The following is a 64,193-nucleotide window of genomic DNA, read 5'->3' on the forward strand; positions in this document are numbered from 1 at the left end:
TTCTTATTTGGTGTTGGTCTCATGATTATCTCTCTGTGTTACGATGAAGTTGCATACAGTACTGTCCCTATTCCTTTGAAAAACCTAACCTACAACTAAACACCGTAAGAAATGGTGTATATAGCAGGAAGGAGTGGGTGATTAGGTGCAGCGATGCCAGGGCGTTGGAGGTTGCTAGTGTTAGGGTTCGTTCCTGTTCCTTGTCAATCATTGACTCATTGGTGAAATTAGCATTATGACTCTTTAAATCATTCAAAAACCTTTTAATGCAATTGCAGACAGAAGTTGACAATCAGGAACATGGCACGCATGTTTCTGAGTAAGTTCTGCATCAAAGAAAAGGTCCCAAGTTATTTTATCAAACCCCAAGTCCAGCCCTCGTGATGTCACTGCCTACGTCATTATCTTTTACTCATGAGACCAAAACCATGCCCACACAGCTATAAAAACAAGGCTTTTAGTGTGTTATCTAAAAGCTTAGCAGTAAATGTCCAAGTTGATTTATAGTGGAATGTCTGACTACTCTTATCTCCTACACTCCCCTGCAGAGTTATGTCTCAGTCACACCTCTGCATTATAAAGAGGGGTCTCTTTATAAGAGGCAGAGAGAGAGAACTAGAAAACAACTGTGGAACAATATTAAAACCCCATGTATATATATTGTTAATCTACTCTAGGACCCTATAAATGTAAAGAGGGAGGGGTCTTATAAACCTTTCCCCTTCTATTAATACAACAAGCATAATCAATTATTCTAATACATCAATCATTTGGTACAGCCTCAATCATGACCCCTAGATGAACTTCTAACTCTAGGTGTCCAGGGCAGTCTCAGCTGATCCCTCTGAGAAGGGACCACGGCGCTGCTGTCCACCTCGGTTTCAGCCAATGGCGGAATCTGCTGCATTGGTGGCATGGGGTCCATCTCTGCATTGAAGGCTGGGTTCAGGATTCCATCTAAACCAGGAAAGAGATTTCAATGAATTGAAAGATCTCTAAGACGTGAGCTTATTGTTGTTTAGTGACTGAAGTGTTTGGGTCTGACTGACATGTTTAACTTGGTTTACTTCAGTAGTTTTGAATTGATGTTAAGACTTACCACCTCTACAGGCTCTCATGGGGAATGAACCGTCAGCAGCCTCGCAACTAGAGGTACTGTCTCCCTCAGAAAACTCCAAATCTGAAGGCAGAGAGAAACAGCCAACCAGAAAACACTTAAGTTATGTGTATTTATGCAGAGGTATCTAAACCTGAATGGCAGAAAGCAAATGTAATCAGCCTCGTTTTTCCCCCCCTGGTAGGTCTTGGATTGTGGTGGCATTTGTGTCCCTCGCCCTTGCAACCATAGAAGTTTAAAATTATGAATATATAAGTTACATCATACACTTGTTTATATTTAACTGTTCATCAATAATAAAACACTATTTTATATGTTAGAAGTACTTAGGGTAAGCAAATTGGCTGCAGTTGTAGTGACATGTTTTGGGGATTTAGAGATCTATCTTGAATGCTAAGTAAACAAAATTATTGAATACATTGTATAGGTCAATAAAAACAAAGGCTATTAAAATAGATTTTTTTACAAATATGATACTGTATGTGTCAGTAAGTTGTCGGTGTTACTGCCTTGGAAATGACTCCAAAGACATAGACGGACCATGAGCATTCCCTCCAGTTAAACTTAGGAGGGGTTTATATTGAAAAGAAAAGTACTAGCTAATCATACCCATTTAGTATGTTAGAAAATTGAGAATTGCATTGATAATTTGGTGTCTAAATTTAACCGGTGTAAAATGGTTAGCTAGGTAACAGTACACGCTAGAGGCATTTCAATTGTTGACCACTCGCTTTGAGACCTTCAAATAGCTGTTTCCCTTTTTTCTGCAAGGGCCGTGGCTTTTGTGGAGCGATAGGTAACGATGCTTTGTGGGGGACTTCTGTCTATGTTTGCAGATGATCCCTGGTTCAAGCCCAGGTTGGGGCAAATAAGAGGGACGGTAGCAATACTATTATATTGGTGCCGTGACCCGGGTGAGTTTAACTGGTGTGTGCTAGTAGCATTTAAATCTGTGACTGTTGTCGATGTGTGCGAAGAGTGCCTGGTTCGAGGCAAGGAGAGGGAAGGAATAAATATATAAAAGTGTCAAAGCGTCTGCTAAATGGCATATATTATTATTATTGGTGTTACTCAATTTAAAATAAGGGAAATTACATTATGAGCAAAATTAATAATTGTGCTTTAGTAAATCATGGCCTCCATTAAAGAAAACCCTCAATTAACAAAAATGTGTCGTTGGTGTTACAACTCTCTGGTGGCACAATGTTATCATAATGGTAGTAAATAAAGTCATTAAGCTGCCATATTACAGTGTCTTCAGAAAGTATTCACACCCCTGGACTTTTTCCACATTTTGTTAAACACAATAACTCATGTCAAAGTGGAATTATGATTTTCAAATTTTTTACAAATTAAATGAAAAGCTTAAATGTCTTGAGTCAATAAGTATTCAACCCCGTTGTTATGGCAAGCCTAAATAAGTTCAGGAGTAAAACATTTGCTTAACAAGTCACATATGTTGCATGTACTCACTCTGTGAGCAATAATAGTGTTTAACCTGATTGTTGAATGACTACCTCATTTCTGTACCCTACACATACAATTATCTTTAAGGTCCCTCAGTTGAACACTGAATTTCAAATAGGTACAACCACAAAGAGCAGGGAGGTTTTCCAATGCCTCACGAAGAAGGACACCGATTGGTAGATGGGTAAAAATGAAGCCTGAATGTCACTGAGCATGGTGAAGTTATTAATTACACTTTGGATTGTGCATCAATACACCCAGTCACTACAAAGATACAGGCGTCCTTCCTAACTCAGTTGGTATAGAGGAAGGAAACCACTCAGGGAATTCACCATGAGGCCAATTGTGACTTTAAAACAGTTAGAGTCTAATGGCTGTGATAGATCAACAAAGGAGGAAGACTGTACGGAATAAAATGAATCCAAAACATGTATAATGTTTGCAACAAGGCACTAAAGTAATACTGCAAAAAATATGGCAAAGCAATTAACTTCTTGTCCTGAATAGAAAGTGTTTGTTTTTAAAAAATTATATTAGCAAAAAAATATTGAATTTGATTTGAAAAGGCAAGCCAGACAAAATTAGAGGCCTATTTATATAATGAATATGAATTTGGACGGGAAGACATTATTAAATATTAAAGCATTACACAGTTAAAAAAAACAAGGTTCTATACATGGTGAATCGTACCAAGTCAACGTGCGGGGGGGGGGGGGGGGGGGGGGGGGTACAGGTTAGTTGAGGTAATCTCTACATGTAGGTAGGGGTAAAGTGACCATGCATAGATAATAAACAGCGAGTAACAGTAGTGTAAAAATAAGATCGGGTGGGGGGGTGTCAATGTAAATAGTCCGGGTGGCCATTTGATTAATTATTCAGTAGTCTTATGGCTTGGGGGTAGAAGCTGTTAAGGAGCCTTTTGGACCTACAGTCATGGCCAAACGTTGAGAATGACACAAATCTTAATTTTCACAAGGTCTGCTGCCTCAGTTTGTATGATGGCAATTTGCATATACTCCAGAATGTTATGAAGAGTGATCAGATGAATTGCAATTAATTGCAAAGTCTCTCTTTGCCATGAAAATGAACTGAATTCCCAAAAATATTTCCACCGCATTTCAGGCCTTCCACAAAAGGACCAGCTAACATGTCAGTGATTCTCTCGTTAACACCGGTGTGAGTGTTGACGAGGACAAGGCTGGAGATCACTCTGGCATGCTGATAGAGTTCGAATAACAGACTGAAAGCTTCAAAGGGAGGGTGGTGCTCGGAATCATTGTTCTTCCTCTGTCAACCGTGGCTCGGAGAACAAAATATCAATATTTTGGGTCCATGGCCAGGAAACTCCCCAGACCTTAATCCCATTGAAACCCTACAAATTCTGACAAACTCCAAGCATTGATTATGGAAGAATGGGCTGCCATCAGTCAGGATGTGGCCCAGAAGTTAATTGACAGCATGCCAGGGCAGATTGCAGAAGTCTTGAAAAAGACGGGTCAACACTACAAATATTGACTCTACATCAACTTCATGTAACTGTCAATAAAAGCCTTTGACACTTTTGAAATGCTTGTAATTAAACAGTATTCCATAGTAACATCTGGCAAAAATATCTAAAGATACTGAAGCAGCAGACTGTGAAAATTAATATTTGTGTCATTCTCAAAACTTTTTGCCATGACTGTAGACTTGGCGCTTGGGTACCGCTTGCCGTGTGGTAGTAGAGAGAACAGTCTATAACCTGGGTGACTGGAGTCTTTGACAATTTTTTGGGCTTTCCTCTGACACCGCCTAATACATACAGTTGAATTCGAAAGTTTACATACACTAGTTTGGATGTAATTTAAAACTAGTTTTTCAACCACTCCACAAATGTCTTGTTAACAAACTATCGTTTTGGCAAGTCGGTAAGAACATCTACTTTGTGCATGACACAAGGAATTTTTCCAACAATTATTTACAGACAGATTATTTCATTTATATTGTACTGTGTCACAATTCCAGTGGGTCAATATTACATTGACTATGCATTTAAACAGCTTGGAAAATTCCAGAAAATGATGTCATGGCTGTAGAAGCTTCTGATAGGCTAATTGACATCATTTGAGTCAATTGGAGGTGTACCTGTGGATATTTTTCAAGACCTACCTTCAAACTCAGTGCCTCTTTGCTTGACATCATGGGAAAATCTTAAGAAATCCGCCAAGACCTCAGAAAAGGAATTGGAGACCTCCACAAGTCTAATTCATCCTTGGGAGCTATTTCCAAATCCCTGAAGGTATCATGTTTGTCTGTACAAACAAAATTATTCAAGTATTAACACCATGGGACCACACAGCCGTCATTCCACTCAGGATGGAGACACATTCTCCTAGAATTCTCCTATCTCCTAGAAATGAACACACTTTGGTGCGACAACTGCAAATCAAACCTTGTGAATCAACCTTGTGAAGATGCTGGAGGAAACAGGTACAAAAGTATCTATATCCACAGTAAAATATCGACATAACCTGAAAGGCCGCTCAGCAAGGAAGAAGCCACTGCTCCAAACCGCCATAAAAACGGTTTGCAACTGCACAAAAGTCATCATTTTGAAGAAATGTCCTCTGGTCTGATGAAACAAAAATAGAACTGTTTGGCCATAATGACCATCGTTATGTTTGGAGTCTGGCAGCACCATGTTGTGGGGGTGCTTTGGTGCACTTCACAAAATAGATGACATTATGAGGTAGGACAATTATGTAGATATATTGAAGCAACATCTCAAGACATCAGTCAGGAAGTTAAAGTCAAGGTATTGGTGTGGCCATCACAAAGCGCTGACCTCCATTCTAAAAAATTTGTGGCCAGAACTGAAAAGGCGTGCGCAAATAAGGAGGCCTACAAACCTGACTCAGTTACACCATCTCTGTCAAGAGGAATGGGCCGAAAATTCACCCAACTTATTGTGGGAAGCGTGTGGAAGGCTATCCAAAACGTTTGACCCAAGTTAAGCCATTTAAAGGCAATTCTACCAAATACTAATTGAGTGTATGTAAACTTCTGACCCACTGGGAATGTGATGAAAGATATAAAACCTGAAATAAATAATTCTCTATTATTCTGACTATTTCACATTCTTAAAATAAAGTGGTGATCCTAACTGACCTAAGACAGGGAATGTTTACTAGGATTAAATGTCAGGAATTGTTTAAAACTGAGTTTAAATGTACTTGACAAAGGTGTATGTAAACATCCGACTTCAACTGTAGGTCCTGTATGGCAGGAAGCTTGGCCCCAGTGATTTACTGGGCCTCACGCACTACCCTCTCTTGATGTACTGGGCCTCACGCACAACCCTCTCTAGCGCCTTACGGTCGGATACCAAGCAGTTGCCATTCCAGGCGGTGATGCAACCGTTCATGTTTCTCTCTATCGGTGCAGCTGTATAACTTGTTGAGGAGCTGAGGACCCATGCCAACGCATTTCAGTCTCTTGAGGGGGAAAAGGTGTTGTTGTGCCCTCTTCACGACTGTCTTGGTGTGTTTGGACCATGATAGTTTGTTGGTGATTTGGACACCAAGGAACTTGAAGCTCTCAACCTGATCCACTACATCCCTGTTGATGTGAATGGGAGCATGTTCAGCCCTCCTTTTCCTCTAGTCCACGATCAGCTTCTTTGTCTTGCTAACGTTGATGGAGAAATTGTTGTCCAGGGACTGCTTGGCCACCCAGTTGTGGGTGAACTGGGAGTACAGGAGGGGACTAAGCATGCACCCTGACAGGCCACAGTGTTGAGGATCAGTGAGTCAGATGTGTTATCAGGAAGTCCAGGATCCAGTTACAGAGATTGTTTTGTCCCAGGGTCCTTAGCTTAGTGAGTACTATGGTGTAGAATGCTGAGCTATGAACATAGGTGATCCTTTTGTCCAGGTGGGAAAGGGCAGTGTGGAGTGCGATTGAAATTGCATCATCTGTGGATCTTTTGGGGCAGTATGTGAATTGGAGTGGGTCTAGTGTTTCCGGGATGATGATGGTGTGAGCCATGACCAGCCTTTCAAAGCACTTCATGGCTACCGATGTGAGTGCCATGGACGTTTGTCATTTAGGCCGGTCACCTTCACTTTCTTGGGCACAGGGACTATGGTGGTCTGCTTGAAACATGTAGATATTACAGACTCGGTCAGGGAGAGGTTGAAAATGTCAGTGAAGACACTTGGCAGTAATAAAACAAAAATGTGGTACAAGTTAAGGGCTATGAATACTTTCTGAGGGCACTGTAGTTGATTTTGAATAGGTACCCCAAGAAAATCTAGGAAAACACACCACCATAATTCAAGAAAACCCCTTCCCCCAAGCTTCTTATATAATGCAAAAGAGAAGTGAAAAGGAAAAAAGCAGAGTAGTACCTTCATCCCCATAAGCATGGCTTTTACTGTTATCCGTGGATTTTCCATGTGGCATCTAAAAATGAAAGACACAACATACTGTACATATTATCACATTGCCTCCAAGAGGTTATGAAGACAAGGGGGAGGGAGAATAAGTGTGTTCATCCCTGACCTTTTGTGGCTGGTCTTTCTTCAGATGATTGGTTATCTTCTTGGGTGGAGTGACACCTATTTTGGCTGCCTTGAAGGACTCTAGACGGCTCCTCATGGTTCTCTGGAAGATCTCTTGCACCTCATTCTTGTCCTTGTTGACTTCGAGGTGCTTCCGACTGCACCTGTGTCTGTGCTGTTAGGTAAAGGAATGAGAGGAAGAGGGTAAAAAACAGATTGCTTTTTAGCGCCCCTGAGAAAAAAATGTTTTTGGGGGGTCTAATTGTCTTCGACTAAGCAATACCTGTTTCTTGCCTCTGTACAAGTGCTGCTGCAGTAGATGGTGTGCATTAAAGTCCTCTGACTCCCTCATCTTCAGGTCCTGCTCATGCATGTCCAGGCAGACAGAGGGCATACTGTCCCATCTAGAAGGGAAGAAACATAAAAGTTCACTGTTGGCAATTTGCTGGCCACTGGAGGGCAGTCTCTGAAAACCTATTTGAGCACGGTTTCCCAAAAGCATCTTAAGGCTAAGTTCATTGTTAGAACCCTCGTAGGAGCACCATTAAATCTCTGAGCTGTTTTCCTAAACCATCGTTACTAATGTTGCACTTGGCAGGTAGCCTAGTGGTTAAGAGTATTGGGCCAGTAACCAAAAGGTCGCTGTTTCGAAACCCCAAGCCAACTGGGTGAAAAATCGGTCCCGATGTGCCCTTGAGCAAGGCACTTAACCCTAATTGCTCCTGTACGTCGCTCTGGATAAGAGCATCTGCTAAATGACCAAAACATTTAAATGCTTGTTATTTACTGACTGCCTCAGACCACTCGTGGAACAATTTAGTGCGCTGTTAAATGTGCTGTTTCCATACCACGCCACTTTATACACAGAAGATCTCCGCTATTGAATCAATACGTTTATCTGTCTCTCTGTGACGGCAATAACTTCACAACGAAGTTGACTACAAATACAAAGTTACCAATGTTGTTGCAATTGTTACAAACAAGTGAAGGATGAAAATACTCTTCAAATGAAAACCGAGATTAATTCATTAAAAGATAAATAGCCTACAGTATAGGCTACATAGGCCTCTAATTCAATATTGAAATAAATTGTTCATTCAACTGAGTTCTATTTTTTTTGCTAAAATAAGTTTATAATTTTAGCCTCAATATATTCCATGCACAATGTGCCAAGTCTTAATTTAGTGCATTATATTAGTGTAAGCATTAGAATAAGCCACCTCAATAATTGCAACCATAGATTATATCTTTCTAGGAGCTGATGGATCTTTCTATGATTTGACTGGATAAAGCTGATCCGAGCGCAGCACTGCCTTCCTTTCGATCCTTTCAGTATTGACACATGCCTCAACGACACAATTTAACGAAGGTTTTCTCTGTGTGGTGTTTTGGTTCATGTATGTTATATCATCGGCCGTTGTAGGAAAGACGCTTCTTTAAAACACTTTAAAAACACTCATAAGCCTAAATTCCATTGCTAATGGGAAACCGAGCCCTGACCTGCATATTGTACAAAGTCAAAAACTTTGTAGTGTCAGGCCCAATTCCAAATCAACACCTAAACCCTAAGCATTTGTGGAAATCTGAATTGATTCGACAGGTGTAAACACAGGTAGGTAAGCAATGTTGTAATTCCTCCACCTTGTCCTCTGATAGGCTAGGTGTAAATTGTAGACAGTGGCAGGCACCTAGTGGCTGGTGTAAAACGAAGTGAGATTTGAGAATAAATTAGAGAGACAGAACTCTTGACTAGCGAGCTTGTGGTTCTGCCACGGCTGACAAGGGAGGGGGCACAATCCTTGTCCATACCCGTGGGCAGTGATGATAAACAATCTAACTAAATTGGTAAATGTGTCCAGTAGAGGTCAGGGTTTGAAAGCAACTTGGCATCGAAGAAAGCACTGACAACATCGGTGGGATCTCGCATTTTGCAAAATCCGGTTTAAAAAAGCATGTGATCAAACAAAACTTCAGACGTCATTGATCACCTGGTAACGTTACTTTGAAACTATCTGCGACTATACCATCGATGCTGTTAAATGAGCAACAAAGTAAAAAATGTATATGTAAATTTACAAAATACGGTGTCTCCATTGCATGATTTAGGATGTTATTAAACTTGTCAATTAAAAGTTTGAAATTCAATGTAGCCAGTGTTTCAAAGAATATATATAAAAAATATATATATAAATACACAGATTTTATCCTGTGTCTCCACAAGATGCCTGCCCTACAGGCTGACCCACCTGTCAGGTAAGACGTAGGGGAGAATATCTAGACTGTCTATAACAACCCATGACGTGTCCAGCAGAGGTACATTTTTGGGAAGTCACAGCGGGATCCACTGAGGGATCAAGTAAAGCTTTGTACGTTGAAAAGGTCACATGACCTTATCAACTTTGCTTTGGGTTTGAATTAAACGTTTAAGTCACTTTTAAATATAAAAAAAATGTTGGATCAATCATTTGATAATTACCAATAACAACTACTGGAGCTGTTTAATTTACAATCAATGTTTGAGAAATTAAAAAAAAACTTAAGATTCGATACTAGTGTGCTATGATTTCAAGATAGATTCCTCTGCCGTGTGGTTCTACACCCTGAGTTCTTTCCACCTACTAAGCAGGTAAAATAATATCTAGATTAAAACAAAGAGGTTCCAGCAGAGGTCAGTGCGCTCAGTTACTCGTTCAACACCTGTCAGATGGTAATGTGACATCTGAGGTGTCAAACGTCTTCACGTGGTATTGTTACTTTGATACAAGCATTGGCACGTTGTGTCAAATCAGTAGTGATTTGAAAATTGCATTGGAGTGCCAGAGCTCAATCATCCCATCACTACCCGTGGGCTTTTGTTGTGGCAGTTCACCTTACATTTGGTAAGCTACATTTTTGTTTCTTGTTCTGTAAAATGTTTTACTGCTTGCTAAAGTAAAACACAGCCATGTAAAACAATGGTTTGTGTTGCAGTGCTGTCTTCTATGCTGTTTTTGGGAGAAGTCGTTTGGAAGCCGGGTTGTTAGTGTAGAGGAGATTCGAATTAACACATCCACTCCAGACATAAACCACAATGAGAATACACAAGGACCTCTATTCAGTGGCCAGAGAACAAAGGAAGAGGGGGACCACCCACAGCAATCTCCCAGCAGGAGTCGTCCTTTCCCTCTTTTGTTCATCTCACACCTGTAGTCTACATCAAAGCTTCTCCTATCAGCCTATCAGCCTTCTCCCCCGATTGTCCAGTTTGGCCAGGTAGCCTGCTCTAGGAAGAGTGTTTGTGGGTCTTTTCATTTAAGAATGATGGAGGCCAATATGTTCTTGGGGACCTTCAATGCTGCAGACATTTTTTGGTACCGTTCCCCAGATCTGTGCCTCGAACTCTACGGAAAATGCTTTTGAGCTTGGTTTGGGACCTTATATAGACAGGTGTCTGCCTTTCCAAATCATGTCCAATCAAGGACTCCAAGTTCTAGAAACATCTCAAGGATGATCCATGGCAACGGGAAATACCTGAGCTCAAATATTATTGGTCACATACACATATTTAGCAGATGTTATTGCAGGTGTAGCGAAATGCTTGTGTTCCTAGCTCCAACAGTGCAGTAATATCTAACAAGTCACAAACATACACACATCTAAAAGTAAAATAATGGAATTAAGAAATATAAATATTAAAGCTGATGCCCTGAAGAAAAGAAGTGTGTATGTGTGTGTGTATACATACACTGCTCAAAAAAATTAAGGGAACACTAAAATAACATCCTAGATCTGAATGAATGAAATATTCTTATTAAATACTTTTTTCTTTACATAGTTGAATGTGCTGACAACAAAATCACACAAAAATGATCAATGGAAATCAAATGTATCAACCCATGGAGGTCTGGATTTGGAGTCACACTCAAAATTAAAGTGGAAACCACACTACAGGCTGATCCAACTTTGATGTAATGTCCTAAAAACAAGTCAAAATGAGGCTCAGTAGTGTGTGTGGCCTCCACGTGCCTGTATGACCTCCCTACAACGCCTGGGCATGCTCCTGATGAGGTGGTGGATGGTCTCCTGAGGGATCTCCTCCCAGACCTGGACTAAAGCATCCGCCAACTCCTGGACAGTCTGTGGTGCAACGTGGCGTTGGTGGATGGAGTGAGACATGATGTCCCAGATGTGCTCAATTGGATTCAGGTCTAGGGAACGGGCGGATCAATGCCTTCCTCTTGCAGGAACTGCTGACACACTCCAGCCACATGAGGTCTAGCATTGTCTTGCATTAGGAGGAACCCAGGGCCAACCACACCAGCATATGGTCCCACAAGGGGTCTGAGGATCTCATCTCGGTACCTAATGGCAGTCAGGCTACCTCTGGCGAGCACATGGAGGGCTGTGCGGCCCCCCAAAGAAATGCCACCCCACACCATGACTGACACACCGCCAAACCGGTCATGCTGGATGATGTTGCAGGCAGCAGAACATTCTGCACGGCGTCTCCAGACTGTCACATCTGTCACATGTGCTCAGTGTGAATCTGCTTTCATCTGTGAAGAGCACAGGGCGCCAGTGGCGAATTTGCCAATCTTGGTGTTCTCTGGCAAATGCCAAAAGTCCTGCACAGTGTTGGGCTGTAAGCACAACACACACCTGTGGACGTCGGGCCCTCATACCACCCTCATGGAGTCGGTTTCTGACCGTTTGAGCAGACACATGCACATTTGTGGCCTGCTGGAGGTCATTTTGCAGGGCTTGCTTCCTAAGTGGACAGTTTGATTTCACAGAAGTGTGATTGATTTGGAGTTACATTGTGTGTTGTTTAAGTGTTCCCTTTATTTGTTTGAGCAGTGTATATATGTATATATATGTATGTATATATATATATATATATATATATATATATATATATATATATATATATATATATATATATATGTATATATATGTATATATATGTATATATATGTATATATATATATATATATATGTATATATATATATATATATATATATATATATATAATATATATATAATATATATATTATATTATTTATTTATTGGATGAGCAATGTCGGAGTTGCATTGACTAAAATACTGTATATACCCATATGAAATGAGTAAAGCCGTATGTAAACATTATTAATGTGACCAGTGATTCCATGTCTATGTATATAGGGCAGCAGCTTCTAAGGTGAAAGGTTGAGTAACCGGGTGGTAGATGGCTAGGGATGTCTATGTAACACTCTGATGACCTTGAGATAGAAGCTGTTTTTCAGTCTCTCGGTCCCAGCTTTGATGCACCTGTAGTGACCTTGTCCTTAATTATCTTTTTGGCCTTCCTGTGTCATCGGGTGCTGTAGGTGTCCTGGAGGGACCTACCACTCTCTGCAGAGCCCTACTGTTGCGGGCTGGGCAGTTGCTGTACCAGGTGGGGACACAGCCTGAAAGGATAATCTCAATTGTGCATCTGTAAAACTTTGTGATGGTCTTAGGGGCAAAATTTTCGCTATTCAAGCTTTCTTCACCACACTGTGTGGGTGGACCATTTCAGATAATCAGTGACGCGTACACCGAGGAACTTGAAGATTTCGACCTACACTGCGGTCCCGTCAATGTGGATAGGGGCATCCGCCCTCTGCTTTTTCCTGAAGTCCACGATCAGCTCCTTTGTTTTGTTGACGTTGAGGGTGATGTTATTTTCGTGGCACCACTCCGCCAAGGCCCTCATCCTCACCCCTGTAGGCTGTCTCGCCATTGTTGGTAATCCAGCCTACTATGGTTGTGTCGTCGCAAACTTGTTGATTGAGTTGGAGACGTGTGTGTGGCCACGCAGTCATGGGTGAACAGGGAGTACAGGAGGGGGATGAGCACGCACCCTTGTGGGGCCCCTGTGTTAAGGATCAGTGAAGTGGAGGTGTTGTTTCCTACTTTCACCACCAGGGGGCGGCCCATCAGGAAGTCCAGGACCCAGTTGCACAGGGCGGGGTTCAGACCCAGGGCCCCCAAGCTTAATGATGAGATTGGAGGGTACTATGGTGTTGAAGGCTGAGCTATAGTCAATGAACAGCATTCTCATATAGGTATTCCTCTTGTCCAGATGGAATGGGGCAGTGTGCCGTGCAATGGTGATTGCATCGTCTGTGGATCTATTGGGGCGGTCTAGGGTGGCAGGTAAGGTGGAGGTGATATGATCCTTTTAACTAACCTCTCAAATTACTTCATGGTGACAGGAGTGCTACGGGGCAATGGTCATTTAGTTCAGTTACCTGCTTTCTTGGGTACAGGAACAAAGGTGGACATCTTGAAGCAAGTGGAGACAGCAGACTGGGCTAGGGAGAGATTGAATATGGCCGTAAACACTCCAGCCAGCTGGTCTACGCATGCTCTGAGGACGCGGCTAGGGTTGCTATCTGGGCAAAGACGTCGGTGTCCGCAACGTAGCTAGTTTACCCTTTGTAATCCATGATTGTCTGCAGACACTGCCACGTATGTCTTGTGTCTGAGCCGTTGAATTGCGACTCCACTTTGTCTCCGTACTAACGTTTTGACTGTTTGATTGCCTTACGGACGGAATAACTACACTGTTTGTATTCGGCCATATTCCCAGACACCTTGCCATGGTTCGCGCTTTTAGTTTTGCGGGAATTCTGCCATCTATCCACAGTTTCTGGTTTAGGTAGATTTTAATAGTCACATTGGGAACAACATCGCCTATACACTTCCTGATGAGCTCAGTCACCGTGTCCGTGTATACATAAATGTCAATCTCCGAGGCTACCCGGAACATATCCTAGTTCGCGTGATCAAAACAATCTTGAAGCATGGATTCCGATTGGTTTCTAAAAACCTGTTTTTGCGTTGTCATAATTGGGTATTGTGTGTAGATTGAGAGGGGGGGGGTTATTTGATCAATTTTAGTGTAAGGCTGTAATGCAACAAAATGTGGAAAAAGTTGAGGGGTCTTAATATTTTCCTTATGCACTGTAAATTCTACAGTAATGTTTGCAAAAATACTATAGTCTGCAAAACACTGCAGTAATAGTATATGCTACAGTATTTATTTGCATTTACCTTGCCCATTTCCCTCTCCATATCCCAATTTGTGCCACTCCTCAGTGAGAAACGAACATGCCAAGTATAGACCATATATTGTGTTCCCTACAGGTTATGGAAAGAACAGTTCAATCCAGTAGTTTTCCTCAAGGAGAAAGCCCCCACTGCTATGTAAAATATATATATTTTTAAAAACACTATAGTAAATACTACATTAATGTCCACAAAAACAACAGTAAATTATGTAGTATACTACAGTCTGCTCTGGATAAGAGCGTCTGCTAAATGACTTAAATGTAATGTAATGTCTGCAAAAACATTACTCATTGCTATAGTATTTAAAAAACTTTTTTTTTACTAGAGTATTTATACTATAGTAAACTTTAAATACTACATTCATGTACGCAACACTACAGGAAAAACTACAGTAAAGTCAGCAAAAACACTACAGTGAATACTTAGGTCTTTTTCATGAGGGTGTTGAGCACATCCTAAAAGGTTCAATCAAGGATCCACTAGGCTCATATAGAATCTCCTCGGGTTGGTAACTAGTTTTCCATAAAACTGTCCTGCAACATCATTTCCATCCTAATATAGGGATTTTACTACACTGACGACTCGCAACTGCAAGGGTGCGTTTGCTCTCGTCACCAAGCAGACTGGCTCCCAGACTGTTAGACACATCAGGCACTTTTCACCTATTCGGCTAGCTATAACTATAGACATCATTGGGCGCCTTGCGTAGGGTGTTTCCCACCCCAGCTATCCGGCTTGGCCTCCCTGTCCCGCGGTTTGCTACATTGGTGCCAAATATGGGATGTTGACTATGGGACCATTGGAACATACCATGCTTGTGTTTTCCTAAGGTGATGCCGCTGTGACAGGTCATACGCTCAGTTCTGTATTGCACTCTTGCTAGACTAATACAGACGTCTACCTTCCGTATTGAAACAATACGACAAGGGAAATCACGCTCCAGCAGGTTGCTCTGAGGAGGGATTGACTTAAATGTGGAAAATGGGTAAGTAAGCTGCACGCAATGTCAAATTCACCGTTCGTGCCTGTACTTTGCCCCAGGGCTGTCCAAGGTTACTTCAACCTAAACCTGTTTTTGTTTACCATGTCAGATTTCCTTCCCCCTCAATGAAGTTTCTAAGTGAGAACTGCCAGAACAATCTGAGATACCAAAAACATTTCCGCCTTCCCATGTTAGTGATGCATGCAGAAGTCTGCGTCCCAAATGGCACCCTATTCCCTATAGTGCATTACTTTTGAGCTGAGCCCTATGGAATAGTTTGCCACTGAGATGCGGACTGTCAGGCAATGTTGCTTACAAGATGGAGGAGACTGGAACATGATCCGATCCCGTATTTTCTGTCATGATGTAAGGCATCATCTCTGAGAAGTTGGTACCAAACTTCTTATAGAAATCCACATCAACCTTGGTTTCTTTCCGAATGAACGCCAATGAGCCTCTGCGTTCACCCTATGATGATGGGATAAAAATACTTCATCAAATCAAAGTTTATTGGTCGCGTACACAGATTAGCAGATGGTAGCAGTGAAATGCTTGTGCTATTAGCTCTTAACAGTTTTAGTAACTCAAGCATTTTTTCTGCACCTGCTGTAACATCTGCCATAAAAAAATAAACAAAAAGAGTATCTTTTTTGTAATGTTAATGTAAATCAGTGATCCTGCTGGTTAATCTATTGTGTAACGTCGTAATTACAGTAGTATTAAGTTGTCAGGGCTTTCTCCAACCTTGTAAGTCACTCTTACCTCTTTCACATAACTCATGGCATCCTTGAGGTTGAGTCTGTGGAAGATATTGAATATGTGGTCACAAGACTTCTTGGCAGAGGGCGTCATCAAGAGCCAGTACAACCACCTCTCCTCAAAGTTATTCCACCTTAGAAGGATACGAGAAGAGAGTAAAAACAAAACAATTTAGTGTTAAATTTAATCTTTGAAGGTATGGTATGTAATAAATACATTTAAATAATAGTCATAATATGATAATAACGTATTGAAATTGATAATATGATGTTAAGTGTCCACATACTTGTCCCTCATGTAGTTGTGTCCTATTTGTCCAGAAATATCCTCTATGGCTACAAGAATGTGGTCAAAGGTCTGAAAAAATCAAAAGGAATGGTGATCCATGGATTTATTTTGTCAAGGTTATATTTAGGTTGACCATTTTCAACACTGTTAGATGAGCTGGTTGATGTTTTACAAGAGGGGTTTAGCAACACTCAGCCCTTGATAAACACCCTTAATCTTCCATACCCCACTGTACTTAAGTAGTTTTTGTTGGGTATCTATACTTTACTTTACTATTTATATATTACTCCGCTACATTCCTAAAGAAAATAATGTACTTTTTACTCTTGACATTTTCCCTGTCACACAAAAGTACTCGTTGCATTTAGAATGCTCAAGCAGGACAGAATTATGGCACCTATCAATATAACATGTTGTCATCCCTACTGCCTCTAATCTGGTGGACTCACAAAACACAACTACTGTGTTGGTAAATGATCTAAGATCAGGTGTTACCCATTTTTGGAGCCTTGAAACAGACCCATAGTATCCACTTCTGAAGCAGTGTGTGCAAAAAGTTAAATTTTTTGTCAGCACTTTTTCATATATAACAACATTTTCAACAATGAACCAATGCACACCTAGATTGCCTCACAAGGATAGCAACAGACTATACATTTTGAATACATTTAGTCAAAAGGGGACATTTTCGCTCGTCCAACTACTGAGTTAACCCTTAATATGGGTCTTATACATGTGATGAAGCCTATTTGATGTGTGTATGTATAAACAGTGGTTCTTCCTTTAAAAGTTGTGCCATACCTGCGTGCTGCCGCAAAATTTGCATTTACAGTTGAAGTCGGATGTTTACAAACACTACATTTAAACTCAGTTTTTCACAATTCTTGACATTTAATCCAAGTAACCTGTCTTAGGTCAGTTAGGATCACCACTTTATTTTAAGAATGTGAAATGTCAGAATAATAGTAGAGAGAATGATTTATTTCAGCTTTTATTCCTTTCATCACATTCCCAGTGGGTCAGAAGTTTATATACACTCAATTAGTATTTGGTAGCATTGCCTTTAAATTATTTAACTTGGCTCAAACGTTTCGGGTAGCCTTCCACAAGATTCCCACAATAAGTTTGGTGAATTTTGGCCCATTCCTCCTGACAGAGCTGGTGTAACTGAGTCATGCTCGCACATGCTTTTTCGGTTCTGCCCACACATTTTCGGTGGGATTGAGGTCAGAACTTTGTGATGGCCACTCCAATACCTTGACTTGGTTGTCCTTAAGCCATTTTGCCACAACTTTGGAGGTATGCTTGGGGTCATTATCCATTTGGAAGACCCATTTGTGACCAAGCTTTAACTTCCTGACTGATGTCTTGAGATGTTGCTTCAATATATCCACATAATTTTTCTACCTCATGATGCCATCTATTTTGTGAAGTGCACCAGTCCCTCCTACAGCAAAGCACCCCCACAACATGATGCTGCCACCCCCATGCTTCACTGTTGGGATGGTGTTCTTCGGCTTGTAAGCCTCCCCCATTTTCCTCCAAACATAATTATGACCAAACAGTTCTTTTTTTGTTTCATCAGACCAGAGTACATTTCTCCAAAAAGTAGGATCTTTGTCCCCATGTGCAGTTGCAAACTGTAGTCTGGCTTTTTTATGGCGGTTTTGGAACAGTGGCTTCTTCCTTGCTGAGCGGCCTTTCAGGTTATGTCGATATAGGACTCGTTTTACTGTGGATATAGATACTTTTACACCTGTTTCCTCCAGCATCTTTATTTATTTGCACTTTTCGCACAAAAGTATGTTCATCTCTTGGAGACAGAACTCATCTCCTTCCTGAACGGTATGACGGCTGCGTGGTTCCATGGTGTTTATACTTGCGTACTATTGTTTGTACAGATGAATGTGGTACCATCAGGCATTTGGAAATTGCTCCCATGGATGAACCAGACTTTGGGAGGTCTAAACCAAATTTCTGAGGGACTAAGCACACACACCTGAGGGGTCCCCGTGTTGACGGTCAGTGTGGCAGACGTGTTGTTGCCTACTCTTGATTTTCCCATGATGTCAAGCAAAGAGGCACTGAGTTTGAAGGTAGGCCTTGAAATACATCCACATGTACACCTCCAGCTGACTCAAATTATGTCAATTAGCCTATCAGAATTTCTCTAAAGCCATGACATAATTTTCTGGAATTTTCCAAGCTGTTAACCTCTTCAGTCTACCCTCTACTTTTTCGAACATTCTGTTAAAAGTCGCGCAACATTTCAGCGCCCTGCTACTCATGCCAGGAATATAGTATTTGCATATGATTAGTATGTGTGGATAGAAAACACTCAGACGTTTATAAAACTGGTTAAATCACGGCTGTGGCTTTAACATAACGTGCGTTTCATTGAAAAGTGCAGGAAAATCTGATCACTGAAAGTGGAAAAATATATCCATCCGCCGATTCAACCCATTGTTATGGGTGAAAGACATTAAATATGGCTGAGGTTGCAGTATCTACAGCTTCCACAGGATGTCAACAGTCTTGTCATTTGCCTAGGATTTGTTTCTTGGTCAAACGAACAAGAGACAGCCCATTTCTTCCGGTCTCCGACCGGATATTTTGGTTGAGAAATAGACGGACAGTATTTCAAGATGGATCCCTATAGAAAACACTTCGTCTCGTGATTAATTTGCTTGCTTATTAACGTTTACTAATACCTAAAGTTGCATTACAAAAGTATTTCGAAGTGTTTTGTGAAAGTTTATCGTCGACTTTTTGAATTTTAAAAAATGACGTTACGTTATGAAACACTCTTTTTTTAAATTTATCACACAGTCTACATAGAACGATATCTAGGCTATATATGGACCGATTTAATCGGAAAAAAAGACCCAATAGTGATTATGGGACATCTAGGAGTGCCAACAAAGAAGATGATCAAAGGTAATGAATGTTTTATATTTTATTGTGCGGTTTGTGTAGCGCCGAATATGCTAATTATTTTGTTTACGTCCCCTGCGGGTCTTTTGTGGTGTTACATGCTATCAGATAATAGCTTCTCATGCTTTCGCCGAAAAGCATTTTAAAAATCTGACTTGCTGCCTGGATTCACAACGAGTGTAGCTTTAATTCAATACCCTGCATGTGTATTTTAATGAACATTTGAGTTTTAACTAATACTATTAGCATTTAGCGTAGCGCATTTGCATTTCCAGAGCTCTAGATGGGACGCCTGCGTGCCAGGTAGAAGCAAGAGTTAAAAGGCACAGTCAACACAAGTGTATGTAAACTTCTGACCCACTGGAACTGTGATACAGTGAAATAATCTGTCTGTAAACAGATTATAAACAAAAAAATGACTTGTGTCATGCAAAGTTGATGTCCTAACTGACTTGCCAAAACTATAGTTTGTTTACAATAATTTGTGGAGTGGTTGAAAAAATAGTTTTAATGACTAAGTGTATGTAAACTTCCGACTTCAGGTGTAAGAGTCAGCTATTGTTGCCATTAATAGTAGTTAGTGCTAGTTTGCCCACAAGAGGGCATCTTTGAGAAGCTAATTATTGAAGTGACATGGAGCTGTAGGCCTAAGAGTCAAAGGGAGCTTTGCCTCCCGAGTGGCGCAGTGGTCTAAGGCACTGCATAGCAGTTGCTAGCTGTGCCATTAGAGATCCTGGTTCGAGTCCAGGCTCTGTCGCAGCCGGCCACAACCGGGAGACCCATGGGGCATCGAACAATTGGCCCAGCATCGTCTGGGTTAGGGGAGGGCTTGGCCGGCAGGGATGTCCTTGTCCCATCGTGCTCTAGCGACTCCTGTGGCGGGCCGGGAGCATGCACGTTAACATGGTCACCGGTTGTTTCTTCTCCAATGTGTTTCTTCCTACACATTGGTGTGGCTGGCTTCCGGGTTAAGCGGTCATTGTGTCAAGAAGCAGTGCGGCTTGGTTGGGTCTTGTTTCGGAGGACACATTGCTCTCGACCTTCACCTCTCCCGAGTCCATACAGGAGTTGCAGCGATGAGATAAGACTAACTACCAATTGGGGAGAAAAATGGGGTAAATAGTTTAAAAAATACATAAATAAAAAGGAGCCTTGAATAGAACAGACTATACGGGATAGATTTTCAGAAATTAAGCTTAATTCATTTGATGAATATTATGTTTTTTATATTCCAAGAATAGGCCTAAGGGTTTCAGGAAAATATGGCCCTGTACAACATATTTCTATTCCAATAAAAAAAATGAATTTCTTAATGTAACCGATGTACTGTAGGCCTAAAGGTTTCTGTTAGGAACATATGGCACTGTACAACATGTTTCTATTCCAAGAGAATTACAATGCGATTTGTTAGTGTAGCTGTTTTAGCGCAACTTACTTATTGGCATAAAGGCCTACTTAAATATACAGTACATCAATCAATCGCTCATGAATTTGTGCATGTCACACAGCATACACGTCTTCCATGTCATTAAATACAGTCAAGCATTTTAGTTATAAAACTAAATAATAAAGTGAGCCTTGATTCATTTTACCATCACGGCTAAAGCGATTTAATTGAGGGTTTCAGTTTGGAAAATATGATGCTGTACAACGTGACCGGTCGGGAGTAGGCCCAAGCTACTAAGTGACTGCAAGTGAAGAGCAAAATAATCCTAACAGTTCCGAATAAAAATCTGATTGTTTTATCAAGACCAGTCCCCATGCTCTGTCATTCAGTGCTATTTATTCCCTATTGTCCTGCTGATAGTTGAAATAAACATCTACATTTTGAAAGAGTATTTTTATCATTATTTTATTAACAAAAGCATAAATACTGTACAGTATATATGCTTGATCCGACATTTTGCGGTTGCATGAGGTTTGGGGTTAGGGATGTTAAACAGAGTACTTAATACATTGTAAATTCCAGTTCAGTTGCTTCCAGTTGAAGCTCGCATCCGCTACAAGACCATGGTGCTTGCCTACGGAGCTGTGAGGGGAACGGCACCTCAGTACCTCCAGGCTCTGATCAGGCCCTACACCCAAATAAGGGCACTGCGTTCATCCACCTCTGGCCTGCTCGCCTCCCTACCACTGAGGAAGTACAGTTCCCGCTCAGCTCAGTCAAAACTGTTCGCTGCTCTGGCTCCCCAATGGTGGAACAAACTCCCTCACGACGCCAGGACAGCGGAGTCAATCACCACCTTCCGGAGACACCTGAAACCCCACCTCTTTAAGGAATACCTAGGATAGGATAAAGTAATCCTTCTCACCCCCCTCCCCCCCAATTTGTAAGTCGCTCTGGATAAGAGCCCCTTAAATGTAAATGTAAATTTTTAGATGCACTATTGTAAAGTGGTTGTTCCACTGGATGTCATAAGGTGAATGCACCAATTTGTAAGTCGCTCTGGATAAGAGCGTCTGCTAAATGACTTAAATGTAAATGTTAATGTAAATTGGGGGGGGGGGGGTTTCTCTCGCCTACAGTAGACGAGCTATTAGACTTTTTTATAAAGGTTGAAGAGTCTATTGTTCTGCTAATAGCCCATCCTGGAAACGTTGTTTGCAGAATTCACAGCCTGCTACGCTTGTGAAAAACAAAATGCCTCCAGGTGTCCATCACTACTGTAAATAAAAAAAACAGAATATCTAAGGGGCTTTATATAATTTGGGTTAATAATAATAACAATAATTGTTGGATAACAGAACTCTCGGAACTCATTAAAAAAACTTGAAATGTTTTCAATTTTGAGTTTACATCCCAATATTAAACTTGATAATCACAAAAGACTGCAATATTACAAAAATGTTTATTAATGAAATTATGAAAAATATTAATCACATTCCACCCATGAGCGATTAGGTCATTTGACTGCAGGAAAGGGCTACTAAAATATAAAAATGTTTGACACTGCTATTGTGTAAATGAGCCAGGGTTATAATTATGTTTTTATTTTTCAGAGTTTTTGGATCGCGCGCTATTCTTACTGTTGAGTTAGTTTGTGTCCCGGTAGATTGGAGGTTTTTCTGTGTAGTCTGCCATGGCAAATGATCTGGTATCCATGCAAATGATTTGGGGTTGCCTTAGTGGGCAAATTAGTACAATTTTCTTTGTCATATAAATGTTTGTTTGTATGTTGTGTCACCACTTCCCTAGAGACCTTCTAGGCTGGCTGTTCTTAAGAGGGAGCTATTTAATTCAAAAGCAGTGTGCATTCACATGCCAATTACCACAAGTGTGTTATTATACCATGTGTGCTCTCTCACAAAGAGTTTTTTCATCACGACTGTACTAGCTCACAAAGAGTATTTCAACACGAATGTGCTTTAAAGTCTGCATGAATCATGCTCTGCTACTAATTTATTTGTGTGTTCTCTTCTTAATATACCTTGTCGTTCATTTGACAGACCTGTGATTGACTTGACCCGAGGACCTCCCCTTGTGTATAAAAAGGTGGTGTAGTACAGTTTACAAAAAGTAAACACTTTACTTTGGGTATTTATTAGAGAGATGTAAGGTTTGTTGTCTGATTCTTTTGGGTTGATGAACAACAAAGACTTCTGACTAAATAGTTACCCTATTGTGAATTTTTTCAGCTAGTGTGCATTCTGTCACTGCTGCTCTCTTCACTTTTAGCCAGTTGACCAGTGGTTTCATGGTTATTCCCTGCAACAAATACGAAAATATAGTAAACCGGCGACAAATTAGAATATACCAGTCTGTTCAAGTGAAGACATATTACACTGAAAGAAAACAACAAATAGTGAAATATTTATGGACTGAAGTTTGACATTTAAATGAGCTATTTTACCTGCAGCATGACAGTGAAGTACACCACTAGGAGAGTGGTGCTGATCATCATGTTCTTCTCCTTGTACTTTTTCTCATCCAGTGAGACCACAAGGCCATAGGCTACTGCCCCTCGTAGGCCACCATAGCCCATCACTACCTGATCAATAAACTCCAAGGGAACCAGTCGGTATTGGTTGAGAATCCAGGTTAGAAAAAAGACCCCTGTGATATAAACACACAGAGAAAAGCAGTGTTTCTGTTACATGTGTGATAGGTGAGGATTGTCTGTTAATTGAATGATTAAAATATTCCGCCCTGAAACATATAATTATATGAAATTGATTAGAATGTATAAAATCATAATCAATAAATGTGTAGTCCTAGTCAGAATTAGGTTAAAACAATATGCCTTTATGGTATTTTAAACACAGACTGTCTAAGCTTGATGCCGACCTGACTAGAGATTTGGGAGAGAACGGGGAGTAAGTCTCAAGGACAAAGTCACTATCTCTGTCGGCTGGGAAGAGACACAGTGTGTGCGTAGCAGGACGTGTGTGCGTATGTGTGTGTATGTTTGTGTGTATGTGTGGGTGTGAGAAGTCAGTATAAAATTAATTGATTTGTATTCTTGACTTCAGAACGTTCCGTGAATAAACCTTTTTGACCATTTAGCTGGGCCTCCGTCTGTTTCATTCGACCAGGGTCCTACAAATTCTGGTTTGCAGACTGAGAGTAATATAATTAAATTGGGTGATGTACCTGGAGAACATAATTCTCCTATCAATGTGCCTTGTAGTCTTCACATTTTGCTGCATTAAAAAAGGATACTATTAGATTTTTTCCCCTACAGATACACAGCCTACTTCACATTTTCAAAGTGAAATAAAATTATAGAAGATGTTCTTAATTAAATAAATAAATGTCTTGATGGTGCATGTCTTCACACCTCAGAGTTATGCCGCGTTCACATGCTATCGGAGTTAGCGGAAACTCCTAGTTCTCAGTGTGAAATGAATGACCATCCAAGTTGGAATTCCAAGTGGGAAACTCAGAAAATGTTACCCGAGTTGTGACGTTTCTCCACTGACCATTTACCTTTTCAACCAAAAGATGACAACAAATCCATTTTTGACAATGACAACCTTATCAATATGGATAATGTAGCTACTCTGACCATATTGTCAATGTTAAAGAGATTATCTGGTAGTTTTGTATATTTTTTTTGCCAGAAATTCTGAAAGTGGTGCATACGAGCAAAAGTGGTCCTCAAAAATTGTGTATGTGACCGACCGCCGTTTTTTTACATTGGATAAAAGCAGACACACAGAGCTACAAAATTGTATATTATACACTACATTTGAGTAATTCTGCTTTGAAAGTTGATAAACTTGTTACTTCACTTTTGAGAAAATGGACGTTGAATGTTTTGGTTACCTACTGGAGACCTCTTTGTCTACACCCATTCAGTATCGTTCACACCCTCTTAAAGCTTTAGCACCACCCATCTCTTTAAGGGTTGATCCGAGTTCAACAGTCAAGCACTCAAGCTAACTGGCTAACATGAGAGAACCGTTCACTGACCATTTTACTCACACTAGCAGAGCTGGTTAGGCTGTTTTTATGTTATCCAGAGTGTTGGTGACTGCAACTGTGCTGCTGTCAACAATTTGCGCTTTTTTGCCAATGTTTATTAACACCGGCCATATTCAACAGGTTGAGTGTTCGTAAACTCGTCAGTTATTCTGCGCTCAGGCACACTCTGACGAGAGTGCTCTGAAATCAGAAGTAGATAGCTAGAGCGAATTTACCAACTACGCCTATCAAGAGTTGTCACAGTGACAATCTATTGAAATAATTACTTACATAGTGGAGTCGTTTTGTTAAGACATAGCTAGCTAGCTAAACAAGGAACCATAATCCCAACTCATGATGTTATTACCCTGCATGAATCTGCAATGTCGTCCCTGCCACCCGGCTGGCCTTAGGGGATCTAGGGAGCAGTCCTTACGGCAGTGGAAGATAATGCGCAAAGCAGACTGCTCCCTGCCCTATCCTATCTCTTCGGGTTTTAACGTCCCTCCCCACTACACGTTTTGCAACACTGGGGAGGCACGGGGACATTAGGTTATGACTATTCTCTGTGCTGCATCCCACTTCACATCCTTGCTGACTCGAGAAAAGGAGGAGACACATTTTTCCCCAGTGTCTCTCCTCCCTCAGGCTCTCCCCCCAGTGCATTTTTGGGTTCCCAGCCAGGGGCAACTGTCATCATGTCTGCACATGGTTTAGGAAGTCGAACTGCCATTAGCCATCTTCTTGTGAACCCTTTTTCTCCTCTTGCCATAGGGATGTTTTTTTTTGCCTTTGTTCGCACAGAAACAATCTCAGTCATGCAGAATGATAATCCAGAACCGCGGCACCCCTGCTTCACTGCTAGGGGCACCGTCTCTCCATATGTTCTAGCACAGGAACCTTAAACCCTGACCCCCTCTAATCGGGAATAGGGTTCAAATCAAATCTACAACAGGTGTAGACTTTACAAGCCCTTTCCCAACAATGCAGAGTTAAAAAGTAAGAACAAAACAAATTTCTCAATAGAAAGAAAGTTACAATAATGAGGCTATACACTGGTACCAAGGCAATGTGCAAGGGTACAAGGTAGTTGAGGTAACATGTGCATGCAAGTAGTGGTAAATGTTACTAGGCAATCAGGATACATAGTAGCAGCAGCACATGTAAAGAGTGTCAGTGTAGTATGTGTGGTTAGAGTTTGCACAGAACCAGTGCAAGAGAGTCAGTGCAAAAAAACTAAAGAAAGGGTGGGTCAAAGTAAATAGTCAGGGTAGCCATTTGATGAACTGTTCAGCAGTCCTATGGCTTGGAGGTAGAAGCTGTTGAGGAGCCTTTTATTCCAAGACTTGGCGCTCCGGTAACGCATGGTTTGCGATAGTAGAGAGAACAGTCTGACTTGGATGGCAGGAGTTCTTGACAATTTTGAGGGCCTTCCTCTGACACCGCCTGGTATCAAGGTCCTGGATGGCAGGGAGCTTGGCCCCAGGGATGTACTAGGACGTACGCACTACCATCTGTAGCGCCTTGCGGTCAGATGCCGAGCAGTTGCTATACCAAGCGGTGATGCAGCTAGTTAAGATGCTCTTAATGGTGCAGCTGTAGAACTTTGAGGATTTGAAGCCCCATGCCAAATCTTTTCAGCCTCCTAAATGGGGAAGAGGCGATATAGTACCCTCTTCATGACTGTGTTGGTGTGTTTGAACCATGATAGGTCCTTAGTGATATGGACACTGAGGAACTTCTCAGAAGTTCTCGACCTGCTCCACTACAGCCACATCGATGTGAATGGGGGGTGCTCAGCCCTCCGTTTCCTGTAGTCCACGATTAGCTCCTTTGTCTTGCTTACGTTGAGGGAGAGGTTGTTGTTCTGGCACCACACTGCTAGGTCTCTCACCTCCTCCCCATAGGCTGTTTCATCGTAGTCAGTGATCAAGCCTACCACTGTTGTGTCATAGGCAAACTTAATGATGGTGTTGGAGTCGTGCTTGGCCACGCAGTGATGGGTTAAGAGGGAGTACAGGAGGGGACTAAGCACACACACCTGAGGGGTCCCCGTGTTGACGGTCAGCGTGGCAGATGTGTTGTTGCCTACTCTTGATTTTCCCATGATGTCAAGCAAAGAGGCACTGAGTTTGAAGGTAGGCCTTGAAATACATCCACATGTACACCTCCAACTGACTCAAATTATGTCAATTAGAATCTTCTAAAGCCATGACCTCATTTTCTGGAATTCTCCAAGCTTGGGCTCATATATAGGCCAATGCTTATACATAATCTCTAATATGCATATGGTGTTTTGAATTAATCATCACCTTTTAAAGTGCTGTCCATTTTGTTGTGTTAGGCTTTGAAACAAAATCCACAATGACCCTGTTTTCCACTTTAAAAAAAAATGTTTATCCCTTTTTCTCCACATTTTTGTGGTTTCCAATTGGTAGTTAGTCTTGTCTCATCGCTGCAACTCCCGTACGGACTCGGGAGAGGTGAAGGTCGAGAGCCGTGCGTCCTGCGAAACACAACCCAACCAAGCCGCTCTGCTTCTTGACACAATGCCCACTTAACCCGGAAGCCAGCCGCACCAATGTGTCGGAGGAAACACTGTACACCTGGCTACCGTGTCAGTGTGCACTGCGCCCGGTCCACCACAGGAGTCACTAGTGCGTGATGGGACAAGGACATCTCTGCCAACCATGCCTTCCCCTAACCCGGACGATGCTGGGCCAATTGTGCGCCGCCCTATGGATCTCCAAGTCGCGGCCGGCTGTGACAGAGCCTGGACTCAAACTCAGAACCTCTAGTTGCACAGCCAGCAACTGCTTTGCAATGCCTTAGACAACTGTGCCTTCCACTCAGTTTCAACCGGTTGTTGAATTTCTTTCTTCAAATTGATCAATCACAGTGATGTGAGTTAAGTATTTCATGTAATTGTTGATTGCATTTGGTTAGAGGGACAATGGAGCCATGAGTATCAAGCCATTAGCGACCTGATGATCATTAGCGAGTTGGGTACTACCAACGCATTTCCAGAGTACATAAGAGGAGATTACTGTGACTCAATGGTCACATAGAATATTACTGAGGTCATGACTCATGACTGCCGGTGTGGCGGTAATATGGTCACCGCAACTGGCCTAGCCAGGCACATCGGTTTGTGTGTGTCAAGAACTGCAACACTACTGGGCTTTTCATGCTCAACAGTTTCCCGTGTGAATCAAGAATGGTCCACCACCCAAAGGACATCCAGCCAACTTGACATGACTGTGGGAAGCATTGGAGTCAACATTGCCAGCATCCCTATGGAACGCTTTCGACACCTAGAATCCGTGCCTCCACGAATTTAAGCTGTTCTAAGGGAAAAGAATCTCCATTGATTTCTCCGCTCACAAAATAATACTAAAGATTATGACCCAAACTCACCTATGAACCTGAACACAAAGATGAAGAGGAGTGTGAGGAAGATAAAGGCTGTGTTCCACACCCATATAGACGGATCTATGGCCGTGATGCCGAGGAAGACGAAGATGATGGTCTCTGAGCCATTTGCGAACACCTTCATTGCGTATCGTACCGTGCTGACTGACCTCTCATCCATGTTTGCATTGATATACTTCTGACAGCAGATGCCATAGAACGTACACCTATGTCACAGCAAGAAAGGAGTCACGTCACTTAGAATAGACTAAAACGCAGTAGGTACTGTATATAATGGTATGTAGAGAGCTCTGCCATAGTTGACCAGAGTCAACCTCAAGGGGCCATACATGGCTCAAACATACATTCTGAGAAAAAGGTTTATTCGGCTGTCTCCATAGTAGAACCCTTCTCGGTTCCAGGGAGAACCCTTCTTGCTTCCACGTAGAATATTTTTGGGGTCTATGTAGAACCTTCTGTGAAAGGGTGGAACCCAAAAAGGGTTATACTATGGGGACAGCTGAAGAACTCTTAGGTTCTAGGTAGTACACACTTAGAAAAAAAAGCTATGTAACTGAAATACATTTTGTATCTAAAAACTAAGCCAAGGTAAGTGGAAATATCATGTTAGGTTTTCAATGGAAACCCCCTTAATAGAAAGGTTGTAAAAGGCTAATAAATCAACAGAACACTCAGAAGGACTTACGACAGGATAGGAGATAGCGAGAGCATCTCGGCTGTGAGGTAAGAGAGGTAGCCCAGGATGAAGATGAAGCCTGGCTCGATGATCTGGATGTTCTTGGTGCATCTGGTTAGGAGCGAGATCAGCAGAGCAAAGACGACACCAACCAGGGCGCCTCCAACCGCCACCACGAAGAACGAGACTACACAGGGCAGAGGAGGAAGAGAGAGGAGGGTGATGAGAGACAGAGAAAAGGGAAACAGGGTGAAAGAAGAGGAAGAAGTGAGACAGAATGACATATGGAGAGGCAAACAGGGAACAAAGATACTTGTTTCATGAATAAATACAAAACATACAACCTGTTCCTAGAGAGCCGCAGGTGCTGCAGGATTTTGTCCCAACTAGCCACCCTACCTGACCAACTGAGCTAATTGATCAGTTCAGTGACTGCCTAAATTCAACATACCTGGTCTTTCAGGTCGGTTAAATCAAAAACAGCTCTCCAGGACCAGGGTTGCCTACCACCGGTTTAGATAGGTTACATACTCGATTACTTGTTGCATTATCCTAGCAGTTTGCTTCAAGTTGGCACAAGAAGCTGCCGCTGTTGACTACGTGACAGGGCTCTATTTGTTGGCCTGAAAATCTAACAATGCGTCCCAAATGGCACCCTATTCCCCACATAGGGCTCTCGTAAAAAGTACTACCATGGTCAAAAGAAGTGAACTACATAAGGAATAGGGTGCCATTTGGGGCGTAGCCAAGGTGTGACGCTCTTACGTACTTATGCCTTTGATGATCTCTACAGCGTCGATTTTTGCCCCTCCAAGTGACACAAATGCATTAAACACATTGAACAGCACCTGAGGGAACATGGAAATAAAGATGACCGGTCTGTGGTGGGGAGGTTAAGCAACCAAATTCATTAAACATTACAATTCATTTAATAAATTGTGTAATGTAATCCATTAGATTACAATTGTTTTATTGGTCTATTTGTACGTGATTGATGTTGTTATGGCGACCTACAGACAGACAGCATTCCCAGAAGTCAGTCATGTGACTGACTGGTGCAGTTCAGTAAAGGTGCCGTGTCTCGTGTATTGCCTTTGCACTTCATTTTTGAGGTTTAGGTTTCCCATGATGAATAGCATTACATTTGGAACCCATCAAAATTATTATTTAACACATTTTTTGCCAAAAAACTGTAGTGTAAACATTAAGCCTGTACACACCCACTGGGTGGCCTACCAATTTGATCAGTGAGTATTTAAAGTAATCCCTTTAAATACGGAATGTGATCTGAACAACATTAGAATGTAGCCTATGAAGAAGGCGTTCAGAATGGACATCAATGAAAGATAGCCATCAAAACATATTTATCTTAAGTTTCAGAATCCATGCATAGAAAAGTGATCCATGCATAAAATAAGTGATATTTAACTATATGCTTAGGGAAGTTTTCATGAACCCTAAGCTGCACATGGAAAAATATGGTTTTGCACAAAAAAAAAGTTTTTTAAATGAAATAAATGGCCACATTCAGGTCTTCAACCCATGGTAATGTTGGAAAATTAGCATATAATTATAAAATGGAGAATAGTGTACAATAGTATACCCTGGCCTATTGGTTGCCCTGACCATGGAACTGTGTGATCCCACTAGGCACAAACTAGTTGAATCAACATTGTTTCAATATAATTTGTCACATGTATTTTGTCGTGGAATCTACGTGTAAAAAAAATCTACGTGTAAAACACTTGGATCTGCAGAAAGTCAACCAGTACCGTTTCATCACTCAACATAGACAAACATAGATCTTTGATGTTATATCCACTATCAGAAAAAATACACTGGGCAACACCTCCTACTGGAAAGTTGATCTACAGCTATCCCTATGTTCTACCACCCAGGGTTTTAACCTAGCGCTGCCCTGCTTAGCTTTGACGTCTGTCACTGACTACTACCAATGTGCTATTGAGAGAATGATTGAGAGATCTCCACTAAATAGATTCACTGTTGCTATCAAAGTCATTCTAAAAGGTTGGTTTAACAGAGCAAATAATAATAATAATACATTTAACTTATATAGCGCTTTTCATAATAGAAATCTCAAAACGCTTCATAAGCAAAGAACAAAACAAATCATGACAGGTCAGGTCAACCAACTGAGGCCAAGACTTTGAATGCTGCATCCTCTGTTGATGGAGAGGGTCAGTTCATGGGTTGAGCGGAGGGAGCTGGACAGAGGATGGTAGATGATGGTGAGGTCTGCTGGTGGTCTTGTAGAGGGCAAGTCTGGGAACCAAGCCTGAGTCATATAGCCACTGGACTTCGCCTCTTCCACTCTGGGTAGCACCCACTTGGGCGATGCCTCGGCAGCTCTGGGCACCAGAAACCACACACAGTTCAGAGTAGTAGCCAGTCATCCTCTCTATAAACCCTTTGCCTCAGCACTGTATTCGTCCATCTCCCATTCCTCTCACGATGTTCTCAAAATATCAGAAACTGGCAAACAGGTGAAATATATAAGTTGGTACTGTGTCCAGATGCATAAACAAAAACATTAGCCAGCTAGCTAGCAAGCCAAAACAAAAAGGGTTGACCTGTCAGTCAATCTGCAATATACAGAATGTGCAATAAAAACTCGTAAAAATGGTAAATGTTGGTTCCAAAAACAATGGATAAAAACATTTGAAAATAACTAAAAATGTACACATTTACAAGAGCTCTGTCTCGGCTACTACCAAAGCGGCAAGACAACTCCTTTAAATTAAATGTAACCATACTTTATACACTGAGTGTACAAAACATTAGAAACACCAGTTCTTTCCATGACACAGACTGACCAGGTGAAAAATATGATCCCATTTTGATGTCACCTGTTAAATCCACTTCAATCAGTGTAGATGAAGGGGAGGAGACAGGTTAAAGAAGGATGTTTAAGCCTTGAGATATGGATTGTGTATGTGTGCCATTCAGAGGGTGAATGGATAACACACCATATTTAAGTTAAAGAATAGGACTAACTTAATTTAAAGTTTTATTTGATTTAGTGCAATTCTTTAACTTCAATTTTTGGTTGAGATGGAGACATGAATCCTATATATAATGTATTCATTTGTAGACAAACTGGATTATTGAATTGTTTTTGATTATCAACACAACCAAATATCAACATTTGAAGGAGATGGCTTAATCCTATTCTTTAACTTTTGTTTTTGGTTTAGTTGGAGACGTAAATCTGACATATTATTTATTAACTTGTCGACAACTTAGGCTATTTACTCGATTGCAAAAGTGAAATTGAATTTGGTTTGTTGTCAGCACAACCAAACACCAACATTTGAAGGAGATGCATGTTCTGCGCCACTGACTTAGCCTGCCTTTACTCCAGTTTTTCTACAAATTAATAATTGATCTGCTGGATTCACATCTTCATCTCAAATTATCCAAGTATTAGAGACATCTCCTTTAGATTTTAATACTTGTTTGCGTTGTCAACAAAACACATTTCAATATTACTTTTGTAATACAGTAAATAGCGTAAAGTTACGGCTCTCTAATGTAACAGCATTTATTCAACCTTAATGTGGCCATGGATGTTAACGAATTTGAGGTTACTGTAACTAAACGTCCTTATGTTATCATTTACATTTAAGTCATTTAGCAGACGCTCTTATCCAGAGCGACTTACAAATTGGTGCATTCACCTTATGACATCCAGTGGAACAGCCACTTTACAATAGTGCATCTAAATCTTTTAAGGGGGGGTGTAGAAGGATTACTTTATCCTATCCTAGGTATTCCTTAAAGAGGTGGGGTTTCAGGTGTCTCCGGAAGGTGTTGATTGACTCCGCTGTCCTGGCGTCGTGAGGGAGTTTGTTCCACCATTGGGGAGCCAGAGCAGCGAACAGTTTTGACTGGGCTGAGCGGGAACTGTACTTCCTCAGTGGTAGGGAGGCGAGCAGGCCAGAGGTGGATGAACGCAGTGCCCTTGTTTGGGTGTAGGGCCTGATCAGAGCCTGGAGGTACTGAGGTGCCGTTCCCCTCACAGCTCCGTAGGCAAGCACCATGGTCTTGTAGCGGATGCGAGCTTCAACTGGAAGCCAGTGGAGAGAGCGGAGGAGCGGGGTGACGTGAGAGAACTTGGGAAGGTTGAACACCAGACGGGCTGCGGCGTTCTGGATGAGTTGTAGGGGTTTAATGGCACAGGCAGGGAGCCCAGCCAACAGCGAGTTGCAGTAATCCAGACGGGAGATGACAAGTGCCTGGATTAGGACCTGCGCCGCTTCCTGTGTAAGGCAGGGTCGTACTCTGCGGATGTTGTAGAGCATGAACCTACAGGAACGGGACACCGCCTTGATGTTAGTTGAGAACGACAGGGTGTTGTCCAGGTTCACGCCAAGGTTCTTAGCGCTCTAGGCGGAGGACACAATGGAGTTGTCAACCGTGATGGCGAGATCATGGAACGGGCAGTCCTTCCCCGGGAGGAAGAGCAGCTCCGTCTTGCCGAGGTTCAGCTTGAGGTGGTGATCCGTCATCCACACTGATATGTCTGCCAGACATGCAGAGATGCGATTCGCCACCTGGTCATCAGAAGGGGGAAAGGAGAAGATTAATTGTGTGTCGTCTGCATAGCAATGATAGGAGAGACCATGTGAGGTTATGACAGAGCCAAGTGACTTGGTGTATAGCGAGAATAGGAGAGGGCCTAGAACAGAGCCCTGGGGGACACCAGTGGTGAGAGCGCGTGGTGAGGAGACAGATTCTCGCCACGCCACCTGGTTGGAGCGACCTGTCAGGTAGGATGCAATCCAAGCGTGGGCCGCGCCGGAGATGCCCAACTCGGAGAGGGTGGAGAGGAGGATCTGATGGTTCACAGTATCGAAAGCAGCCGATAGGTCTAGAAGGATGAGAGCAGAGGAGAGAGAGTTAGCTTTAGCAGTGTGGAGCGCCTCCGTGATACAGAGAAGAGCAGTCTCAGTTGAATGACTAGTCTTGAAACCTGACTGATTTGGATCAAGAAGGTCATTCTGAGAGAGATAGCGGGAGAGCTGGCCAAGGACGGCACGTTCAAGAGTTTCATAGAAAGCATTCGTGTTCAAGATAGCTTGAAAAGGTCGCAGGTCTGTATTGATCTTCACAATTGCTATAATAATCAGAGCAGAATCTCGAGCAGCATTGATGACTTGCACTATGTACTTTTAATGTACAGTGCATTCGGAAAGTACTCAGGCCCCTTGACTTTTTCTTCATTTTTGTTCAAAAATGGATTAGAAAAATTATAATTCTCAATCTACACACAATGCCCCATAATGACAAAGCAAAAACAGGTTTATATAGACAGGTGTGTGCCTTTCCTAATCATGTCCAATCAATTGAATTTACCACAGGTGGACTCCAAGTTGTAGAAACATCAAGGATTTTTAATGGAAACCGGATGCACCTGAACTCAATTTTGAGTCTCATAGCAAAGGGTCTTAATAATTATGTAAATATGATATCATTTTCTTTATTGGTAATACATTTGCATACATTTCTAAAAACCTGTTTTTACTTTGTCATTATGGGTGTAATGTGTAGATTGCTGAGGATTTAAATGTTTTATTTAATCCATTTTAGACTAAGGCTGTAACGTAACAAAATGTGGAAAAGTCAAGGGGTCTGAATACTTTCTGAATGCACTACTCTCAACTGCAATCCAGGTCATTTGATTGTTTCTAGATGAAGCACACTGATAACGCATTAAGCTGTTGTATAAATACAAACTATTCAAACATTGTATTCCCATTTGAACGTTGTTGTGCTTTTACAACAGTGATGACACATTTAGATGATACCTAAACCCAAAATAGGACCGTTTTTCCATTGGAATTAAGTTGTACACATTAGGAATTCTTATTTTGGAGTTGGGTGGATAAAGGTTTAAATCTCATTGATAAACGTCTCAACCAAATGTCCACCTTGAAATTAAGTGATTTTCCCAGTGGCCAAGTATTGCGCCATGCCTCAGGTTCAAACTGTTACGGCTTGGTCTGCGCTCCATAATGATTTAATTAGCAGACATGTCTTTTTTTTACATGAAATATTATGAACTACTACTAGTGATCCTCAGCAACAACAACACGGAAGTGACAGCGTTTACAGATGTAGCAAATGGAATGATACAAACTGTAGGCTACCAACTGAAGGGAACCTGATCAAAAGTAGTGCACTATATACAGTAGGACAGGGATATTCAAATAGTATTTGAGAAAGTCCAATCACACAAATTTCCTAGGCTGGTAAAGGTCCAAATGGATATTGTCATTATCAGCGTAGTAAAAGACCCCCACTTCTCATTTTGCCATGTCTTGTGTGTGTTCATGTGATATCTGTTTTGTATGTTTTAAAGCAAATTCCTTCCAATTCTTATACATTTTTCCATGGGGTGGAGAGAACATTTTTCAGTTAAACAGCTCATTGTCTGCAATTGTACACATTTTGCCATGTCTTATGTGTGTTCATGTGATATCTGAGTGACTCAAACATTACAACAAAACCAATGGGGTGAAAAACGTTAGCTAACATGGGCTAGTTGATCAACTGTCATAAATAGCTCTTTCAGGTCAGCAATGACTGACATAAGAGTACAACTGTTGAAGCACTGCCAAATCACAAAATTGCAGCTTGTGTATTCCACTATTACACCTTTCAAGAAGAGTAAGTTGAAAGCGCTACTGAGTTCCAAAAAAAAAAATGTAGGCCTCATTCCGCATTGACACCGTTCTTGGTCAGCATGGCTGACATAGGGAAAAGGGTACAATTTGTGACGCAGCCTAATAATGATAAATGAAGATGAAGATTGTGAGACTGACCACTGTGACGCCGTCGTTGAGAAGGGACTCCCCAAACACCAGGATGTACAGGACCTCGTTGACATGGACCTCCTCAAACACGGCAATCACAGCCACGGGGTCCACAGCAGCAATCAGACTGCCAAACAACAGCAACTGCAGAAGACCAGTGTCGATATCACCTACAGAGGCCCGGGGTAAAAGGTCTTATGATCTCTGACCTTTCATCTACCTTACATATTAACTCTGATTGAGGACCGCACAAATGCCCTTTTCAAATCATCGGGAAACTATAGAAGAACCCATATTTTATGTCGATCTGCTCTATGATCCCCCTGGTCAAAAGTAGTGCACTATAATAGGAATTTGGGACACACATTGGCTGCCTTACCCATGGCCCCGCCCAACCAGCAACCCCAAAGGGCAAGTCCCAAAGTGGCAGCGTTCCAGCAGGTGCCAATAACGGCGTAAACAAGGATGGAGCCCAAGTTGCTGAAAAACAGCTTGTTGGGCATGGAGTAGCCTGAGTCCAGGACGATCTGGGGCAGCAGGTAGAAGAAGAAGATGAAGGGCTGCAGCCTGAAGGTCTGCACCTTGTCTGCCCCGTAGATGATGCCGCCCAGGCCCCAACCGATGCAAATGAGGAGGCCGCTCTCCGGGATCACACTGGTCAGGCTGGGGATCAGCTGGAACACTGTTGGTGAAGAGAGTGAGAGAGTGAGAGAAACAAGGACAAGAGAGACACATTCAGAGATACGTAGAGTGAATGAAAGATATAGAGGGTCAGAAAGTTGAATGATAACAGAGCACTTTCAGACTCATATGTACACTACTTTACCATCTTTTTATATAGACTACTTTACCATGATTTCTGTGTTCCGTCTTACCTATGTAAATGTTATTGTGTCTATCCATTGATCATTTATACTCTGTGTGTTTCTCGTATCATTAAACTATATTTGTAAGGTTACGCGTGCATGCTATATTTAGTCATCCACTGTAGGCAACCTACTTTTGTGCTATAACTGCTGGTACATTGGTTATTGCATGGAAAAAGCTATTGTTACGGTGTTACCCACTGTTTAGACAAATATGGTGATGCATTTGCTCTGGATAGTAAGTGACTTTGAAAATCGTCAAACAAAGGAAATATATTAGCTACAAAACAACGCAGCATGTCACAAGGCTCCGCAACATCAGGTAGAGAACGGTCTGGGATTGACCAATGGGAACACTTAATGGCATAGACAACACCTTTCAATCAAGAGCGTCTAACCTATAGCAGAGCGCTTTGGACACACCCACTCTGAGACCGGCAGGGTAGCCTAGTGGTTAGAGCATTGGACTAGTAACCGGAAGGTTGCAAATCCCCGAGCTGACAAGGTACAAATCTGTCGTTCTGCCCCTGAACAGGCAGTTAACCCACTGTCCCTAGGCAGTCATTGACAATAAGAATTTGTTCTTAACTGACATGCCTAGTTAAATAAAGGTAAAAAAACTTAATAAAAACCAGTCCGGGACGCAGCTACTTGTACTTGTTGATAACACTGATGAGGGCTATAGTTGCCAGACAGTAGTAGAATTATGTTGAGCCTATTTATGGCCCAAATGCTATACAAAACACAGCTTTCATTCTCACTGGATGATATTGCCTGCTCCCTTCGATCTGATATTTACAATAGACTTCAAATCCTATTATTCCCCTCTTTGTCCTGCACTCAGTTAGGCCTACATGTTCCCTCCCATGAACATTGTATTGAATTATGAAAGTTAACTTTCTCGTTTGAAATGAGACACGAAGTATACATAAAATAAGAATTTGTTCTTAACTGACTTGCCTGGATAAATAAAGGTTAAAAAAAGAGAATTTAACCCCAAAAAATACATGAAGATCAGAATCTAAGAACAAATTCTTGATTATGTTTTAGGATCATGAGTCCAGGCCACAGAGAAAGTCATTACAACTTTCATAGCCTTATCTGTCTGCCAGCATCGTTGTGAATACTACCAACTCTGCGATATATTCATTGACATAGTTTGTGTCTGTAACATTACTTTAAACTGTGGCAGAAGTGAACCCTGGATTTAGTCTGAGTAGTATTGTTTCATCTTTAAAGCTTTAATTTGATCACAACTGCTCTCCCCAAAAGTTCAAAACACTCAATTCAAACAATGCATCAATGATCATTGTCTAACAGTGAATCTGCAGCTGATCCTCAAGACCCCTAAAGTTGACCGCATACCCATTTTGGGTACCCCAGCCACCAGTATTCGTAGGATAATGAGGTAGGGGGCTTCCAAATGGTACCACATAAGTCACAATTTGTATCCCTGACAGGCTGGACCCATGGTCCATTCCAGCCTGGCTGTGGTTCGATCCCGCCACCCCTGACTCTGGATGCGACACATGGGGTGCTCCCACCTCCATACCCTCAACCACTAGGCCCATGGTGCAAGTCAGCAACGCTGCCCCCAGCAGCAAGTTCTGCTTGGCATTTCACTAAATAAATAATGCTGCAAAAAATCTCTACTGTACTCAACCAAGGGCAGAGACTGTGTTTCTCAGTCTCTACTGTACTCAAAGGCAGAGTCTCTCTCTTTCTCAGTCTACTGTACTCAATCAAGGGCAGAGACTCTCTCTCTCTGTGTGTTTCTCAGTCTCTACTGTACTCAAAGGCAGAGTCTCTCTCTGTTTCTCAGTCTACTGTACTCAGCCAAGGGCAGAGACTGTTTCTCTCTCTCTACTGTACTCAATCAGGGGCAGAGACTGTGTTTCTCAGTCTCTACTGTACTCAATCAAAGGCAGTCTCTCTCTGTTTCTCAGTCTACTGTACTCAATCAAGGGCAGAGACTCTCTCTGTGTTTCTCAGTCTCTACTGTACTCAAAGGCAGAGACTCTCTGTGTTTCTCAGTCTCTACTGTACTCAATCAAGGGCAGAGATTACTATGCCACTCTCAAGGAGGAAACTTCATACTAATCTGTGCTTTCAAGCCAAATGAGAAGTTTTTACATTTGGTGTGTAATTTCAGTTCATTGTTTGCCTGGCCTCAGAGAGGTGTTTCATGCCCACATTCTCACGCAGGTGTGTGTACATGGGACAAGAAATCTGTGGATACGTATTTGTATGTTAACGTAATTGATATAGTGCACAACAGAAACATATCAAGTAGTATACAATGGCATGTATTTGTGATGAGAACACTATTCTGGTGAACTCCATAGTGACGATGTTGTTTGGGTCCGGAGGCATCATGACATTATTTAGGATGTGTTTTAATTCCTTAAAACTACACTGTCACTGGACATGTACTGTACTCAATCAGCATAACCAATAATATTCCTTACACAGGTGACACAGGTAATCCAACTGAAACTTGATTTTTTTATTTTTATTTTACCTTTATTTAACTAGGCAAGTCAGTTAATTAAGAACAAATTCTTATTTTCAATGACTGCCTAGGAACAGTGGGTTAACTGCCTGTTCAGGAGCAGAACGACAGATTTGTACCTTGTCTGCTTGGGGTTTTGAACTTGCAACTTTCCGGTTACTAGTCCAGCACTCTAACCACTAGGCTACCCTTAACTTGGAACACTTTGCTATCATAGCTTGTAATATGTGTACAAGTGAATAAGTCATAAGTCAGTACGTCAGTATGTGTCAGTATATGTGTACATATAGTGACTTGTTCAGCAGTCAATGTAACACAGTGCTCACATAAGCCTGTTGGACTTAACAAGGCGTAACAGCTGGAAGTGTTGTGAAACTGAAGCCATTCACTCGAGGATGCATCTGCATAACAGACCCGGTGAGTAATCTAACTTGCACACATTGTAAATAAGTCAAATGTTATTTTAACATACATTAGAGGCGGGTTTATTATTATCTACTTGATTTACAGGCAAATGTTTAACTCCATGGCTAAATAGGGTGGGAAAATATGGCATGCATCAATTCACACTATTAGCCATGTAAATGAACTAATGTCCCAATGTATCATTTTAACCAGAGCACAGCCTGCTGTTTAGCCTTTAAAATGTTAAACATGATTATGGCCTTTGAGTCCCATGTTAACAGTGAGAATCGCAGAATGGTGAACTTAACGACGGAGAGTTTTGACTGTGTGTGATATTAGATTGCTTCTTGTGTAAATATTTTCTGTCTGGATTTTAATGATTTGTATCAAGCATGTAAAAGTATGCCATTTTAACACCTGATTAGAAAGGTTCAGTCTTGGAAAGGTTAAACAAATGGCATTTTTGTGCCTGAAGTTGTAGACACACTACATATTCTTGTGGAATTGTATCTTTGCAGTGTATATTTAACATTTGCGAAGTTCATACCAGTTGCAATTGAGTTACTACGAGCTATAGCATTCAGGTGTTCTTTTAACCCTTCTGCGTTTCTGCTAATGCCCTAAAAGGTGACCTACAGGTTGCTGAAGGCGACCTACAGCAACCTCAGAATACTCATGTGCTTTGTAATGTCCTTTACATTTTCATCATTGTGTAAAATGACGTTACGCCTGCAATAAAATACTTCTATAGCACATTTCCATAAGTAACCACTGCCAAATATGTTTTTGATGTTCTACCCATGGGAAACCCCTCTTTCTAAGGTCTCTTTACAGATTACTAATCAGGACTGCCAGCCTTCCAGTTTGGACTGGAGTTACCTCCTGTCAAATAGTGAAGACGGCCCAGGAGATTTTTGTGACGATTGAATTAGATGAATACAAGAAATCAGTCCATGACAAGTTGTCAACCCTAGGTTGTGTCAGGCCCTGATCTGTTTCACCTGCCATTGTGCTTTTCTCCACCCCCCTCCAGGTGTTGCCCATCTTCACCATTATCCCCTGTGTACTTATACCTGTGTTTTCTGTCTGTCTGTTGTCAGTTTGTCAAGCTTACCAGCGTTTGTCCTGTCTTTTCCCAGCCTCTCTTTATCTCGTCCTCCTGGTTTTTGACCCTTGCTTGTCCTGACCACTCTGCCCGTCCCTGAGCCTGCCTTCCATCATGTACCTTTGCTCCAACTCTGGATTATCGACCCCTGCCTGCCTTGACCTGTCGTTTGCCTGCCCCTGTTGTTACAATAAACACAGACTGCACTTGGGTCTTCCTGTCACGTTCGCCATAACGAGGAGACCAAGGCACAGTGTGAGATGAATACATTCTTCTTTATTTAAATGAAGAACACTAAACAAACACCGCGAGCGTGAAGCTATAACCACAAGTGCTGACGTGCAACTGCACATAGACAACCCACAAAAAGGCAACTTAAATAGGATCCTCAATCCGAGACAACGATAAACAGCTGCCTCTGATTGGGAACCAATTCAAGCCACCATAGACCTACATATATCTAGGCATACTAAAACCCCATAGATATACAAAAACCCTAGACAGGACAAAAACACACATACCAACCCTGTCACACCCTGACCAAAATAATACATAAAACATAGATAACTAAGGTCAGGGCATGACACTTTACCTTCCTCATAGGTTAGGCTAATCAGTCATTCCTCTTCTATCCATTCCTACCAAAACTAGGACAATAGGCTGGGAATTCATTTCAGAAGCCCTGTTTATACCTGCCACTAGCCAGCGTCCTTCGTCCTGATCTTGCCCTAATCTTATATGTTTACACTTAGAAGATCTGATCACAATGTGTCTTTTAATCGTATACACCACTCCTGTCTAGAAATGTAGGCACAGTCAGAGTGTGATCAATACAAAGGTTGCACATTAGAACCAGGTATAAACGTGGCTATAGCCTGGTTGTGTTTTGTGACAGAGGATGAAAAAACAATACAGTCAACAATTTATTAGTTGATCATGTTCTTGCAAGTAGATCTTAAGGGAAGTGATCACTACTACCTCACTCTCCAACCAAGGTGCATGAGTTGTAAAGAGGAGATTCAGCAACTTTTGCATGACAATGAAAGTAAATAAAATATTTATTGTTAAAGGTAAAATCATGTTTTTTACGCACTTCCATTGTCCTCCAAGAGTTGCTGAATCTCCTCTCTACTTCATGTAGATGTTCACAGGAGGTGAAGTATGCAACAGTTCAAATGTTCTACAGTCCAAACAGGTCATTTTACAGTGCATATGTAACGGCATTCTTCCTCCTCTTCTGAGGAGGAGTAGCGAGAAGGATCGGAGGACCAATGCGCAGCGTGGTAAGTGTCCATAACGTTTATTAAAAGACAAACTGAACACATTACATTACATTTACATTTAAGTCATTTAGCAGACGCTCTTATCCAGAGCGACTTACAAATTGGTGCATTCACCTTATGACATCCAGTGGAACAGCCACTTTACAATAGTGCATCTAAATCTTTTAAGGGGGGAGGGGTGGGTGAGAAGGATTACTTTATCCTATCCTAGGTATTCCTTAAAGAGGTGGGGTTTCAGGTGTCTCCGGAAGGTGGTGATTGACTCCGCTGTCCTGGCGTCGTGAGGGAGTTTGTTCCACCATTGGGGAGCCAGAGCAGCGAACAGTTTTGACTGGGCTGAGCGGGAACTGTACTTCCTCAGTGGTAGGGAGGCGAGCAGGCCAGAGGTGGATGAACGCAGTGCCCTTATTTGGGTGTAGGGCCTGATCAGAGCCTGGAGGTACTGAGGTGCCGTTCCCCTCACAGCTCCGTAGGCAAGCACCATGGTCTTGTAGCGGATGCGAGCTTCAACTGGAAGCCAGTGGAGAGAGCGGAGGAGCGGGGTGACGTGAGAGAACTTGGGAAGGTTGAACACTAGACGGGCTGCGGCGTTCTGGATGAGTTGTAGGGGTTTAATGGCACAGGCAGGGAGCCCAGCCAACAGCGAGTTGCAGTAATCCAGACGGGAGATGACAAGTGCCTGGATTAGGACCTGCGGCGCTTCCTGTGTGAGGCAGGGTCGTACTCTGCGGATGTTATAGAGCATGAACCTACAGGAACGGGCCACCGCCTTGATGTTAGTTGAGAACGACAGGGTGTTGTCCAGGATCACGCCAAGGTTCTTAGCGCTCTGGGAGGAGGACACAATGGAGTTGTCAACCGTGATGGCGAGATCATGGAACGGGCAGTCCTTCCCGGGAGGAAGAGCAGCTCCGTCTTGCCGAAGTTCAGCTTGAGGTGGTGATCCGTCATCCACACTGATATGTCTGCCAGACATGCAGAGATGCGATTCGCCACCTGGTCATCAGAAGGGGGAAAGGAGAAGATTAATTGTGTGTCGTCTGCATAGCAATGATAGGAGAGACCATGTGAGGTTATGACAGAGCCAAGTGACTTGGTGTATAGTGAGAATAGGAGAGGGCCTAGAACAGAGCCCTGGGGGACACCAGTGGTGAGAGCGCGTGGTGAGGAGACAGATTCTCGCCACGCCACCTGGTAGGAGCGACCTGTCAGGTAGGACGCAATCCAAGCGTGGGCCGCGCCGGAGATGCCCAACTCGAAGAGGGTGGAGAGGAGGATCTGATGGTTCACAGTATCGAAGGCAGCCGATAGATCTAGAAGGATGAGAGCAGAGGAGAGAGAGTTAGCTTTAGCAGTGCGGAGCGCCTCCGTGATACAGAGAAGAGCAGTCTCAGTTGAATGACTAGTCTTGAAACCTGACTGATTTGGATCAAGAAGGTCATTCTGAGAGAGATAGCAGGAGAGCTGACCAAGGACGACACGTTCAAGAGTTTTGGAGAGAAAAGAAAGAAGGGATACTGGTCTGTAGTTGTTGACATCGGAGGGATCGAGTGTAGGTTTTTTCAGAAGGGGTGCAACTCTCGCTCTCTTGAAGATGGAAGGGACGTAGCCAGCGGTCAGGGATAAGTTGATGAGCGAGGTGAGGTAAGGGAGAAGGTCTCCGGAAATGGTCTGGAGAAGAGAGGAGGGGATAGGGTCGAGCGGGCAGGTTGTTGGGCGGCCGGCCGTCACAAGACACGAGATTTCATCTGGAGAGAGAGGGGAGAAAGAGGTCAGAGCACAGGGTAGGGCAGTGTGAGCAGAACCAGCGGTGTCGTTTGACTTAGCAAACGAGGATCGGATGTCGTCGACCTTCTTTTCAAAATGGTTGACGAAGTCATCTGCAGAGAGGGAGGAGGGGGAGGGGAGGAGGATTAAGGAGGGAGGAGAAGGTGGCAAAGAGCTTCCTAGGGTTAGAGGCAGATGCTTGGAATTTAGAGTGGTAGAAAGTGGCTTTAGCAGCAGAGACAGAGGAGGAAAATGTAGAGAGGAGGGAGTGAAAGGATGCCAGGTCCGCAGGGAGGCGAGTTTTCCTCCATTTCCGCTCGGCTGCCCGGAGCCCTGTTCTGTGAGCTCGCAATGAGTCGTCAAGCCACGGAGCGGGAGGGGAGGACCGAGCCGGCCTGGAAGATAGGGGACATAGAGAGTCAAAGGATGCAGAAAGGGAGGAGAGGAGGGTTGAGGAGGCAGAATCAGGAGATAGGTTGGAGAAGGTTTGAGCAGAGGGAAGAGATGATAGGATGGAAGAGGAGAGAGTAGCGGGGAGAGAGAGCGAAGGTTGGGACGGCGCGATACCATCCGAGTAGGGGCAGTGTGGGAAGTGTTGGATGAGAGCGAGAGGGAAAAGGATACAAGGTAGTGGTCGGAGACTTGGAGGGGAGTTGCAATGAGGTTAGTGGAAGAACAGCATCTAGTAAAGATGAGGTCGAGCTTATTGCCTGCCTTGTGAGTAGGGGGGGGGAAGGTGAGAGGGTGAGGTCAAAAGAGGAGAGGAGTGGAAAGAAGGAGGCAGAGAGGAATGAGTCAAAGGTAGACGTGGGGAGGTTAAAGTCGCCCAGAACTGTGAGAGGTGAGCCGTCCTCAGGAAAGGAGCTTATCAAGGCATCAAGCTCATTGATGAACTCTCCGAGGGGACCTGGAAGGCGATAAATGATAAGGATGTTAAGCTTGAAAGGGCTGGTAACTGTGACAGCATGAAATTCAAAGGAGGCGATAGACAGATGGGTAAGGGGAGAAAGAGAGAATGACCACTTGGGAGAGATGAGGATCCCGGTGCCACCACCCCGCTGACCAGAAGCTCTCGGGGTGTGCGAGAACACGTGGGCGGACGAAGAGAGAGCAGTAGGAGTAGCAGTGTTATCTGTGGTGATCCATGTTTCTGTCAGTGCCAAGAAGTCGAGGGACTGGAGGGAGGCATAGGCTGAGATGAACTCTGCCTTGTTGGCCGCAGATCGGCAGTTCCAGAGGCTACCGGAGACCTGGAACTCCACGTGGGTCGTGCGCGCTGGGACCACCAGATTAGGGTGGCCGCGGCCACGCGGTGTGGAGCATTTGTATGGTCTGTGCAGAGAGGAGAGAACAGGGATAGACAGACACATAGTTGACAGGCTACAGAAGAGGCTACGCTAATGCAAGGAGATTGGAATGACAAGTGGACTACACGTCTCGAATGTTCAGAAAGTTAAGCTTACGTAGCAAGAATCTTATTGACTAAAATGATTAAAATGATACAGTACTGCTGAAGTAGGCTAGCTGGCAGTGGCTGTGTTGTTGACTTTGTAGGCTAGCTGGCAGTGGCTGCGTTGTTGACACTACACTAATCAAGTCGTTCCGTTGAGTGTAATAGTTTCTACAGTGCTGCTATTCGGGGGCTAGCTGGCTAGCTAGCAGTGTTGATTACGTTACGTTGCGTTAAAAGAACGACAATAGCTGGCTAGCTAACCTAGAAAATCGCTCTAGACTACACAATTAGCTATGTAGCTAGCTACGATCAAACAAATCAAACCGTTGTGCTGTAATGAAATGAAATTAAAAATGTGATACTACCTGTGGAGCGAAGCGGAATGCGACCGGGTTGTTGAGTGCGGAAGTTCTATTCAGTAGACGTTGGCTAGCTGTTGGCTAGCTAGCAGTGTCTCCTACGTTAAGGATGACAAATAGCTGGCTAGCTAACCTCGGTAAATTAAGATAATCACTCTAAGACTACACGCTCTAAACTACACAATTATCTTGGATACGAAGACAGCAAAGACAACTATGTAGCTAGCTAACACTACACTAATCAAGTCGTTCAGTTGAGTGTAATAGTTTCTACAGTGCTGATATTCGGTAGACGGTGGACGTTTGCTAGCTGGCTAGCTGCTGCGCAGATAGCAGTGTAGACTACGTTAGGACGACGAAATACGCAGTTGCAATAGAAGTGCTGACTGTTTCACTTTGTTGTCCTCTTTCTTTTCCTTTTCCTCTGTCCTTCTTTTGTCCTTATTTTGTCTTCCTTTCTTCTGTTAACTAGATATTTTTTGTTGTTATTCTTTGTAAGCTAGCTAGCTTCTTCCAGGAGAGTCCCTAGCAACTGCTTAGCAACAAGTAAACAATTCTGCTAGCAATTCAGCTAGCTAAGATAACTGTACAATTTTATGAAAAATAGTTAATTTTTCAAAAGCCTGTCTTTTTTGGTTTGTTCCTTGTTTGGTCTTCTATTGAGTCTTGCAGTTTTCTCTTGATTTTGTCGATGTACTTAACACTACAAAACAATAAACGTGAAACGAACGAAACCGAACCGTGTGGCAACAAACACTCACACGGAAACAGAAAATAAACACCCAAAACCAAAATGGGAAAAACAGGCTACCGAAGTATGATTCTCAATCAGAGACAACGAACGACACCTGCCTCTGATTGAGAACCATACTAGGCCCAACACATAGAAATATAACAAAATAGAAAAACAAACAGACTGCCCACCCCAACTCATGCCCTGACCATACTAAAACAAAGACAAAACAAAGGAACTAAGGTCAGAACGTGACAGCATATTTATACTGACTGGAGGAGGTATGACACCATCCTGGCCCCCTGTACTAAGCACACCAACTAGACATGGTCCATTGTCCCCAATTATCATCAAGCAGAATAAATTGACAGAGAGCTGGTGGAGAAGAGGATGGAAGAAAGCAAGCTTCATACATCTGTGGAGGAAGAAAAATGCCAGTGCTTTTCCCATTATGGGGAAAACACACTGTTGTCTACAGTAGACCACAACTCTTGTGCAATATAAAATGCTTAGGTACCAGGGTTAAAAGCCATTCATTCTTTACAGAAACATTCTGCAAAACGGTGAAGGATTACTATTATAATTGAATTGAAGCATGTTTGTAGAGTTCTGCATTGACTCATTAACAGACAACCCATTATTCGTGTAGACAAATTAAATGGAAAGGGACCAGACACAACCCATCCTGGGGTCTATCCGAGACTTTTACATTATCACGGTTTGATAAGCACTCCTCAGAGTCACCAGTGTAAATGCTGCGGTTACGTTTTGAGGAGCTGTTTCACAGATGTCGGCATAGGGTCATTTGAAGGGAATAATGACCAGCTACATTTCAGTGTATCTGCAAGCAGAGCCATACCTGAATCTATATGGAAGTCTTTATCTGCCAGTAACACATCAAGGCTGTATACTTGGAAAACACACTCCCACATGTGTATGTACCTATACACAGAGTGTAACCAACGTCTCGCGTGTCAACACAACTGTGAATGCTCCATTACCTTTAACCATTCACCTTCAAAAGCTGAAACTCCATAACTCACATCTCTACCTACATACACATTAGCACAAATTACATCATCACCTGCCATACTCTACCAAACTTTTCCTCAGCTTTCCTGTCGAAACACATAAATCCTGTAAAATTTTACACTAACACACAGTTAATTGGCTGTGTCATGACAGTGTAAAGTCAGCGGTCTTAAACTGACATTGGCTTGGTTTATAACATCTGTTATAACTCTGAGAGTGAATAGGGGACGTGATCTATGGTACGATGAAGTGCTATAACGATAAGTAGCCTGGGGACGGGGATGTACATGCATGGTACTCACCGAGTTTGCAGAGCCAGCTGACCAGGATCCAGACTACTATCAGGTACAGGAATTGAATTTCATGCCAGTTCCAGGTGACAATGGGTAGGGTGGTGATAAGGTTCGTTGTTCCATTTTCTGTGCTCTTGTCAGTCCTGTGCTCTGTGCCCATCTGACGGTCATCATTACCTGCCTGAGATGCCAGGCTGGGCCTACTGATGGCAAGCAGCACAATCCCCAGGAAGAACGTGGAGTGCCATAGAGCTGGCATCTTGGAGCTGGATGCTTTTCAAATCTTTTGCTCTTTGATCAATCTTGGTGTCTGTCTCTCATTCCCTCCCTCTCTGTCCTCTCTCACCGTCTCTGGATTTTCAGTGCTGGCCCTAAGTATGTTTGCTCCTCTCTGTCCTCACTCAGGCTAGAGTACACCTTTTCACTACAGATGAAAGCTCCTCCCACTCTTTAGCCGGACCAGCTAGTTGGGCCACTTCTTCAACGGCAGGGACGGAGGTTTTGCCCCACCTTGCCACCCTCTTGGTAATCACTAGCTCAGGACACCAGAGGCTTTTCCAATGTCTGCCACCCTTGCCAGCAGGCACGCCAGCTAAGCTAAGCTAGTTAGACAAGCTAGCTACTCTAACTTGATTGATAGCCTGAAATGGCTTCTTGGTAGCTTGTTATGAGGTTGGGAAGCTATCTGGGCTAGCTAAAGCCAACTTCATAAAATTGCTAGTGGGCTAGAAGGTGTTAGAGATTCAACAAAAATCTGAGGGGGCCCAATATTTATTTTGGGGTTGGCACAGGGACATGTGGCTCCTCAGATTTGTGTTTCTCTAGCACTTCTTGCCACCTAGCAATTTTATGAAGTTGGGGTGGCAGCGTAGCCTAGTGGTTAGAGTGTTGGACTAGTAACCGAAAGGTTGAGAGTTCAAACCCCCGAGCTGATAAGGTACAAATCTGTCGTTCTGCCCCTGAACAGGCAGTTAACCCACTGTTCCCAGGCCGTCATTGAAAATAAGAATATGTTCTTAACTGACTTGCCTGGTTAAATAAAGGTAAAATTAAATTAAAATTTAGCTAGCCCAGGTAAGTTCCCAATCTCCCAATCTCATAACTAGCTACCAAGAAGCAGCTTGTCTAACTATCTTAACCGGCATGCCTGCTGGCAAGGTTGGTAGACTTTAGAAAAGCAAGAAATTACTAAATAAAACTCACATTCCTTCAAATCTTTTTCCCAGATAAAATGTAGTATCTTTATAAAAAAGCAGTCAGGAGGATACAGACAGCCCCTAGCCCCCCCCTGGACCCCCGCCATTCCAGGGTGCATGACACCCCTGCAGGAAGAACACTTACAGCTCTGGCCTAGTTTTTCAAAAGTTAATGATAGAATTCTATGGAAGCGTGTTCCCATCACCCAAAACTAATCTGACTACGAGTTAAGAGATGGTAAGTCATGAGATATGTACGTCATAAATATAAGACAAAAAACATTATGAGATCCGTTTAGGTGATCAGTATCACATGAATCCAATGTGCACCTTGCATCAGGCCGTCCTCTACTTCTAACCTTATGTATATTCTATTGTCAATCGCACAGTGTGTGTGAGAGCGAGAGAGAGAGTTTGTCGTTCCGAATTAATGGATTGGAGAGTTGTTGATGTGAGCTTGTGGCTGTCTGATGTATTCATTATTTAAATTAAATCCACTAAAGGGGAAATATGGGATTGGTACATCAATTTGTGCAGTTTTAAATTATAAAAGTCAGAAGTGAGAAGTTTACATACACTAGGTTGGAGTCATTAAATCTCGTTTTTCAACCACTCCACAAATTTCTTGTTAACAAACTATAGTTTTGGAAAGTCAGTTAAGTGTGCCTTGAATTCTAAATAAATTACAGACAGTGTCACCAGCAAAGCACCATCACACCACCTCCTTCATGCTTCACGGTGGGAACCACACACGCAGAGATCAACTGTTCACCTACTCTGAGTCTCAAAGACACAGAGGTTGGAACCAAAAATCTCAAATAATATCCATTGCTCGTATTTCTTGGCTCAAGCAAGTCTCTTCTTATTGGTGTCCTTAGTAGAGGTTTCTTTGCAGCAATTCGACCATGAAGGCCTGAGTCACGCAGTCTCCTCTGAACAGTTGATGTTGAGATGTTTCTGTTACTTGAACTCTGTGAAGCATTTATTTGGGCTGCAGTTTCTGAGGCTGGTAACTCTAAAGAATGTATTCTCTGCAGCAGAGCTAACTCTGGGTCTTCCTTTCCTGTGGCAGTCCTCATGAGAGCCAGTTTCATCATAGTGCTTGATGGTTTTTGCGACTGCAATTTAATTTCTTGAAATGTTCCATATTGACTGATCTTCATAAAGTAATGATGGACTGTTGTTTCTCGTTGCTTATTTGAGCTGTTCTTGCCATAATATGGACTTGGTCTATTTCCAAATAGGGCTATCTTCTGTATACTAACTGTACCTTGTCACAACTGATTGGCTCAAATGCGTTAAGAGGAAAGCAATTGTGTATTTTAACAAGGCACACCTGTTAATTTAAATGCATTCCAGGTGACAACCTCATGAAGCTGGTTGAGAGAATGCAAAGTGTGTGAAAAGTTGTCAAAGCAAAGGGTGGTTATTTGAAATATATTTTTTATATCAAATATATTTTGATTTGTTCATAGTTTTGATATGTTCACTTTTATTCTACAATGTAGAAAATTGTCAAAATAAAGGAAAAAACCCTGGAATGAGTAGTTGTGTCCAAACTGGTCCTGTGTATTTGTTTATTCTTCAATGTGTCTTAGAATTCAAAATCAAATGGCTAAAAGTTCCTTGGTATGACCTTCTTAAAACATTTCCATATACAGTGCCTTGCGAAAGTATTCGACCTTTTGCCACATTTGAGGCTTCAAACATAAAGATATAAAACTGTATTTTTTTGTGAAGAATCAACAACAAGTGGGACACAATCATGAAGTGGAACGACATTTATTGGATATTTCAAACTTTTTGAACAAATCAAAAACTGAAAAATTGGGCGTGCAAAATTATTCAGCTCCCTTAAGTTAATACTTTGAAGCACCACCTTTTGCTGCGATTACAGCTGTAAGTCGCTTGGAGTATGTCTATCAGTTTTGCACATCGAGAGACTGACATTTTTTCCCATTCCTCCTTGCAAAACAGCTCGAGCTCAGTGAGGTTGGATGGAGAGCATTTGTGAACCGCAGTTTTCAGTTCTTTCCACAGATTCTCGATTGGATTCAGGTCTGGACTTTGACTTGGCCATTCTAACACCTGGATATGTTTATTTTTGAACTTTTCCATTGTAGATTTTGCTTTATGTTTTGGATCATTGTCTTGTTGGAAGACAAATCTCCGTCCCAGTCTCAGGTCTTTTGCAGACTCCATCAGGTTTTTTTCCAGAATGGTCCTGTATTTGGCTCCATCCATCTTCCCATCAATTTTAACCATCTTCCCTGTCCTTGCGAAGAAAAGCAGGCCCAAACCATGATGCTGCCACCACCATGTTTGACAGTGGGGATGGTGTATTCAGGGTGATGAGCTGTGTTGCTTTTACACCAAACATAACGTTTTGCATTGTTGCCAAAAAGTTCAATTTTGGTTTCATCTGACCAAAGCACCTTCTTCCACATGTTTGGTGTGTCTCCCAGGTGGCTTGTGGCAAACTTTAAACAACACTTTTTATGGATATCTTTAAGAAATGGCTTTCTTCTTGCCACTCTTCCATAAAGGCCATATTTGTGCAATATATGACTGATTGTTGTCCTATGGATAGAGTCTCCCACCTCAGCTGTAGATCTCTGCAGTTCATCCAGAGTGATCATGGGCCTCTTGGCTGCATCTCTGATCAGTCTTCTCCTTGTATGAGCTGAAAGTTTAGAGGGACGGCCAGGTCTTGGTAGATTTGCAGTGGTCTGATACTCCTTCCATTTCAATATTATCGCTTGCACAGTGCTCCTTGGGATGTTCAAAGCTTGGGAAAACTTTGTGTCCAAATCCAGCTTTAAATTTCTTCACAACAGTATCTCGGACCTGCCTGGTGTGTTCCATGTTCTTCATGATGCTCTCTGCGCTTTTAACGGACCTCTGAGACTATCACAGTGCAGGTGCATTTATACGGAGACTTGATTACACACAGGTGGATTGTATTTATCATCATTAGGTCAACATTGGATCATTCAGAGATCCTCACTGAACTTCTGGAGAGAGTTTGCTGCACTGAAAGTAAAGGGGCTGAATAATTTTGCACACCCAATTTTTCAGTTTTTGATTTGTTAAAACAGTTTGAAATATCCAATAAATGTCGTTCCACTTCATGATTGTGTCCCAATTGTTGATTCTTCACAAAAAAATACAGTTTTATATCTTTATGTTTGAAGCCTGAAATGTGGCAAAAGGTCGCAAAGTTCAAGGGGGCCGAATACTTTCGCAAGGCACTGTAACTTTGTCGCACCCCCCCCCCCTAACAATATTAAGGCGTACTCCCCACCACCTTATTTGGTAGAGCTGAGGAATAGGGCAAGAGAAATATAACCACTCAAATACACATAGATGCAAGGACTGACCATCCATGAGATCAGAATGATAATTTTAGGATAATTTTGGGATAATTTTTGGGTGAATTTTGGCCCATTCCTCCTGACAGAACTGGTCTAACTGAGTCATGGTTGTAGGCCTCCTTGCTCGCATAAGCTTTTCAGTTCTGCCCACAAATTTTCTGTACGATTGTAGTCAGGGCTTTGTGATGGCCACTCCAATACCTTGACTTTGTTGTCCTTAAGCCATTTTGCCACAACTTTGGATATATGCTTGGGGTCATTGTCCATTTGGAAAACCCATTTGCGACCAAGCTTTAACTTCCTGACTTATGTCTTGAGATGTTGCTTCAATATATCCACATAATCTTCCTGCCTCGTGATGCCATCTATTTTGTGAAGTGCACCAGTCCCTCCTGCAGCAAAGCACCCCCAAAACATGATGCTGCCATCCCCATGCTTCAAGGTTGGGATGGTGTTCGTCAGCTTGCAAGCCTCCCCCTTTTTCCTCCAAACATAACGACGGTCATTATGGCCAAACAGTTCTATTTTTGTTTCATCAGACCAGAAGATAGTTCGCCCAAAAAGTACGATCTTTGTCCCCATGTGCAGTTACAAACCGTAGTCTGGCTTTTTTTTTAATGGCGGTTTTGGAGCAGTCGTTTCTTCCTTGCTGAGCGGCATTTCAGGTTATGTCGATATAGGGCTCGTTTTACTGTGGATACAGATACTTTTGTACCAGTTTCCTCCAGAATCTTCACAAGGTCCTTTGCTGTTGTTCTGGGATTGATTTGCACTTTTTGTACCAAAGTACGTTCATCTCTAGGAGACAGAACGCGTCTCCTTCCTGAGCGGTGTGACGTCTGTGTGGTCCCATGGTGTTTATACTTGCGTACTATTGATTGTACAGATGAACGTGGTACCTTCAGGCATTTGGAAATTGCGCCCAAGGATGAACCAGACTTGTGGAGGTCTACAATTTTTTTCTGAGGTCTTGGCTGATTTCTTTTGATTTTCCCATGATGTCAAGCAAAGAGGCACTGAGATTGAAGGTAGGCCAAATCAAATCAAATGTATTTGTCACATACACATGGTTAGCAGATGTTAATGCGAGTGTAGCGAAATGCTTGTGCTTCTAGTTCCGACAATGCAGTAATAACCAACAAGTAATCTAACTAACAATTCCTAAACTACTGTCTTATACACAGTGTAAGGGGATAAAGAATATGTACATAAGGATATATGAATGAGTGATGGTACAGAGGCAAGATACAGTAGATGGTATCAAGTACAGTATATACATATAAGATGAGTATGTAAACAAAGTGGCATAGTTAAAGTGGCTAGTGATACATGTATTTCATAAGGATGCAGTCGATGATATAGAGTACAGTATATACGTATGCATATGAGATGAATAATGTAGGGTACGTAACATTATATAAGGTAGCACTGTTTAAAGTGGCTAGTGATATATTTTACATAATTTCCCATCAATTCCTATTATTGAAGTGGCTGGAGTTGAGTCAGTGTGTTGGCAGCAGCCGCTCAATGTTAGTGGTGGCTGTTTAACAGTCTGATGGCCTTGAGATAGAAGCTGTTTTTCAGTCTCTCGGTCCCAGCTTGGATGCACCTGTACTGACCTCGCCTTCTGGATGATAGCGGGGTGAACAGGCAGTGGCTCGGCTGGTTGATGTCCTTGATGATCTTTATGGCCTTCCTGTAACATCGGGTGGTGTAGGTGTCCTGGAGGGCAGGTAGTTTGCCCCCGGTGATGCGTTGTGCAGACCTCACTACCCTCTGGAGAGCCTTACGGTTGAGGGCGGAGCAGTTGCCGTACCAGGCGGTGATACAGCCCGCCAGGATGCTCTCAATTGTGCATCTGTAGAAGTTTGTGAGTGCTTTTGGTGACAAGCCAAATTTCTTCAGCCTCCTGAGGTTGAAGAGGCGCTGCTGCGCCTTCTTCACGATGCTGTCTGTGTGAGTGGACCAATTCAGTTTGTCTGTGATATGTATGCCGAGGAACTTAAAACTTACTACCCTCTCCACTACTGTTCCATCGATGTGGATAGGGGGTGTTCCCTCTGCTGTTTCCTTAAGTCCACAATCATCTCCTTAGATTTGTTGACGTTGAGTGTGAGGTTATTTTCCTGACACCACACTCAGAGGGCCCTCACCTCCTCCCTGTAGGCTGTCTCGTCGTTGTTGGTAATCAAGCCTACCACTGTTGTGTCGTCCGCAAACTTGATGATTGAGTTGGAGGCGTGCGTGGCCACGCAGTCGTGGGTGAACAGGGAGTACAGGAGAAGGCTCAGAACGCACCCTTGTGGGGCCCCAGTGTTGAGGATCAGAGGGGAGGAGATGTTACCTACCCTCACCACCTGGGGGCGGCCCGTCAGGAAATCCAGTACCCAGTTGCACAGGGCGGGGTCGAGACCCAGGGTCTCGAGCTTGATGACGAGCTTGGAGGGTACTATGGTGTTGAATGCCGAGCTGTAGTCGATGAACAGCATTCTCACATAGGTATTCCTCTTGTCCAGATGGGTTAGGGCAGTGTGCAGTGTGGTTGAGATTGCATCGTCTGTGGACCTATTTGGGCGGTAAGCAAATTGGAGTGGGTCTAGGGTGTCAGGTAGGGTGGAGGTGATATGGTCCTTGACTAGTCTCCCAAAGCACTTCATGATGACGGAAGTGAGTGCTACGGGGCGGTAGTCGTTTAGCTCAGTTACCTTAGCTTTCTTGGGAACAGGAACAATGGTGGCCCTCTTGAAGCATGTGGGAACAGCAGACTGGTATAGAGATTGATTGAATATGTCCGTAAACACACCGGCCAGCTGGTCTGCGCATGCTCTGAGGGCGCGGCTGGGGATGCCGTCTGGGCCTGCAGCCTTGCGAGGGTTAACACGTTTAAATGTCTTACTCACCTCGGCTGCAGTGAAGGAGAGACCGCATGTTTTCGTTGCAGGCCGTGTCAGTGGCACTGTATTGTCCTCAAAGCGGGCAAAAAAGTTATTTAGTCTGTCTGGGAGCAAGACATCCTGGTCCGTGACGGGGCTGGATTTCTTCCTGTAGTCCGTGATTGACTGTAGACCCTGCCACATGCCTCGTGTCTGAGCCGTTGAATTGAGATTCTACTTTGTCTCTGTACTGACGCTTAGCTTGTTTGATAGCCTTGCGGAGGGAATAGCTGCACTGTTTGTATTAGGTCCTGTTACCAGACACCTTGCCCTGATTAAAAGCAGTGTTTCGCGCTTTCAGTTTCACGCGAATGCTGCCATCAATCCACGGTTTCTGGTTAGGGAATGTTTTAATCGTTGCTATGGGAACGACATCTTCAACGCACGTTCTAATGAACTCGCACACCGAATCAGCGTATTCGTCAATGTTGTTATCTGACGCAATACGAAACATATTCCAGTGCACGTGCTGGAAGCAGTCTTGGAGTGTGGAGTCAGCTTGGTCGGACCAGCGTTGGACAGACCTCAGCGTGGGAGCCTCTAGTTTTAGTTTCTGTCTGTAGGCAGGGATCAGCAAAATGGAGTCGTGGTCAGCTTTTCCGAAAGGGGGGCGGGGCAGGGCCTTATATGCGTCGCTGAAGTTAGAGTAACAATGATCCAAGGTTTTTCCACCCCTGGTTGCGCAATCGATATGCTGATAAAATTTAGGGAGTCTAGTTTTCAGATTAGCCTTGTTAAAATCCCCAGCTACAATGGATGCAGCCTCCGGATAAATGGTTTCCAGTTTGCAAAGAGTTAAATAAAGTTCGTTCAGAGCCATCGATGTGTCTGCTTGTGGGGGTATATACGGCTGTGATTATAATCGAAGAGAATTCTCTTGGTAGGTAATGCGGTCTACATTTGATTGTGAGGAATTCTAAATCAGGCGAACAGAAGGATTTGAGTTCCTGTATGTTTCTTTCATCACACCATGTCTCGTTAGTCATAAGGCATACGCCACCGCCCCTCTTCTTACCAGAAAGGTGTTTGTTTCTGTCGGCGCAATGCGTGGAGAAACCAGCTGGCTGCACCGCTTCGGATACATCCAGATGTACAACTCCAATTAACTCAAATGATGTCAATTAGCCTATCAGAAGCTTCTAAAGCCATGACATCATTTTCTGGAATTTTCCAAGCTGTTTAAAGGCACAGTCAACTTAGTGTATGTAAACTTCTGACCCACTGGAATTGTGATAGTGAATTATAAGTGAAATAATCTGTAAACAATTGTTGGAAAAATTCCTTGTGTCTTGCACAAATTAGATGTCTTAACCAGCATGACTACCACAGCATTCTGCAGCGAGACGCCATCCCATCTGGTTTGCGCTTAGTGGGACTATCATTTGTTTTTTAACAGGACAATGATCCAACACACACCTCCAGACTGTGTAAGGGCTATTTGAACAAGAAGGAGAGTGATGGAGTGCTGCATCAGATGACCTGTCCTCCAGAATCTCTTGACCTCAACCCAATTTAGATAGTTTAAGATGAGTTGGACCAAAGATTAAAGGAAAGGCAGCCAACAAGTGCTCAGCATATGTGGGAACGCCTTCAAGACTGTTGGAAAAGCATTCCAGGTGTCTACCTCAAAAAGTTGTTTGAGAGAATACTAACGGGCATGATACACTAGCAAAGGATGTCGCGTGGTGAAAAACCGCTTCCCATTCATTTTAATGGAAGGAAAGCAGTGAGAAGCGGAGAGGGCGGGGGACCTTTGGGCGGTGCCAAGGTGGCATGGGATGCGGTGAAAAAGATACACTTTTCCCAACTTTATGCAAATCACCAGCGGCGACAGCTCAATATCACTCATATTGAGTGATTCCCATGACGAATTTGATGCTATGTGACCCAAAGCTGGAGACTTTCTTCAGCAAAGATAGCTGACAAAAATACTAGGATGGAAGCAAATGTAAGTGACTTTAACGAATCATGCAAAAAAATGTACAGTTGGCAGGAATATGTTAGTTATTGTAGAGACAAACGATTAAGCATATTTTTTCCATAAAGTTAAATTACGAAAATCGCAATTTAGCAAGCTAGCTGTCTCGCTAACATTAGCCAGCTAGCTGGCTACCTTTATGGTGTTGTGACATGAATATCAAATTGTAATTCTGGTTGTTTAATGTTTTAGGGACTCCTGAAACAACCAGCAAACCAGGCTGTCATCTGGTGAAACAGTGGATGTAAAGAATCTAGCTAGCTAAAGCATTTACTGCAAATTGAATGTACAATTTTGTAAGCTTGACTTGCTGATATTTGCAATGCAATACAGATAGATGAAATAACGTAGTTCTTGCTTACTGTGCAATGGAGGATAAAAAATACCTGTATGCCTATGAATGTGTAGCTAGCTATCTAGCCGATCTGTGTATGGACAAAAATGTTTTGTATACACATTAGTTCAAAACCTAGCTATGAACCTCAGCTATCATAGCCAGTTGTATCAAATTCATAACAGTCTGAATTACATTAATGCAGCATATGGATTGAGTAGAATATAATATAACTTTGAGCAAAGGATGCAAGTCGTATATACATGTAGTTATTACCATGCATGAGATCCCCACATTGTAGCCTGTACATTTAATATATTCACTGATCATGTACTCTTCCTTGGCAAATAAAGGTGCAGTTCAGGTATGAATGAGATTATTCTTCAGTCATATCCAAAACCAGGAGTATCAAATTCCAGTCTTTGAATGATGCTGTGCCTGGATGTAAACTCAGCAAAAAAAGAAACATCCTCTCACTGTCAACTGCGTTTATTTTCAGCAAACTTAACATGTGTAAATATTTGTATGAACATAAGATTCAACAACTGAGACATAAACTGAACAGGTTCCACAGACATGTGACGAACAGAAATGGAATAATGTGTCCCTGAACAAAGGGAGGGTCAAAATAAAAAGTAACAGTCAGGATCTGGTGTGGCCACCAGCTGCATTAAGTACTGCAGTGCATCTCCTCATGGACTGCACCAGATTTGTTAGTTCTTGCAGTGAGATGTTCCCCCACTCTTCCACCAAGGCACTTTCAAGTTCCCGCACATTTCTGTGGGGAATGGCCTTAGCCTTCACATCCAACAGGTCCCAGACGTGCTCAATGGGATTGAGATCCGGGCTCTTCGATGGCCATGGCAAAACACTGACATTCCTGTCTTGTAGGAAATCACTCACAGAATGAGCAGTATGGCTGATGGCATTGTCATGCTGGAGGGTCATGCCAGGATGAGCCTGCGGTAAGGGTACCACATGAGGGAGGATGTCTTCCCTTTAACGCACAGCGTTGAGTTTGCCTGCAATGACAAGCTCAGTCCGATGATGCTGTAACACACCGCCCCAGACCATGACGGACCCTCCACCTCGATCCCGCTCTAGAGTACAGGCCTCGGTGTACCGCTCATTCCTTCAACGATAAACGTGAATCCGACCATCACCCCTGGTGAGACAAAACCGCGACTCGTCAGTGAAGAGCACTTTTTGCCAGTCCTGTCTGGTCCAGCAACGGTAAGTTTGTTCCCATAGGCGACGTTGTTGCCGATAATGTCTGATGAGAACCTGCCTTACAACAAGCCAACAAGCCCTCAGTCCAGCCTCTCTCAGGGACAGTGTTCAACAGGAATCTGTGCGTGTGGCCTCACCTGTTGTCCACACTACACTAAGTGGCTGCAGAGTACTTTATGCTGAAAAACATGAATGGACACAAAGACAAATAATATAGCGTAGTTATAGAAATAATGAAGTGTCTTACTATTCTCCGTGGTTGGCCCTCTTGCCTATTCTTTGAAGGTGAAAGGAGCCAGTTATACACCTGAGCCTGCTTACTGCACAACAAAATCCATCAATCTGATTGATAGGTGTGTAGGTGTGGGTTATAGGTTGTCTAATTGTTTAACATTTTTTCAATATGGTGTTACGCACGTCTCTAGGAAGAGTGAATGCAACACCCCGCTACAACTCAACTCCCCGTGGAGTGAAAGAGGTATGGGACTGTAGGTGCGAGTAAGGATCACAAAAGGCAGAGAATATACAGTTTATTAGGAATTTATTCCTTCACACAGTAATATGGGGAAAATGGGCTGGATGGAACCAAAGCAAAGAAAGTAAATATCAAAGCCCCCTCTCCTACCTTACCTCCCTACCCACTACTTATCTAACTTAGCACCACCTGGTGCGATAACCAAAATACAGTTGGTGGTCCGCCCAAGTCTTACCTAGTGTGCATAGACAGAGTATATACTACGGGTCTATGTATGCCTGCGGGCGTCTTGCCTAAGCACTCCCTAGGTGCCTTCCCCTTAACCCTTCGGAACAAATGAAACAGAATATTACAAACAATTTCTCCAAAAAACCTGAGAAACACAGGACATCAAATAAGCTTTATCTGACTGAGCAACAACTAACATATGACGTTTTGGTATGTACTGTCTCACTCAGCAACAACCAACATATGATATAACCCTCAGCCATCAGCCTCTCTCAGCAATCATCATCATTCTACACCTGCATTGCTTGATGTTTGGGGTTTTAGGCTGGGTTTCTGTACAGCACTTTGTGAATCAGGTGATGTAAGAAGGGCTGCATAAATACATTTGATTGAAATGTGATTGATTGAAACATCCTGCAGAGCAGCAGACTTCTCCTCTGGCACATGGCTGCAGATCCCCTCCTGGTCCTCGTGTCCATTCTCGTGAAGTTATGCAGGACACTGGTAGTCTTCACACACCTGAATTCCTCCAGGAGGCAGTCCCAGATGACCCTGGTCACCCAACCTTGCAGTGCCCTACACGTTAACTGTAGGCAATTGTTTTGAAGGAATCTCCAGTCACAAGGTATCGGTAGGAATATGGAAGATAATGTAATCATTAGACTTTTACATCACCAGGTCATTGTGGATTACTAAAGTATAATATCCTTGATAACAAATCATGATAACATTGGATTGATAGATGCATGGGCACACACATGTGCTCATCTTTATCAAGGGTGCCAAGAGTGCTTGTTTTGAGTGTGGCAAATCTTTTCTGACTGCACTGTTATGACCAAACAGAGAAGGTAGACTATGTCCAGTCTTGGAACAGCCAACACAAATAGTATTTCTCACTCCTGCTGGTAGCAACTTATCAGGGTGATGGAAAATGTATCCTTTATCCTCCATTGATCCACCATTGTTTGTGGTATCACAGTAGGGAGAAAATATATTGCTTGTGTAACAGCAGCAGATGCTTCTCATGTTCAACCTGATTACCAAGTTGCATCAACATAAGAGCCTCTTGATTGTGTTTGTTTTAACATCTTGTAGTAGGTTACAGGAACGTGTTTTTAGTTAGCAGACAGTCTTATCCAGTGTCAGCAAATGTGGCTACATAATCAACTACTGGTGATGTACTGCACTTAGGTTGCGTTTACACAGGCAGCCCAATTCAGATATTTTGGGCAAAATATCAGTATTGGGCTGCCTGTGTAAATGCAGCCATTGTGACTAAACCAGACCGGATGAGAGAGAGACCTGTCAATCAGCGTGGCCAATTGGCACACCACAGATCCACAGACAGAAAGGTTGTCATTCAATTAATGGAAATTAGGAATACATGCACTAAGGTAATAATTGGATGATAAGAAACTAAGACAACCCTGCTTTTTTGCAGCTACAGTGCCTTCAGAAAGTATTCAGACCCTTTGACTTCTTCCACATTTTGTTATTACAGCCTGCATTCAAAATGGATTAAATTAAGATTTTTTTTGTCACTGGCCTACACACAATACCCCATAATGTCAAAGTGGAATTTTTTCAACATTTTTAGAAAATGTAACAAATTCATTAAAAAGGAAACACTGAAATGTCTTAGATAATAAGTATTCAACACCTTTGTTTTGGCAAACCTTGTCACGATCGTCGTCAAGGAAATAACCAGACCAAGGTGCAGCGTGGTAAGCGTACATTCTTTTATTTTAACCTGTTCAGGATACCACGGTTTAATGCCCCTTCTGGAGGATTTGGGTACCCATATAAAACAGGATAAAAAAAATTCAAAAGCTGCTAATATTTGCATATAAAAAATATTATCGAATAGAAAACACTCTAACACTTCTAAAACCGTTTTAATTTTGTCTCTATGTAAAGCAGAAGTGTCAGGGCATGCATTCTCCCAAAATCTCTCTTGTAATGGAAAAAGTTGCCCCTACTTTGACGTCATCTTTAACGCACTTCCCAAAAGGCTACCGCTCTGGGAACAGTTTCTATGTGTTCAGCGTGAAGGCTGCCTTCTATGGGGCTTGTCAGTGTGTGAATCGCGCGCTCACGAGACGTTGAGCGTGCCGAAAGGTCTCGGTCACGCCAAAAAAATAGTGCCCTGTATGCGCGCTATGCTCCCGCTCTCTCTTTTCTTCATGATCAATGACAAGACGTGTGTGTTTAGCTTCGTCCTCAAAATTGCTGTACACCTTTATAACATGTTAAAGCTTAATTATGAACATAGTTTGACAAGTTTACTGACATATGATATATATGACGTTTTGGTGCGCACCCACTTCAATTTTGCCTACATTTTTACCAAAATCAGGCTATTTTGAGAAACTTGAAAACTGAACGCTAATTTGGTGAGTATAATCCCTTACAGGTCTTCTGATGGAAGAACAGCAAAGGTAAGGGAATATTTATGTATTAATTTTGGGTTTCTGTCGACTCCAAGATAGAGGAGTCATTATGCTAATGTGGGAGCGCCGACTCCCTATTATAGCCTAGTAAACGCAAAATGTAATGTTATAAATAAAAGTAACACAGCGTTTGCATTTAGAAGTGTATCTTCCTATACATATGTAAAACATGCATATTTAGTCAAAGTTTATGATGTGTATTCCTTGTTAGCTGACGTTATCTGCCGGAGCTATTTAATTTCTCCGGACATTTTAGTAGCATTTTTTGAACGATGCATTTACATTTACATTTAAGTCATTTAGCAGACGCTCTTATCCAGAGCGACTTACAGAGATTTATGGATATATATAGCATATTATTGAAAAAAAATGAATGTACTGTGTAACATGTTATATTACTGTCATCTGATGAAGATTTCAAAAGGTTAGTGAAATGATTTTTCTTTTAATCCTGCGTTTGTTGATTGCATATTTTTTCCTACTTGGATATGCTAATGAGCTATGTCTGCGGTGGTGGTTTGACATAAATATGTGCTATGTTTTCGCCGTAAAACATTTTAGAAATCTGACTTGCTGGCTAGATAAACAACTTGTTTATCTTTCATTTGAGCTATTTTACTTGTTAATGTCTGGAGGTTAAATATTTTTAGGAATATTTTTGCGCAATGTGTGTTATGGTAATGAGCTTGAGCTGTAGTCACGCTACCCGCACAGGAATATAACTCCCTAACCAGTTTTAAATGTCGCCAACAAAACAATAAACAAAACGAACGTGAAGATCTCTAAGGCTATACATGCCACTAACATAGACAACAACCCACAAATGAGAAAAGTAAAAAAAGGCTGCCCAAAGTATAATTCCCAAACAGAGACAATGATAGACAGCTGTCCCTAATTGAGAATCATACCCGACCAAAAACAAAGAACCAGAAAGCATAGACTTTCCCACCCGAGTCACAGGCTGACCAAACAAACAGAATAAAAGGATCTCTACGGTCAGGGCGCGACAACCCTAAATAAGTTCAGGAGTAAACATTTGCTAAACAAGTCACATAATAAGTTGCATGGACTCACTCTGTGTGCAATAGTGTTTAACATGATTTTTGAATGACTACCTCATCCCTGTACCACATAAATACAGTTCTGTAGGGTCCCTCAGTTGAGTGAATTTCAAACACAGATTCAAACAGACCAGGGAGGTTTTCCAATGCCTCGCAAAGGAGGACATGTACAGTATTAGCAGATGGGTAAAAAAAAGCAGATATTGAATATCCCTTTGAGCATGGTGAAGTTATTAATTACACGTTGGATGGTGTATGAATACACCCAGTCACTACAAAGATACAGGCAAATATTGTACAATCTAGGTGTGCAAAGCTCTTAGAGACTAACCCAGAAGACTCACAGCTGTAATTACTGCCAAAGGTGATTCTAAAATGAATTGACTCGGGTGTTAATACATGTGTAAAGTAGATTTGTATTTCATCAATAAGTCTGCAAAAAAATTCTAAAAACATGTTTTAACTTTGTTATTATGGGGTATTGTCGTGACACCTCTCCTTGTTCGGGCGGTGTTCGGTGGTCGACGTCACCGGGCTTCTAGCCACCGTCGATCCAGTTTTCATTTTTCAATTTGTTCTGTCGTTGTCTTATCACACCTGGCTTCACTCACCAATTACTTGTTTATTATGTAACCCTCTGTTCCCCATGTTGTGTTCGTGAGTGATTATTTATTGTAATTCGGTCCATGTTTGTGGGCTATCATTGTTGCCTTGTTTATTTGTATTTTTTGAGTAAAGTACTTTTATTATTCATATCTGCTGTCCTGTGCCTGACTTCGTACACCAGCTACACGTAGGGTGAGAAAGAACATGATTTTAATACAGGATGTAACACAACAAAATGTAGAATAAGTCAAGGGGTATGAATACTTTCTGAAGGCACTGTAATTAATCTTTTGACTAGTCAGAACAGACCTTTCACATATCTTATTCAGAGCTCATCTAATTGGTCTAAAGATCAATTAGTAAACTGGGCTGCCTGTGAAAATGCAGCCAATGACAGACTAAACACCAAACTAACTCCATGGTTTTACAAAAGTTATTTCTTTCTCTCTCTCAGAGGACCTGAGCCCTAGGACCATGCCTCAGGACTACCTGGCATGATGACTCCTTGCTGTCCCCAGTCCACCTGGCCGTGCTGCTTCTCCAGTTTCAACTGTTCTGCCTGTGATTATTATTATTTGACCATGCTGGTAATTTATGAACATTTGAACATCTTGGCCATGTTCTGTTATAATCTCCACCCGGCACAGCCAGAAGAGGACTGGCCACCCCTCTTCTGCTTCTATATCTGCATTGCTTGCTGTTTGGGGTTCTAGGCTGGGTTTCTGTACAGCACTTTGAGATATCAGCTGATGTACGAAGGGCTATATAAATACATTTGATTTGATTTACTTAGGTCTAACAAAGGGAGTGTGGAGAGGTTTGCATCAGCGAAAGCATGGGGTTGTCAAAAGTTGTTTGGCCAGGCCCTGGAGTTGTTTTAGATAATGGAAAGCTAGCTCTTGAACGTGAAGCGATCTGCATCATAGAAATGTAATCCTTTCTGAAAGTGCACAGGATTTTACATTCTAAAATCCCAAACTGGATGACATAAGGGAGCTATTAAACC

The 64,193-nt window shown here is 42.4% G+C and overlaps 1 protein-coding gene across 2 annotated transcripts; it reads right to left on the reverse strand.

The window, feature by feature from the left end:
* Window positions 1-212: 212 nt before the first annotated feature.
* LOC124012840 (sodium/hydrogen exchanger 3-like) lies at window positions 213-47,695 on the reverse strand. 2 transcript variants are annotated; one of them, XM_046326836.1, is made up of 16 exons: window positions 47,332-47,695; window positions 35,894-36,196; window positions 35,524-35,684; window positions 29,448-29,526; window positions 28,688-28,865; window positions 27,988-28,208; window positions 23,018-23,220; window positions 22,783-22,872; window positions 16,231-16,301; window positions 15,948-16,077; window positions 15,502-15,653; window positions 7,409-7,529; window positions 7,127-7,300; window positions 6,973-7,027; window positions 1,100-1,180; window positions 213-957 (listed from the first exon to the last, which is right to left on the reverse strand). In XM_046326836.1, exons 1-16 carry the CDS (start codon window positions 47,579-47,581, stop codon window positions 782-784), a joined length of 2,445 nt encoding a protein of 814 aa, XP_046182792.1. In that variant the 5' UTR covers window positions 47,582-47,695; the 3' UTR covers window positions 213-781. The 2 variants fall into 2 exon arrangements, with proteins under 2 accessions (XP_046182792.1, XP_046182793.1); XM_046326837.1 differs by lacking the exon at window positions 47,332-47,695 and adding an exon at window positions 40,995-41,045 and having other exon boundaries at window positions 214-957.
* Window positions 47,696-64,193: the final 16,498 nt, after the last annotated feature.

This window comes from Oncorhynchus gorbuscha, linkage group LG24 (assembly GCF_021184085.1).
Source record: "Oncorhynchus gorbuscha isolate QuinsamMale2020 ecotype Even-year linkage group LG24, OgorEven_v1.0, whole genome shotgun sequence".
NCBI classification, from domain to species: Eukaryota; Metazoa; Chordata; class Actinopteri; order Salmoniformes; family Salmonidae; genus Oncorhynchus; species Oncorhynchus gorbuscha.

Bases quoted from the DNA above. Each gene is read 5' to 3' on its own strand.
- LOC124012840 (XM_046326836.1), bottom strand. From the start codon at position 47,581: ATGCCAGCTCTATGGCACTCCACGTTCTTCCTGGGGATTGTGCTGCTT. The intron at 29,527-35,523 runs GTCAGTCTCACA...ATGTTCCCTCAG, and splicing joins TCAACGACGGCGTCACAGTG to GTGCTGTTCAATGTGTTTAA. The intron at 22,873-23,017 runs GTAAAATAGCTC...TATTTGTTGCAG, and splicing joins ACTTCACTGTCATGCTGCAG to GGAATAACCATGAAACCACT.